At 34.6% G+C, this 71,560-nt stretch overlaps 7 protein-coding genes across 9 annotated transcripts; 3 read left to right on the top strand and 4 right to left on the bottom strand.

The window, feature by feature from the left end:
• Positions 1–16,302: 16,302 nt before the first annotated feature.
• LOC111887277 (chaperone protein dnaJ 16) lies at positions 16,303–19,617 on the top strand. 2 transcript variants are annotated; one of them, XM_023883440.3, is made up of 11 exons: positions 16,303–16,707; positions 17,259–17,382; positions 17,467–17,549; positions 17,641–17,752; positions 17,836–17,940; positions 18,015–18,155; positions 18,235–18,343; positions 18,414–18,562; positions 18,631–18,684; positions 18,816–19,063; positions 19,226–19,617. In XM_023883440.3, coding segments are annotated over exons 1-11 (1,263 nt in total). In that variant the 5' UTR covers positions 16,303–16,570; the 3' UTR covers positions 19,227–19,617. The 2 variants fall into 2 exon arrangements, with proteins under 2 accessions (XP_023739208.1, XP_052626110.1); XM_052770150.1 differs by lacking the exon at positions 16,303–16,707 and adding an exon at positions 17,042–17,060.
• A 1,121-nt stretch (positions 19,618–20,738) lies between these two features.
• On the bottom strand, positions 20,739–22,378 carry LOC111887269 (uncharacterized). The gene is made up of 3 exons (XM_023883430.2): positions 21,989–22,378; positions 21,401–21,568; positions 20,739–21,269 (listed from the first exon to the last, which is right to left on the bottom strand). Exons 1-3 carry the CDS (start codon positions 22,227–22,229, stop codon positions 21,049–21,051), a joined length of 630 nt encoding a protein of 209 aa, XP_023739198.1. The 5' UTR covers positions 22,230–22,378; the 3' UTR covers positions 20,739–21,048.
• An 862-nt stretch (positions 22,379–23,240) lies between these two features.
• On the bottom strand, positions 23,241–25,464 carry LOC111887251 (uncharacterized). Of its 2 annotated transcripts, none has more exons than XM_023883413.3 (9): positions 25,303–25,464; positions 25,099–25,155; positions 24,630–24,727; positions 24,426–24,495; positions 24,268–24,316; positions 24,080–24,168; positions 23,919–23,966; positions 23,728–23,787; positions 23,241–23,547 (listed from the first exon to the last, which is right to left on the bottom strand). In XM_023883413.3, exons 1-9 carry the CDS (start codon positions 25,360–25,362, stop codon positions 23,437–23,439), a joined length of 642 nt encoding a protein of 213 aa, XP_023739181.1. In that variant the 5' UTR covers positions 25,363–25,464; the 3' UTR covers positions 23,241–23,436. The 2 variants fall into 2 exon arrangements, with proteins under 2 accessions (XP_023739181.1, XP_023739187.1); XM_023883419.3 differs by having other exon boundaries at positions 25,266–25,408.
• A 2,246-nt stretch (positions 25,465–27,710) lies between these two features.
• LOC111887354 (uncharacterized) lies at positions 27,711–31,231 on the bottom strand. Its single transcript, XM_023883524.2, has 4 exons — positions 30,811–31,231; positions 30,410–30,651; positions 27,837–27,902; positions 27,711–27,767 (listed from the first exon to the last, which is right to left on the bottom strand). The coding sequence occupies exons 1-4, from the start codon at positions 31,229–31,231 to the stop codon at positions 27,711–27,713; spliced, it is 786 nt and encodes a 261-aa protein (XP_023739292.2).
• A 4,109-nt stretch (positions 31,232–35,340) lies between these two features.
• On the bottom strand, positions 35,341–36,436 carry LOC111887390 (DNA-directed RNA polymerases II and IV subunit 5A). The gene is made up of 4 exons (XM_023883560.2): positions 36,228–36,436; positions 35,963–36,142; positions 35,754–35,867; positions 35,341–35,466 (listed from the first exon to the last, which is right to left on the bottom strand). Exons 1-4 carry the CDS (start codon positions 36,426–36,428, stop codon positions 35,341–35,343), a joined length of 621 nt encoding a protein of 206 aa, XP_023739328.1. The 5' UTR covers positions 36,429–36,436.
• A 10,421-nt stretch (positions 36,437–46,857) lies between these two features.
• On the top strand, positions 46,858–49,124 carry LOC111887345 (uncharacterized). Its single transcript, XM_023883514.1, has 3 exons — positions 46,858–47,235; positions 48,531–48,674; positions 48,783–49,124. Exons 1-3 carry the CDS (start codon positions 46,858–46,860, stop codon positions 49,122–49,124), a joined length of 864 nt encoding a protein of 287 aa, XP_023739282.1.
• A 2,075-nt stretch (positions 49,125–51,199) lies between these two features.
• Positions 51,200–53,706, top strand: LOC111887240 (zinc finger transcription factor YY1). Its single transcript, XM_023883406.3, has 6 exons — positions 51,200–51,523; positions 52,201–52,259; positions 52,341–52,543; positions 52,617–52,706; positions 52,800–52,943; positions 53,034–53,706. Exons 1-6 carry the CDS (start codon positions 51,438–51,440, stop codon positions 53,586–53,588), a joined length of 1,137 nt encoding a protein of 378 aa, XP_023739174.1. The 5' UTR covers positions 51,200–51,437; the 3' UTR covers positions 53,589–53,706.
• The last annotated feature ends 17,854 nt before the right edge of the window (positions 53,707–71,560 follow it).

Genomic DNA, 71,560 nt, shown 5'->3' with positions numbered 1-71,560 from the left:
CAGGATCCGATTGCTGCGATGAGGTGGATCGCGGACATAGAGGGGTGCTTCTACACATGTTCATGCCCGGAGCACCTGAGGGTACGGTTCGCTTTGAACCAGCTCCGCCTGGGAGCGAAGGACTGGTGGAAGTTCGTGACGGCGAACTTCACTTTGGCAGAGACTACAGCGGTGACATGGGAGGGGTTTACTGCCATGTTCAGGGATGAGTACGTTCCCCCGGTGGAGAGGGAACGATTGGTGCAGGAGTTCTTAACCCTCAAGCAGGGTACTGATTCTGTTGCGGTGATTACACGGAAGTTTCATGAGAGGGCGATGTTCTGCCCCGAGCTGGTGTCCACTGATCAGGCTCGGATGAGCCGGTACTTGGGAGTGTTGAGGAGGGATATCCGGGAGTTCGTGTCGAACTCCACCTACCATACTTTTGCTGAGCTTCAGGCGAATGCCAGGAAGCGCGAGATCGAGTTGGAGACCCAGGCCAGGGAGGAGGCCGAGTCTCAGTGGGTGGACCGGCGACCGGCTCAGTTCCAGCCGGCAGCCAAGCGGACCAAGTTCGTCGATGCGAGGACGGGAGGTTCGAAGAGCCGCACTTGCGGAAAGTGCGGCAAGGGTCATGAGGGGGCGTGTCGATCTGGTGCTTGCTACAAGTGTGGCAAGGAGGGGCACATTGCTAGGGAGTGTCCCAAGGGATTTACGGTTTGCTTTCATTGCAACCAGACTGGCCATAGGAAGGCCGAGTGCCCTCAGCTTCTTCAGGGATCTGCACCTGCTGCCGGAGCTGCTGCGACTAGACCGGTGAAGGCCGAGGCCCCGAGGGCCCGGGGGAGAGCTTTTCAGCTGACTGCGGAGGAGGTCCGCGCTGCGCCCGATGTTGTGGCAGGTATGTTGTAATTCATGTAATTATTTTAATGTCGAGATGTTATGCTTATGTTATATTATGCGTAGGTACTTTTCTTGTGAACTCTGTGCCTGCCTTAGTGTTATTTGACTCGGGTGCGAGTAGGTCCTTTGTGTCCTTAGCCTTTAGTCAGCATATCAGCGTTAGTCGTGAGTCGTTGAGTCGACCTTTGAGAGTTTCTATAGCTGACGAGAAAGTGATTTGTGTCACGGAGGTTCTTCGGGGATGTGTACTAGAGATTTTCGGGGTTGAATTCCCGATAGACCTAATCCCTATTGCGATGGGTGATGTCTGTGTCATCGTAGGCATGGACTGGTTGAGCCGATTCGGCGCTGTCATCGACTGTGAGCGTCAGCTGGTGACCATACGAGACCATAGTGGGGGAGTCCTTTCGGTGTACGGCGAGGGTACCCGTTCGGGATCAGCTTTTTGTTCGGCCGCTAGGGCGAGGCAGTTTCTACAGCAGGGCTGTAAGGGTTTTGTGGCGTATGTGATGGATACGCGGGAGGTTCCCGAGAGACCGAAATCAGTTGAGGAGGTCCCTGTGGTGCGTGAGTTTCCAGATGTTTTTCCCGAGGAGCTGCCGGGAGTACCTCCTGCGAGGCAAGTAGAGTTTGGTATCGATCTGGTTCCGGGGGCCGCGCCTATTGCTAAGGTGTCTTATCGTCTTGCACCTCCAGAGATGCAAGAGTTGTCCTCGCAGCTCCAGGAGCTGTTGGGGAAGGGATTCATTCGGCCGAGCAGCTCGCCGTGGGGAGCACCTATTCTGTTCGTCAAGAAGAAGGATGGTTCACACCGGATGTGTATTGATTACCGGGAGTTGAACAAGTTGACGGTCAAGAACCGTTACCCGTTACCGAGGATCGATGATTTATTCGATCAGTTGCAGGGAGCGTCTTGGTTTTCCAAGATCGATCTGAGGTCGGGGTACCATCAGGTGAGAGTGCGGGAGGAGGATGTCCAGAAGACCGCGTTTAGGACGCGATATGGGCATTATGAGTTTGTGGTGATGCCTTTCAGACTCACCAATGCCCCGGCGGTGTTCATCGATCTCATGAACAGGGTATGCAGACCGATGTTGGATCTGTCAGTGATTGTATTCATCGACGACATTCTGGTGTATTCTAGATCTAGAGAGCAGCATGAGGAGCATTTGAGGGAGGTCCTTGAGGTATTGAGGTCGGAGAAGCTTTATGCAAAGTTCTCCAAATGTGATTTCTGGCTGCGAGAGGTCCAATTTCTAGGACATGTTGTCAATCAGAAAGGGATATTGGTCGATCCGGCCAAGGTTGAGGCGGTGATGAGTTGGGAGGTGCCGAAGTCACCTTCTGAGATCAGGAGCTTCCTTGGGTTGGCAGGGTATTACCGGAGATTCATCAAGGATTTCTCCAAGATCGCAGTGCCACTCACCAGATTGACCCGAAAGGGTGTTGCATTCTCATGGGGGCCCGAGCAGCAGACCTCCTTCGAGACACTTCGCCAGAGGTTGTGCGAAGCCCCGGTATTAGCTCTCCCAGAAGGGATGGAAGATTTTGTGGTATATTGCGACGCATCGATTTCGGGACTGGGTGCAGTGTTGATGCAGAGGGGTCATGTGATAGCGTATGCGTCGAGACAGCTGAAACCTCATGAGGCGAGATACCCCACGCATGATTTAGAGTTGGGAGCAGTAGTGTTCGCTCTCAAGATTTGGCGTCACTACCTGTATGGGGTTCGATGTACGATCTATACGGACCATAAGAGCTTGAAGTATTTGATGGATCAGCCCAACCTAAATATGCGTCAGAGGAGGTGGTTGGATGTGGTCAAGGATTACGATTGTGAGATCCTGTACCACCCAGGCAAGGCTAATGTGGTAGCCGACGCGTTGAGCCGCAGGGCGGAGAGCACTCCATTGCGAGATGTATGCTTGAGACTGACTGTGATGACTCCAGTATTGGACGCTATTCGTGGGGCACAGGCAGAGGCTGTGCGACCAGAAATGCAGAAGAAAGAGCGGGTTGTGGGGTTAATTTCAGATTTTGTTAAGGATAGTCGAGGGCTTATGACGTTTCAGGGTCGGATCTGGGTACCGTTCGTGGGCGGTACGCGTATTTCTTTGATGGAAGAGGCTCATAGGTCGAAATTCTCGATCCATCCCGGTGCCACAAAGATGTATTTGGATTTGAGGAAGGAGTATTGGTGGCCCTGTATGAAGAGGGACGTGGCATGGTTCGTTGAGAGGTGCTTGACCTGCCGTAGGGTTAAGGCCGAGCACCAGAGACCGCATGGCAAGTTACAGCCATTGGAGATCCCCGAGTGGAAGTGGGAACAGATCACTATGGATTTTATCACCAAACTGCCGAGGACTGCCAGGGGAGTTGATGCAATTTGGGTGATTGTGGATAGGTTGACGAAGAGTGCACACTTCCTTGCCATCAGCGAGAGTTCTTCAGCGGAGAAGTTGGCAGAGATATATGTGAGAGAAGTGGTATCTCGGCATGGGGTGCCGATCTCGATTGTGTCAGACCGTGATGTGCGCTTCACTTCCAGATTCTGGAAGAAATTCCACGAGGAGCTGGGTACTAAATTGCATTTTAGTACCGCATACCATCCCCAGACAGACGGTCAGAGCGAGCGGACGATTCAGACGCTGGAAGACATGCTTCGAGCGTGTGTATTAGACTTCGGGGGTAGCTGGGATGCATATTTACCCTTAGCAGAGTTTTCCTACAACAACAGCCATCATTCGAGCATTGGTATGCCACCTTTTGAGCTGTTGTATGGTAGGAGGTGTCGGACCCCCATTTGCTGGGGAGAGGTGGGACAGAGAGTAATGGGCAGCACGGAGATCGTGCTTCAGACGACAGAGCAGATTCAGCAAGTTAAGCAGAGGTTATTGACCGCCCAGAGCTGGCAGAAGAGTTATGCAGACAGGCGCCGATCCGAGCTTGAATTTCAGGTCGGCGACTTCGTCCTCCTGAAGGTCTCTCCTTGGAAAGGAGTGATTCGATTCAGGAAAAGGGGCAAGTTGGGGCCCCGGTATATTGGGCCATTTCGTGTGATTGCAAGGATAGGCCGGGTAGCCTATCGGTTGGAGTTGCCAGCGGAGTTGGGTCAGATCCACAACACTTTTCATGTATCGCAGTTGAGGAAGTGCATAGCCGATGAGTCGGCAGTGGTTCCATTGGAGGATATTCAGGTGGATGCGAGCCTGAATTACGCGGAGAGACCAGTGGCTATCAGAGATCGGAAGATCAAGGTTCTGAGGAACAAGGAGGTACCTCTGGTGTTGGTTCAATGGCAACACCGTAAGGGATCGGAAATGACTTGGGAACCGGAACGCGAGATGCGGGAGCAGCATCCGGAGCTATTTGCAGAGTGAGACTTCGAGGGCGAAGTCTACTCCAAGTGGGGGAGAGTTGTAACAGCCCGAAATCTCAGGTATTGTTTAATTATGTCTTTGGGGTGAGTTAAGAGGGGACTCGGCGAGTTGGAGCCTAGACTCGCCGAGTAGGATCGCAGACTTGGTCGCGGGTTCGCGACTGGACTCGACGAGTCCATATATGGACTCGGCGAGTCGACGCTGTTCAGCAGAAACCCTAACCGTTCGGTTTTGGATCGTATATAATGCTCTTATATGCCGTCATTGTCCGTCTTTAGTCGATTGAGAGGAACCCTAAACGGCTGTGGGCATCTAGAGCAAGATTGGAGGATATTAGGGCTTGAAGAGGTTGTTGGGCAAGGAGGAGAAGGGTTTTGGCTAAAGGAACAGCAAGGGATTCGAGTTCTGCGGTTTGGAGACTCAGAGAGGGCATATTCCAGGTAATATTTCGGATTCCAATTCTGTTATTTGATGTGTATGCGAAATTAGGGTTTATGAAACCCATTTAGTGATTAGATGGGTTATTATGTTATTACCCAAACGTTTATACCCCAATAATAAGATGTTTAGAAGTCCAGAAAGTCCCATGATTGTATATCTCGGGACCATACGTAATTTAGTAAGCAGTTGCTCGTCTGCATGGCATGGACTCGCCGAGTTGTTCTTCAGACTCGGCGAGTAGCTTGAAGATTTACTGGGACTCGCCGAGTTGTTCTTCAGACTCGGCGAGTGGAGTCGGGGTGGCCCCGCGATTCTTCCAGGGGTAACTCGTCGGGTCGAGGAGGATACTCGACGAGTAGATAATGAATCTCAGAAAGTTGGAGGACGTCTAGACTCGCCGAGTCCGGTCAAGTTGACCGTTGACCGTTGACCAGAGTTGACCTAAGCCTGACTTCTTAGGGATAGTCACAGTTAGAAGATATAAGTATTAATGAGATATGTGATGTTATAGGGAGGTTGTAGCTCGTCGGGTTGTGCACGAGTGATTTCAGGATTTGCTAGCTTTCAGCTTTTACGAGGTGAGTCTTCTCACTATACTGTACCCGGAAGGGTTTGACTGTGTGACCGGAAGGTCGGATATGCTATGTGATATGTATGATATATGTGGTAAGTTATTTGTTATATGTGTGCTATGTATGCTATGGGCCGGAAGGCGATTATATTATGGGTCGGAAGGCAATATGTTATGGGCCGGAAGGCGATATGTTGTGTGATGGACCGGAAGGTCGGCGTGGGTAGGACCGGAAGGTTTACCCAGCAGGGACGGAAGTCCCCTGAGACACATGGACCGGAAGGTCGGGCCTGGAAAGGCTTATGTGCATAAGTTGTATATTGGGGAACTCACTAAGCATTTATGCTTACAGTTGTTGTACATGTATTTCAGGTACTAGCGAGGACCGTGGGAAGGCGCCGGCGTGATCGATACACACTGAAGACTGCTTTTATGATCTTGGGATTTTGATTATTTGTATTTGACAGAATACTTAAACTATTTATGCCTTGTTTTGAATGGAAATAAATACATTTTTAAAATGAAAAAAAAAAATTTGTTTGAAAATTTGAGTTGTTACAATAACTCATTGGGTTTACGGTCGTAAACTCTTGAGTTTACGGCCGTAAACTCATACTTCTTTGACCATTTTGTGATTTGAAGTCTTCTAAGTCATTCCAAGTATTCCTACATTGAAGTATAAGCCTATGGAAGTGGTTGTGGCATCAAAACACCCCTAAATGGAGTTTACGGCCCATGGACCATTTCTCCATGAGTTTTCTGCCATAAACTCCTATGGAACTAGGTTTTATGATGTTTTCAAGTCCTAAACACTTCAAGGTAAAGGTCTAGGCTTGATTCAAGGCATAAGGAAAGAATTTGGGCCATTTATAATCACTTTGGGGTGTTTACGGTTTTGGGAGATCCCCAAACCGTAAACACATATAAATGAAGGATTTTGGTACTTTTTATGTGCTAAACACATCAAGGAAGAATTCTAAGATAATACCCAAGGCCTAGGAAAGGATAAAGCACACTTTGGCACCTTTATTTGGGGTTCACGGTCCAAGAACTCCTTGGACCGTAAACACCATGATCTTGGTGTTCTTGGGACTATTTTTTGATGTGTAGAAGTGTAACAAAGCTTGTAAGACTCTAGGATAGAAGCACTTACAAGTTAGAAGCTCGAAAAGGTCCAAAAGGCCAAGAACACAAGTGTGTGTTCTTGGTGTAAATTGAAGATTGACCCTTTTGGAATGATTTCACGGTTAGAAGTGTGTTAAAACACTAGATTAAGTCATACAACAACTTAAGAAAGCTAGAAACACTTACTAGATCGAAGATCTCGAAAAACTTTTGGATGATACTTGAGAGAGAAAGGGGACTTGGATCTTGAGATTTGGAAAAAGTGTAAATAATGACCAATTCTCATATATATATATATATATATATATATATATATATATATATATATATATATATATATATATATATATACACCCCCAAATACAAGGTTTTTGGCCGAAAATATTATTCTGGCTATAAACTCAAATTTCTTGGAGTTTTGGAATAATAGTGTTGCACAATAATTATTAGGTCATCCTCTCTCTTGATATCACCCGAAGTGTAAATCCTACAATACTCAAACTCGTTCCAAAAAGTTTGAAACTTAACAGCAACTGTTCTGACTTGAATCGAAGGGTTTGTAAAGAATAGAAATTTCGGGTTGTCACAGCAGTGACATGGAAAAGTTCCAAGTTGGAGACCGTAGCTTATTCAACATGCGAATCAGAGTACATTGCAGCGAGCGAAGCGTCAAAGGAGGCAATATGGTTGAAGAACTTCATTGGATACCTTGGAGTTGTGCCAGCCATAAAGGAGCCCATGTAAATTTTTATGATAATGAAGGAGCAGTTGCCTTGACCGAGGAACCGAGGGATCACGGCAAATCTCGACATATCAACAGAAAATATCACTTTATTCGACATCGGGTGGAAGAAAGACTCATCGTAGTAAAGAGGATATCATCAGAGGATAACCCAGCAGATCCGCTTACAAAGGGACTGAGCAGGGTTAAGCACTTGCAGCACGCTAGGAGCATCGGGCTGAAGGACTATATTAGTTTAGATTAGATAGATTAGAAACGTGTAATAGATAAATTGTAATTAACATTTGATGATTAAATAAAAGAGTATTATTTATTAGTAATGTTACCGTCTTATGTTAAATGTTTACCTATTGTTTCACTTTGCAAGTTTTGACTTCCTGAATAGTGAGATTATTCGAGCCGTCCACAGTGGTTCATATGTTGGAAGTAGGTATGAATGAAGACTGTCATGAATTGGTGTGTAGATTGTCTAAAGTGTATTAGACATAGAAAAAGTTTGCTACAACGTTCATGAGTGCTTATGAGTTTGATTTGAGCATTGGAATAAACCCTCGCTTGCTGGAATCACTTCATGGAATTTATCTCGAGTGATCGTAAGACGATAATATCATATGGTCTTAAAACCTAGATAGGTCTATTGTTTGCTAATTGGCTGTGCATTGATAATGCGTAAACACATCAGTAACTTGATGTTATAAAACGTATTGTTGTGTATGATTTGATTAGTTGATAGTAAATGCATATAAGTCGAAGTTTATCTATTCCTTTTATCCTAAGAGGGTAAAAGCGATATCAGGGCCCCTCTATTATTTGGTTTGACTTATGTGTTGGGCCCGGTCAGGACTGAATTGATGTGTTCAATTAAGTTCTATGTCAAATGAATCAGAGATCGAGAAACAAACTGCTGGACAATAAGTATAACTATGTTCCCTGTAATTGTCTGCACGATGTCTAGAATAGAGGACTATACGATCCCTTATCTAAAGGACAGGTTACTGATAAGATCAGAGTTTGACAGCATCTTTGAGAGCTATGATTGCTAATCGAATTATGCTTACATTTGTAGTTACTAGACTTATCCAAGTGGGAGACTGTTGGATTAGTGTTTAAGCATGTAACTATATTTGGTAAGTACTTGACCCGGTTGTGCATGGTCCTTTTGGGTTGCCTTCACCAAAGCAACATGATAGGATGATTTATTAAGAAAGAGGTTATTATGATTTATTAATATGTTATATGAATAATATATTAATGCAGAAATCATATAATTAAATTAATATTAGACAAGAATTAATTAAGAAATTAATTATGTGGCTAAAAGACATAAATTTAATAACAGAGACTTAAACTGTCAAATGTGTAATATTTGAGTATTGGGCTGAGGAGCCTCTTGGACTAGGCATGGACGAAATTAGGATGTATACATCCTTCATTTCAGCCATAAGGCCCTATTCTAGAAGCTTCCTTGGATAGCTTAAGACCTAAGTTGTCCATTAGGGTTTTGACTAAAACCCTAGCAGCTCCAGTATAAATAGGACCCTTAGGCTCTAGAAATCGGCTACCCTATTCCTAAGAGTGCAAGAGCCGAATTCAAGAGCCTCCAACCTCTCTCCAAGATCATTCTTTTTGCTGTTGGTGTTTGTAAGCCATTAGAGGAGTGACACTTGTGACTCTAAGCTTCAAAGACAAGAAGATTCAAGCAAACAACAAGAGGTAATCATCTAGATCTGATTTGTCTCATTAATTTCGAATTATTCTCATTAGATCTAGGGTTTGAAACTCTTGGATGAATGCATGTATAATTAGAGAAACCTAGATCCAAGTATTAGGGTTTGCATGAGCACATAGGATGTTCTTTTGACTCAAACCCATCACTTATGTCATATATCAGAGGTCATTTATGTAAAGTGAACACTCTATCAATTGGTGAAGTCATGATTGTTGACATATACATCCCTTTACCTCATTCTAATGAGATTATGGGGTTTGTTGTTGTTGTTATTGTTATCTATACTCTATATTGTCGATAATTCCACTCTTAAAAAATTATAAGAAATTTCTACATTTTTATTAAGAGAATAAATTGCAAAAATGGTCCTAATAATTGATATTGTTTTATTTAGTCATATATTTTGGGATAATTATCTTAATATTTAGAGATTAATTGATATTTTTAAAGATAAAAATATACTTAAAAATGATTTGAATTGGATAATTACAATAAATTTGTGGCTTGGAGCAAAAAGAAAGGATTTGGGCTTATCTGAAGTTGACAAGGACCGGAAACGAAGATCGACCAAAAGAAGAAAAAAAGTGCACCGTGCTCTCTGGGAACCAACTAAAAAACAGATAATGACGTCGAAAAGATTGAGACCGACTCAAACGTGGATTCCTCCTACTTTGCGACATGATTTCTCAACCCTACGTTTTTTAATATATAAATATACGATTTCTCAACCCTAATTCTATGAGCAACCCTTAGGAACCTTCCCAAGAGGTTAGAAGGTATTCTTAATGTCAAGAAACCCTTTTGGGTCGATTTTGAAATCGGAGAAGCAATTTGGAGCAAAGATTCGAAGAATAAAAGCTAAAAGCATTAGAATGACAAATCGGTTTGCTTAATGATCATGTTTAGTGAATTGTTCTTATGTTTTTTGTTTTTTTTTATCGATTATGAGATAAAACTCTAATACTTTCACTAGTTTATATGTAGCTCAATTATTTGATGTGATTAAAATTTTCGAATATTTGGTTTGTTTAATATATTATGTTTGTTTGATCAAATACCTTATGTGTTAAATTTTTTATTTTTTATTATCTATTGTTGAGTTATATATGATTTAGACAGCCAATCTATTTGTATTACTTTAAATCTAAATTAGTTTATGAACAATAAACTGTTGGGACTGATGTTTTGACAAAAACCTAGCGCTAGTTGATAAAATCTTAAACTTAACTGTGTAAGGGAGCGATTGTGAACCACTTACTCTAATAATTGATTTTTATGACCATTGAAGTTAATTCATAAATTAAATCTCTGGTAATATGAATTAAATTATAATTCATTATATAGTTAATGACATGATTATTATGTTAATTATTTTTATAATTATACAATTTAGTTAATCAAACCAACATAACTAATACATTATGTGAAAACATTTTTATATTTTTTGTTTCTAAATTCATTCTCTAGTTTTGTTAGTTTTAATTGATTTTAAAAACATTTTTTTTAATTTATTGCTTATAATTTAATTAGCACTTAAATTTATCTAAAATGAATTCTCATTCTCCGTGTGATCAACACCCGATCTTATCAAATTTATATCGGTGTACAAGTCTATTGAATGTAATGTGTACTAATTTAGGCGCAATAGATTATGATTTTATAAATTTAGTACTTGATAGTTTTCATATATAAAAATACACAACCAATAATAGTGGTTCGTGTCCTTTCGTCCTCAACACCACAAATAGACCTGACAATCCGTGTATTTGTGTCGTTTTCATGTGTCAGACACAAATTTAACAAACATGAATACACAAAGAGAAATAAGTCTTATATCCCTTTTCAAGATGTATTCATGTTGTGTCGTTTCACACACGAATTCGTGTCTCAAATTGTCAGTTCTAACCACGACAGACCATGGTCGTGGCACCAAGGGTGGTCTGCACGACCATGCTCTTTGCTCCATGCCATCCACGAGATCAACCATGGCAAGCATATTGATCAACCTTACAAATTCATCTTCACAAATAATTTTGATAGACCTTACACTCCACCAACTGTGAATTCAAGTCATATTTCCCAATATACCACGTGATATAGAGATGCCTACTCTCATCATCCAAGTCTTTAAAACCCCAAGAAACGCACTCTACAACGATCTTGGGTTCAACTACTTTTACCAATTCCTTTAATACCATGAATATTCAAAGTTAAAACATTTATTGATAACATTTTTAACACACACCCCAATAACAACCTTCTCCATTTAGCTTCATGAATTACTGAAGTCGAAACTAAAGATGGCAACGAGGGCAGGGAATATAGGGGACCTAAATCCCTATCCTCATCCCTGAATCCTCATCTTAATCCCTATCTCCATTAGAGAATATAAGTGAATCACCATCCCCACCCCCAACGGGGATTGGGGATCCCAGCAGGGAATCGGGAATTTCTTTTTATCCTTTAATATGAAAATTTTTACTTAATGAGAAACTTTAAATTTTAATTTTACCAACACAATTTTAAAGATTTTAAAAACATAAAAATATTCATATATTGCATAAAAACAATAAACAAATTTTCTATCAAATTTAAATACATACATGAAAAATCAAGTAGAAAAAAGTTACCAGAGCAATATTTGAGGTAAAATAGATAAACCAAGAAGAAAAATAAAATTATATACGATGTTAAATTAAATAAAAGAAGAAAGAAAAATAGAATTTCAACCAAGTAATGACTAATGAGTTTGATTACTTGAATAAACTTTTAGATATTGTAAATATTATATATATATATATATATATATATATATATATATATATATATATATATATTATATGGAAAATAAATAATTAGGGCAACACATGTTGGAACCATTGAAAGCATGACAACACATCACTTTGGTGTAACTACATAAATAACTTCCATAGTACATTGCTTATGAATAAAGAAATGGACACGTGCCACTTGATCATTGGTTCCGGCATATGTTGACCTAATTATTCATTTTCCACTGAACCTACTTCTATATATATATATATATATATATATATATATATATATATATATATATATATATATATATATATATATATATATATATATATATATATATATATATATATATATATGGGATAGAGAATATACATTACATCCCCATCTAAACTTAGATACTAAACCTCTAAAATATTTTGTTTTAACTTAGTAATTAAACTCGGTTTGGTTGTCATTTGGTAAATATATCGTCCCCAATAACATTTATTCCCTCCATTGTCGTTTATCATCCTTGTTTTCATTCTTCCATTATCGTTTATTAGTTCACCCTAGTGAACATTATTGTTTTCCACAGTCACGGTCGAAGATAATCAATGTTCTTGCTTCATTATCAAAACTATTGTGTACATCATGAATCTACAACTTCAAGTGTTAATCGTGAATCCCCTAATCGCAATCTTTATATAATAAAACAACTTATTTTCATGAGGTTTAGTACATACACTTAGATGGAGCTGTAATCGCAATCTTTATATAATAAAACAACTTATTTCCACAGTCACGAGGGTCCAAGGTCTAGATCTAGGATATCCCCATCCTCATCCCCACTTTTTTATTCGGGGATTCTTCATCCCCGTCAACATCACCGGTCAACTTGGAGATTCTCCGGTCAAAATGGGTGCGGTTTTGGGTTCCCCATCGGATATGAGGTATTTATGCCATCCCTAGTCGAAACCACAACTCTATCCCATACCCAAAGTAATTTGAATCTCATCCGCTATCATTTCCAAAATCGCATTATTCTTGGAAGAACTTTGAAAAAATTCAAATATCATGATACTACAATTCAAAATATTCAAATCCGAATTAGAAAAAGAACCCAATGATAAGAAAGCATGTCACCGTGCAATAATACACTCGTCCACCCCTTGGAGGTGGTGTTAAACCCAACAACGATTTACAATTCTTACTTTTCAACACCTCCATACTTGAAATAGGTACCTCCTTCTCCCTTTCATTTCATGAGAACTAATGTTTTGCAACCATTTTTTTTAGAACGGCAGCAATATATAAAACTAGCAAAAGCTAGAAAAAAAAAATACATTAAGTGATTGTTTTGCAACCACTCTTCTTTGCCCAATTCATCTCTCACTTCTAGATTATCAATAATTTGAACACCCACCTCGTTAATACCTACAATACTCAAATTGACCAGACCACCACGTCCATATGGATGATTGGGCTAACACGAATAATTGTCTGGAATAGTCCCTGGGTCAACTCGTAATAATAAGGAGAACTAACTGGGCTGTTGGCCGATGCCACGGCCCACTTAACCATAGCAACTGAGCTTACTATACTTAGCATTAAGAAACCCTTTGTTTTGGGCTAGAATCAACTTCACTGGTACGATTTAGAAAAGTAGGAACATTAACATTGTCTTCACTCAAACACCCCAATTATAAGTTTTATGAAACAAAAGGTTTTTTTTTTTTGGTGTGTGTATTTCATGGACAATAGTTAATGGTCTAGTTGACTAGGAAAATAGAGGAGTATCAAAATATCAAACATCAATTCCAAAAGGGTAATTAAGGAGGGGCGTCTCTATCTCTGACAAGGTATCAAACCAACCTCCTTTTTATGTTACTTAAATTTAAAGTAAATATTACCTCATTAAAGTAATTGTTGACGTGGATTTAATTATTTCATTCGGTGAAACATAGTATGAGTTAAATATTGAAATGAAAGTGGACAAAAATTTATTTTTTAAAGTAATTGTTGACGTGTATTTAATTATTTCATGGTTAGAATTATTCTCAATTTAATACTATATTAATATATGGGTCCGGTTGATTTAGCTAAACTATGTGAAGAAGATGATAGTGTCACAAGAAAAGGGACATTATTAGAGTCAACCCTTGGTTATTTATGGACGATGTGAATAGGCAGAAAAAATAGTGGGTGAGTGGGTTTTTTATTAATTTTTTATTATTAAATATTGTAAATGGGTAAAAGCAAAAGGAAAATAAATAAAAAAGAGTAAAATTGTTTTTTATCCGGATCAGAGACCACGGCTGAAGTTTTTCTAAACAAGAGGGGTGATTTCTATCAACACTATAAAGGTTGGACCAAAGGTAAGTTTATGATCAAATTATAGGGACCAAAACTGTAATTTACTCTTTTAAAAATTAAAACCAAATCTGAAAAGAAGTATATATAGCATATGCACCAAAAGTGTAACTTACTCTACTAATAATTAAGTGAGACATTGTTATTATGGCATATTTTTCATAATGGGACACTCGATTGAATAATGATATGATATCATGACCTACCCCATATTTCTATAATGCCAATAATTATGTTTTATTGTTTATTTTATTTATTTATAATTTGCTTTGTCATTTTAACCCCTAATGTATTTAGAGAATTCTATTTTATTTATTTATAATTTGCTTTGTCATATTAACCATAAATTTGGATCGCAGAAATTATAAACTTATTTCTATCTTAACTTTTAATTTAATAAGTACAAAAAAAAGTTCATAGGTATATGATAGGGTATTTGTAACTTTGATGAGTATATTCTTATTTTTCAAAAAGGTGAAGTGTATAAAATTGATATTTTTTTGTATTTTAAATAATTTTATTTATTTGCAAATAATAACAATATACTCCCAATTTATTTCATTTAAGGACTTTACAGTAGTAGAATTATTATTTTATAATAAATAACAATAATATATCATTGAGATGAAAAAATAATAAAAAGATTGTTTTCTTTCTTTATGGAAGGTATATTGCTTTAAAAAATGGACAAAAATAAATTAGTAAATTCGATCTTCTCAATATACAAGTTTATGTATGCATGAAATCCATATATATTTAATTTTCTAACGATTTTAACAAGTACAAAAATAGTTCATAAGTATATGATACGTTATTTGTAACTTGTTGTTGATGAGTGTATTTTTATTTTTCAAAAATGTAAAGTGTATAAAATTGATATTTTTATGTATTTTAAATAATTTTATTTTATTTGCAAATAATAACAATATACTTCCTACTTATTTCATTTTAGTAGACATGTTATTACTTTTGTTAGTAGTGAAATATATAGTACATTATTATTTTGTAAAAAATAATAATAATATATTATTGAGATGAAAGAATAATAAAAATATTGTTTTCTTTCTATATGAAAGATATATTGCTTTAAAAAAACGGACAAAATAAATTGGTATATTCCATCTTTTCAATATACAAGTTTATGTATGTATGAAAACCTTATAAGACATTGTTTCTTTTAATTTCAACTTTTAACGATTTTAACAAGTACAAAAAAGTTCATAAATATATGAGAGGTTATTTTTAACCTATGGTTGATGAGTATATTCTTATTTTTCAAAAAAGTAAAGCGTATAAAATTGATATTTTTATGTTTTTTAAATAATTTTATTTTATTTACTAATAATAATAATATACTTCCTACTTATTTCATTTTAGGAGACATTATTACTTTTTCAGTAGTGGAATATATAGTACATTGTTATTTTATAAAAAGTTTAATAACAATATATCATTGAGATTAAGAATAATAAAAATATTGTTTTATTTCTTTATAAAAAGTTTAAAGTCAAAAGATGGCTCAATCCATCCGGCACGCATTTTACCTAATTACATTTTCCTTTCTTACAACCTATCCTTCATCATTGCTCCCTTTATTTATCGATCCGAACCGCATATGAGGATGACCTCCCACCCATGTCTCTGATAACAGTCATGCCTAATTGTCTGTCACATCTTCCCCAACCTATTAGCTCTAACGAAAAAAACAAAACAATTTTTTCATAGGCGGGTCGTAGGATGCATCTCAAGCAATGACGATGCATGTTGCATCCTCCTTGTCATTGTATGTTGCATTCCCTCCGCCGTGTTTATCATTATCCATCATTGCTCTTGTCTTGTTGTTGCTCTTCCTTGATCAATCTCAAACGCTTTTTCCACGTAGCAACACCGCAACACATTGTTTATTATAGTAATTCTATAATTTCATCATGTTCGTTTAAAATATCTCTAATGCTCCATAATATACCCTCACTTGATGAGTCTTGAGATGGTACAACTTGGATCATTGTGATTACCTATTTTTGTATGTGAAAAATGTTTGGTGAGAATGTTATTGTTTTTATGTTAAAGTTGATTATTATTGTAGAATTTGTTTGTTCATTTATTCATATTAAGATGATATATTAGTAAAAGAACGAAATAGTCTATGTGGATGTATCAATGAGCTTTATTCCACACTAAAAAAATCTTTCAAAACCATAGCCAAGGATTCAAAATACACATGGAAGAATGTGTAATAATCAAAAACCATGAGGGGTTATCTGTAACATTTCATACGATGACAAAACTTTTATCGACAACACTCTTTCTCCCCCAGTGAGGGAGGCCAGCCACCAAACCAAACGGAGCTGAGATTGTCTACAACGCAAAAGGGTTTCTTTGTTGGTCCAACTGTTCATCGTTTCTTCTGCTTCTCCGTCACAACAAGAATCTCGCGTTCAAATTTACAAGAATTTGATCTCGTCTCCAATTTCAATTTTCAGATTTCACATAAAAAAAAAACCTTCCTATTTTTGGTAGACATTTTTAGGTTTTTTCAGCGCCTAGTTTTCAATAGTTCAAAATTATTGAAAATGCCGGCTCATAAGTCGAAATCGGAGAAGAACGATTCAGAAAAACAGTCGCTGAGAGACCCCTACGATGTTCTGGGTGTGTCTCGCAACTCCACAGATCAAGAAATCAAAAGTGCTTATCGTAAATTGGCTTTAAAGTATGTTATCTTACAATTCCTCTCAATTTTTTCAAATTTTTTCAGAATTAGTTGCTAAAATTTCATTTTCCTGTATGTGATTCGAAGTAGTTTTTCGTTAGCCATCTATGTCGCGTTTAGATATAAAGATGAATTATGTGTTTACGACTCTGGTAAAACCGATAAAAAAAATTATCTCGTAAAGTTCATCCGCATTTCTGGCGTTGTAGTAGTAATTCATTTGAATCATTACACATGGATTTGGTATTTGCGTGATGTGGTCGTGTAGATTTTTTTCAGTTGCCCTAACCAAAATGATTTACATAATTGCGACAGATGATTCGTTGTGTTGGAGTAACTTCAGGAAGAATTAGGTGATTATGTTGTCTAAAAAAGTTCTTAATATGTTTCTTTGTCCATTTTAACATATATATATATATGTCAATTTTAAACAAATCTGGATCTTATATCTTCATCTTTTGAGTGTCAACATTTGTTAGATCAAAACTTTTGAAGCTATTCATGAACTAATTCTTTTATTCTGATGGATTTATGTCGATACTGTATCTTAGGTATCATCCTGACAAGAATGCAAATGACCCTAAAACAACTGATATGTTCAATGAGATAACCTTTTCCTACAACATATTATCTGATCCCGATAAACGTCATCAATATGACACTGCTGGTTTTGAGGTCAATTTGTCTTTGATATTTTCAGCCATTTTTTTAATACCATGTTTAATATTCTTACTAACACAGTAATCATCATGGTTGCAGGCTGTTGATAGCAAAAACCAAGATTTGGAGCTAGATCTTTCAAGTTTAGGTGCTGTGAATACCATGTTTGCTGCAATTTTCAGGTGTTTTTAACATTTATTCCTTCTGTTTATTCTCATCTGTATGCTTGCAAGTTGCAACTCTCTTGAAACTATGTTTTATAAAACAATGCAGCAAACTTGGAGTCCCCATAAAAACTACTGTATCTGCTACTTTGTTAGAGGAGGCACTACATGGTACAGTTACTATTGAGCCAATTGAGTTAGGGCAACCAATTGTTAGAAAGGTAAAAGCTGCTTCTTTCTTTCTTTCTTTCTTTTTCAAGTTTTATTTATTGTGATTGTTCATTTTATTTATATTTGTGTACAGGTTGAGAAGCAATGTGCTCATTTCTATTCTGTTACGATAACAGAGAAACAAGCACAAGCTGGATTGGTTTGCAGAGTTCAATCAGCAGACAAGAGCAAGTTCAAGGTTTGTAACAATTATTTTCTATTTTTTTATGCCTTTATTTTTCCTAAAAAGTTTCATTTTTTTTTTTTTTGCAGCTTTTGTATTTTGATCAAGAAGAAAATGGGGGATTGAATCTTGCACTACAGGAAGATAGTGCAAAAACAGGGAAAGTGACATCAGCTGGAATGTATTTTCTTGGTTTCCCAGTCTACCGATTAGATCCACCATCTAATTCAGTAAGTTATATGCAATTATGATTAAAAAAAAATTGTGCTTAATTTTACATAATCTTAATTCTTGTTGAGTTGGCTTCAGATGGGATCTGTAAAGGATCCGGATGCTGTTTTCTTCAAAAAACTTGATGGGTTTCAGCCATGTGAAATACACGAAATAAAAGCTGGAATGCATACATTTGCTGTTTATGGTTAGACTTGTTATCTAGTTAATGTTTTGGCTATTAATCATCAAATATCTCAATATCATCATGTTTGTAGGTGATAATTTCTTTAAAAGTGTGAGCTACACAATAGAAGTTCTTTGCACGGAGGCTTTTGTGGAAGAAAAGGAGAGCTTGAGAACAGTTGAAGCTCAGATTTTGTCGAAAAGATTGGAGCTTTCAAAGTTTGAATCCGAGTATAAACAGGTTGGTTAATTTTATAAATTGATATATATGATTTTTCTTTTTTGTATTTAATGTTTGTATATTGACAGGTTCTTGCACAATTCACAGAGATGACTGGTAGATATGCTCAAGAAATGCAAGCAGTAAGTTCAAAAAATGCCATACATGGATGTTTTTTTTTTTTTTATTTTATTTTATATCGAGAAACACGTAATAAGAAAATAAAACATTGCGAAGGGTATATAAGTAATTTTACTATGTACTTGTTATGTAGATTGATGAGCTTCTTATGCAACGAAATGAGATACATGCATCGTACACAATGGGTTCACCAATGAAGCGCAGTAGTAGTAGTAGCAGTGGTCGTCGTAGAAGTAAGAGCCGAGGGGGTGGGGGTGGGGGTGGATCAAAGGAATCGAAAGAAGATGGCCAACAAAAAACAACATCAAGGGAAAGAATAAAGAAGAAGAAATGGTTCAATATTCATGTAAAGGTTGACAAAAAGAAGCCTTGTGGGAGTTGGTAAGCAGCATCATCTTCTACTGTTGCAATTTTGTCCCATTAGAGAGACTCACTCTCAATCCTTGTCATCCTCAACATCAAAAGTAACACTAAAAAGTCGGTTTGTTTTGTTATATGATGATGATCTATCTAATCTGACATTTAAAAAAATTATGTGATCAGAACCAAAGATGTGAAAGAGGAAGATGGGATGGGACCCACAGAACTGAAGGGGGAATCAGGCAGGAATCTCGCTGGTAAGTCAGAAAAAGCTTATATTTGACTACATATATGATATGATGATGATATGGGGGAAAACAATCAATGTGTTGTAAATTTTTTCACCATTTGAAAATTTTACAAGTGATTTATGCACAAGAATTTCCAGCACCAATGCTTTTGAACGTGTAATATTGTTATGGTTTTATGTAGATCATGCATGGAAAACTCATCTTATCTGTAAATTTGCTATCGTCATGTTATTTAGAGTTTTACTTTTTGCTTCTTGCAATTCAAAGAATATGTAGTTTGTAAATTTCATTAGTTATTTACTTATCAACTTCATTTTTGTTTCATTGCATGTTGTAAATTTCATTAGTTATTAATGAAACGATTAGTTTTATAATATTTTTTTTTTGGAATTTTGTAATGAGAGCAATCTGACAAAATATGATCGGAATCATCGGATCAAAATGTAATATTTGAAGCATCTTAATACATGAACAATAATAATAATAATAAACATATAAGAGAAATCACTTAGAATTTATTTATTTTTGTTAATTATAATTATATAAAAAATTAAATTAATTATAAAAACACGTTTGTTCATTTGTGCAATATAGTGTTTTATCGAACTAGTTTATAACTTATGAGAATTATAGTTATAAAATTAATTAAACTTTCATGGTGTTTTATAGAAGCAATATAGTGTTTTATAGAAAGAACTAGTTTATAACTTGTAGAAACTATGTTTATAAAAGTAATTAAGAGATATTTTCATAATTAAACTTTTATAATTTAAAAAGAAAATTATTAATTAAGAAATATTTTTTAGTTAAAATTATTATCGTTGATTTAAATAGATACATGACCTTATAACTTGTATTAATTTTATTTTAATTTTTATTCTAATGTTATTAATTTAATGTAATTAGAGTAAAATTTAAATTTTAAAATGAAAAATCAATAGGTTGAAAAGTGATATGCTATTAATTAGGAAACCTAATAGAATAACACATGATACAATGAGAATAAACATATTCTTTCGTTAGAATAGAAAGATACAACGCGTTCATTTTGGGCAAATACATAAAAGTCATTATATTTTGACTATCGACTATATAAACAATTCTTTCCACTAAAGCCACTAAACTTTGATAAATTTTCTTTTGTAAACCACTTTAAACTGCTATATAAATAGGAGGTCATTGCACGTCAAAATGGTCGATATCAAACTTTGGTGACTTTACTGATAAAGCTTAAATATAACGGTTAAACCCAAAAAATGACCAAAATATAATGGCTTTTATGTATTTTTTTCCCTTTCATTTAGGCCAAAATATGATGCATCAATGTTTCATCAATATACCAACTAATGAGCCAATGTTTTTCATCTTTTTACCAATCTATGCAACAAACATGAATCACACAGCTTTTCAATCAGTTAACCAGAGGACATGGCAAGTTTTGGTCCTAAAACGAAACCCATTGCATACCTTGTATAATAAAAAAAAGGTAAAACATAGTTGCATAAATGCACACCTTTAACCCTAATCTATTAATAAAAGGGCATGAACAATGGGAATATAGATTGTGTAAATGCTCCAACACCCGAAACTCTGTGACTATAAATTAGGGACTCAAAAGACAGTAAAAAGTTCACAGAACCAAACATCATATTTGGAACTTCAACTACGCATTTACATCTTAAAAATAATGTAAGCTTCTATCTGAAATATGGTAAACAGGGATGAGAGAGAACTTACCTAAAACATGAAGAATTACTAGTCTGACCATTTCTTGTGAATCATTTCATCTCTATCAATAAACCTTTCAAGCAATTCTTTCTCTTTCAAGACTAAACAATTTGTGTCCTTACCAAACCAGTCGTATCTTTTCTTAGCAATATAGTCATATGCAGCATCTCGTATTGGAATCGGAACAACCATGAGAGAGCTCAATGCTGAATATGGCAATGGCAAGTAAGAAAGCACCTTCAGCGCAGCTGCAAAAACAAGATATCAAAGACTCAAATATCAGTGTGTATATTCTTTTTAGCTCTTTAATGGGGGAAGAGGTTGAGCATATGAATTAACAATTTAACATGTAATTATGAGTAAAGAGAAGAATTGTAACCAGTTGACCCTTGGTGGTATGCTTCTGGTCCTTCAATGAACAAAAATCGACGAAGAACATCCTCACGATCCACACCACATATTCTCATGTATGGTTCAGCAGCTTTGGATTGCAGACAACAGAACTTGATTTTCCTATCTTTGTCTGCGTTGATCACTAATTTCACACCTGTGTAAACAAGATAAACGATCATATAAGGTTTCTTGAGAAAAGATGAAAATTTATTGCGAATAGATGTAACCCTTCGTGTGAGACTATAAGAGATCCTGTTCAATATTGATTGTGAATATGATTGTATGAATCCTTCGCTGTTCTTCAAGTTTTTTAGGGTAGAGGAACAAAAATTCTATCCACCTTTTCAAAAGCATAAATAGAGGAACAAAAATAGCTATGATCAGAAAACTGGAACTATAACATCTCTCTAAACGTCAATCGGCCCTAAATTTGAGCATTGTTTGATCAAAGGCACAATCAGTGAGTTCAATCACAAAGTTTTCCAGATTCGAACAATGTGAAGCAATTGCAATCGCTAAACTACAAATTAAGCACAAACAAAAGCTTGATTCATGGAAGGAATCGAGAAGAAACCTCGATGACAGAGATGACAAACGCCATCATATATCACGACGCGCGGCTGGAGAAGCGTAGGTATTGTATCAGACTTCACAGAGGTAACCGGAGCGGATACAGGTACATCGTCCAAAACCAGATCATCCGCCGCTAAATCACCGGCAACACCACCAGAATGCAACGATGATGAGAAGAAACGCGAAGCATTTAACCTACTAGCTCCTGCTACACCTCTCCTTAACGTTGTCATCATCATCATTAATTTTTCTTCACATACATTTACAAATCGTTCATATTTCAGGCAATTTCTTAAAATTCGTGAGCATGAACTCTCCAGTGTGTTCGAATTAGTTCCTTGGTCTCCAAGCAGGAGTAGCGATCAAGTGTTTTGGTGTTCTTGGCCTAACGAAAAGATTTAAACCGTCCGATTTCAGTGATTGAGGATCAAACCGTCGATTTTATTTGTTATTAAACGGTACATGTTCCCGATACGAACAGACGTCCATATCCGTTACTTCTTGTTAAAAGGAATTTTATACTTAAAAAAAAACGTTATTAAATTTATATTGTCAAAAAAATATTATTGAAACTAATCATAAAAATAAAATAAAATAAATGTTAGTGTCCATTTAAAACTCATCATATTTTTATCCTTACGAGTTACGAGACTATCTTTTCTTTTTGTAATATAAATACCGCAAATTGCAAAATTAGTTTATGAAATAGTCATCACTCATCACCATATGAAACTTATAAAGAATAGAAAAAATTGCATTTTGTTACAAAATAATCATTTCATAAAATATGTTGTTCCTCAAAATATCATATTATCTAGGAAAAGTTTTTTGTATTATCTTTTTAAAGGTTAGTTGTGGTGGGACAATTTATACAATAATTTTGTAATTCACAATAAATTATAGTACAAAATGAATGATCCTTTTGTTATAAAAGTTAAAAAAAAAAAATAATTAAAAATGATCATTTATCTAAATATGATATCAATTGTTGTTGAGATTGGAAGTTCAAATCCTGTCTAAAACATATATGAAATTAGAGTTTATATCAGATTACCTTTTCAAAAAATGAAGGTATATAATGGAATTTTCTGATAACGTAATAGTCTTATTAAATATCACAAATTACTATTAAGATTATTTTATCTCGTCAACAATTTACAAACATTTTTGGTTCAACTTACTCAAAATGATCATTTGTTAAAAATACGTTATTTTTGCCAACAATTTCTAAAATTTTCTAACCAAATTAGACATAGTGAAATGATGTTACAACTACTTATAAAATTATACTGTTTTAATTCATAGCCATTAGCCAACTTTATATTTTTTCTGTACTAACAATATACACACAAATTATAAATTACCAACAAAAAAAACCAGAAAAACCATCGCAAAATCAGTCTTCAAAGTCAACATCTCTAATGCGAGTGGTCAACTCAACATCTTTTTTCATGAAGAAGATTCTTGTTTTGATTTAGGAACAAATCGCCATAGGTCAACAGCAATGTCAACTTCTTTTTTCTTGTGAAATTTGTATAGTTTTGGCAGATCATATCGAAGCTGGCAAATTTACAAGATATGTTAAGAAACTTATAATAGCAACATACTTTCATCAATTTTTTTATAATATTTTACCTTCATCTTTTTTTTATTACAATTCTATAAATGGAAATATTTTTCAAAGTAAAATGCCTTGATAAGAAAAATATATATATAAAAATACAATGTTATTTGATGTACCTCACATATAACCTCAGCACTGCTAGCATTGTAATCGCGCAATGCCGCTCTTTTGATATGCTACAATCACAAAAACAAGAAAAATATTCATTTTTTTGTGGGATTTTAATATAAAGATTTTTAGGAATTTGGTTTATTGTAAAACACTTTTTTTTTAAATGTAATTTTCATGAGTGAAAAAGAAGACATACTTCTCTTGTTGTTGTCTTGTGCAATGAATATACAGCTTCAGAAGCAACCTGATACATTCATATTTCATACACATTATTATGAAACTAAAACAAATGGATTAATATAAATTTTATAAGATTTTATTTTGATATTCGTTAGGAAATATTTTATTTTTTTTTACCTTCAATGCGACAGATAGAAACTCCATGTCAACTCCTTTTTTCCGTGTTCCAAATGGAGGGTTCATTACAACAGTATCAACAATTTGACCTGCAAAAATAATAGAAATTATCAAATAGCAGTAATTATTAAGTTTTTTTAGCATACAATAAAATCGAATTTAGAAAAAGGTTAAATAAGATAGGTGACCTCGCCAATTTAAATTCTTGATTTCACATTGAATTAAACCCATTTCCACCTGGTAAATAAATCACCACAAAAGAACCTTAAATCAGATAAATAGTTATTAACAAATCTTGAATGCTAAAGGATAAAGGATAAAGGGTGTCTGCTGATGTCATAATTACCTCCAGATCATCAGCGTTGATTGATGCAATTTCAAGGGACTCATCATCAACATCTATGCCAATGACATGTCTATTAAACACCAAGGTATAGTCAAAATGCATATAAATAAAACACATTCAACTCAAAGATTAAACAAAATCTGACAGAAAAATAAGCCAAGAAGAAGAAATTAAAAAAAAAAACACACACACACACAAACTCACTCTGCATCAAGGAGAGTGGCAGCAAGACCTAATGTGCCACACCCACATCCAAAGTCTGCTACTACTTTGTTGCTTACATCGCCATATGAATTCTCTGCCTACATCAGTAAAATTGGAAAACTCAAAGAAATGATAATAATTAGGGCTTTTATCAACAAGCTTCCATGCCATTGTTACATATTATAGCCAAACTAACAAAAACAGCTCATTGATACTCCTGCTCTGAACAAACAGAACACATTTGAATTCATGACATGAATCAAACTATTATAATGAACGCATTGGTAATCAAGGTGGATGTAGTTAGTTGATCAGTTTTTCCCCCCAAAACTGAGGCAATTCATATGAATATTGAAGTCGAGTATGAGGAACATGAGCTTAGTTTCAACTTTTAAACCTAGAATACCATCTCAACACAAACGTAAAAGAACAATCGGAAAATAGAAGAGAAGGGAGACGGAGGAAATACCGTGTATAGCATACGAGAAGCAATGTGAGCTCCAGTTGGATATTGTTCCAGCTCAATCTGCAAGTCATAGATAAACCAAACGCTTGTTCATGTGTAAATCTGAAATTAGCCCTTTTTTTTCCAAATCAAAAAGAAAAAAAAAAGTTCATGAAGAACAATCAGCTTACAGATACGTGCAAAGTATATGATTGTGTATGAATCTACCTTGGGATTTTCGAACTGTTGAAGATTACCGAGTAGACTTTCTAGTTGCTTGAGCTTCATCACTTTCAGGTGTATGGATGGATGATTCTGGGCGTCAACACTCAACAGTTCCTTGTGGGAAAGAACGTATCAGCAAGAACCCTAATCAAATTAAATTTCGTAAATTACAAAAAGACAAAATTACATAAATGGTCCCTATATTTTATAAAAAGTCACAAATTTACTCGTAATTTTTTTTGTGATGAAATGGTCTTATGGTTTCAATTTCTTGTATGTTGGTTCCAACCCATATAAAATGGTATTTTTAAGTTTTTTTAAATTTTTTTTCTTTTATTTATTCTAATATCAAAAAGGGATAATGAAAATAGGCCCCACCACCCCTTTCGCACCCGGTCCTTTTATTTTGTTTTCTCTTCTTAACCACACGTCTTCAACCTAAAAGAACTACATCCTTTTGCTTAAAGAACTATTTGTTGGAAAAACTTCCAATTAACAAGAATGTTGCACCCCAACTTACAACTTCAATCTCCTTCCTTGATTAGAAAAATCTCAATCAGAACAACATTGCACAAAGACCTATACACGCCCCTAGATTAGGAATTAAAACCCAGAAGGTTTGAACGACACTATCCTCATCCCTTCGTCACTGTTTTGCATATGATTCGATTTTGATGTGGATATGAACATCCATACTTGATGTTGTTCGACTCTAATTTTGCATATTGTTTTAATTTGGTTGACACTGACTTCTGAGTTCCTTTAAATGTGGGTTCTATTTGTTTAACACAAAATTATATGTTTGAATATGTTGTTGGTGTGGGAAAAATGAGTTATTGAGTTCTTGATGTGGTTTGATTTGTAGATCATATTTGAGGTGGTTTGATGTTGACTAAACTTTTATGTTGTTGTGACCCGCAAAACCCTAACAGCCTATAAAATGGAATTAAATGTTCATAACATAGTTCTTAGTATAAAAAAATCGATTATCAAATATGGGTTAAGTGAGAAATCATTTTCAAACCACTTTTCAAATGGTATGAAGTCGTCTTCAAAGGCAAAAATTGACACGACACGAAACCCGACACGAAATAAACGGGTTTGGGTAAGATATTTCAATCCGTTTAAATAAACGGATTGACACGACACGACACGAAAATTAAACGGGTAAGGTTAGGGTTGAGAATTTCAACTCGAATATGACTCAAAAATGACCCGTTTATTTATATGCAAGTATTTTGAATTATTTAAATAAATTAGAGAGATACAAAATCAAAACCATAAGTAAAAGAAAGCCTTCGAATTGAATTGTTTTGTAATCTTGAAATGACTTAGCCATCTAGATCAAGACTTCATTTCAATTTTTCATTCTCTCCCAAACTACCTAGTCTCTTTCACCACTCTCGCATCCTCATGACCTTTGTCATCCGCCTCCCCAACTCCCACTCTTTTATTTTTGTCATCTGAACTTGCTATGACTTCATCTATTCTGCCTCCAAACTATTAGCTTTTCCTTTCTGTCTACCTAACTCCTACTCTTTCAACATTCTCAATCTTTTAACCTCATATGACACGACATATTTCGAGCTATAGCCCTACCCGAAACCCGACACGAAAATAAGCGGGTTGACACGACACGACACGACACGTTAATTAAATGGATCAGGTTAGGGTCAAACACTTTCAACCCATTTAGTGTTTCGACACGACACGGACCCAACACGACACGACACGATTGCCACCTCTATGTTTTAGTAAATCAAGTTTTTTTAAGATAATATGTTTAGATTTTAGTTTTAAATATATGTAGGTTTGGGTTCGTTAATTTTGAAAACGTAGATTTGAAATATGTGCATGTTTGAGTTCCTAAAGTGTTAGTTTAGTGTGTTGTTCGTACCAGAGAAGGGTTTGGGGGTTTTAAACGGTGGTGGTAGTTACTAGAGAGTGGTTGTTGTGATGACGATTGGCTATCTATCCTCAATCTTTATAGTATATTATTAATCCCCCCTCCCTCATTTTTTTTACTGATACTTTGTGTTGAATTTTTTTCCTTTACAAATACAACCATCCACATAAAATTTTTACCTTGTCAAACAGTTTATCATATACTCCCGATTTAATCTTTCTACTACAAAAATGTCTTATCTAAGCAACCAAAAGATACTAATTAGAAACAACTCAATTCCTTCATCACTCTACCCATAAATGGACCGACCTATTTTTTCACATCCTGCATTTTATTATGGCGGTATGGGATCGTACGATCACTATCCAATGAAAACTAGAATCTCGGTCACCCTAATTGAATTCAACATCTTCGAATGTGGTCCAGAAACCTAACCCCAAAAAGCTCAAAATGTTCTGATTAGAATACGAGAGAAGTTTCAAACATGTTGAATTTTGGAATGTTGTCAAAGATTGTCCAAAATGTCGTTTATTTCAAACGGTTGAAGCACATATAGGTGATTCTAAAATTAAAAAAAAAAAAAAAAAAAAAAAAAAAAAAAAAAAAAAAAATCTGACTTTGACCACGCTACGTAATCGAATGCTCGTGTCAGATTCGACCTCAATAATGGTGACACAATCGATATTTCACCATCTACCTACCGAATGAAAAGATACGAAACCAAACAAAGAGACATAGGTAAATCATCAACTCCAGATGCAAACAGTTTTAATGAGCTACACGAAGTCAAATTGGAGATGGAAAACCTAAAAAAAACTTTGAACAAATATTTAGAGTTCGCACAAAAAAATGAACTTAAGGAAAAAAATCTCATAACATGAAACTTTGTATGCAAGACGTGAGTAACTTCGGGTAAAAACATGAAGAGGCTTTGAAGGTAAAAAAATATAACCTTGTTTTTTTGTCTTTCTTATTATGTGTCTTAGTTTTTAATTTCATGTTATTTTAAATTAATAAAAGTATTAGTATTTATTTAAATTAAATTGTTCAAATAAAATAACAATAAAATATAGCATGACAAACATAGGAGTAAAATATTTATGGAAAAAATAAAATGGCAATAACAATTATACATAAATGGTCATACGTGAACACTTCTAAAAAGTTCGTTATCTATATATGTACAAGAAAAAAATAGTTACCAAATGTGAACAAACTAAAAAGGTGAGAGTAAATTACACGAAAGGTCCATGCGGTTTGGGGTAATTTTCGCGTTTAGTTCCTAACTTATTTTTTTTAACTCGAATGGTCCATACTGTTTATTTTTGTTGTGTATTTGGTCCATGTTTTACCTAAAAAGACTATTGCACCATTATTAATTTATTTTTTAATTAATTTTCTTATTTATGTATTTACTTTTTATATATTTGAAAAAATAATAAACCCCGCATATTTGTGTATCCTCACTTTAAACCTGAAACCACATTTGAAAATTTTAGTCTGGATCCCATCAGACACCATCTCATCTCATCCTCCTCAACTTCTATTTTCTTTCCATGTTTAGTGACATCGACGTCTTCATCTTCCTTTCTTTTTCCGGTCCTTCAACTTCGGCGAACCAACACCACAACACAGTGTCTCTTCATCAAAATTTTCATCACCACAACCCAATGTATCACAATCTTTGCAAGAAAAGAAAATTAATATCAGAAAGAAAAATCGAAGAACCAGATTAATTTGAAAACCATAACTTGAAATGCAAATCATAACATTAAACTTTATAACAACATTCTAAGCTTTAACTCATCAAACGATGTGTTTTTTATATATATTATTGGTCTCCATTTCTAATATTTTTAGTCTTTAGTAAATTTAAATTTTTATATTTAATATCTTAAACAATAAAATTCTATAAAACCACAATGTGTTTTTTTACCATGTCAAATTTACCAAAATAGTGTGGTTTTAAAAATATTTACCATCTAAGTAAAATTTTAATACCAAACAAAAATTAGAAGGTAAATAAAAAGAAAAGAAATTAACTTATGAAGGTAATTAATTTTTCGGTTTGTTCACATATAAGTAACTTTTTTTGTACACATCTAGGTAACGAACTTTTTTTGAAAATATTCACATATAACCATTATGACCGGATGTAACCTTTTACCGTTGTCATAATGGTCATATGTGAACACTTTCAAAAAGTTCATTACTTATATGTGTATAAAAAAAATAGTTACCCAGTTGTGAACAAACTAAAAAGTTAATTACCTTAATAAGTCTATTTCTCTTTGTTTTTCCTATCATTATTTTCTCTTCCAAACCGATCTACATTGAAGCTTCATATTCTTCCATTTCATATATCATTCTTTTCATCATGATTTGTGTTATTGAAATTGTATAATTCTCTTATTTCATTAATTTCATTGTAAATTTTTATTCGGACATCATACAATTTGCATTTTGACTATTTGTTTTATGATTTTGAAATCATGTGTTTCATGTAAATTTGCTTCAATGAAGTTTACAAAATTATTACCGTTTTATGGTTTCAATGTAACTTGGTTTTATGGTTGTATTGTTTCATTTGTTTCAATGAGATCATCCGTTATACCCACCACAGACCACATATGTGGTGGGTGTCATATTAGCACCACATTCCCCTACCACTAACATATGATACATATCACTAACACACAACTCCACATCATTATTTTTATTTTTTTAATTCAAAAATACAATAAAATTACATTTTTATAATTAAAAAACATTCATTTTTTTAAACTAGTTTTTCATTAATTATAAAAATAAAATTACAACTTTAAACTACATTACTTAGTTAATCTAGAAAAAAAAACATTACATTAATTGAAAAAACAAACAAACATACAAATAAAAAACCTAATCGTCGTTCATGCTACGTTGGTATAAATGTTCTGCGACATCTTCTCGAAGATTGAAAAACGTTTCACTGTTATGAATTTCAACAACTCGCTCTAAAAACGTATTCGTTCCGGGTACGAACTCCTCAATTAGAACGACAACGTCGTTCGGATCATACGTGCAAATCGCTCGACCTTCATCTTCAATAATCATATAATGCATTATAATACATATTAGGACCATTCGTTTAATTCTTTTTTTATCCCAAAGTCGTGTAACATATTTCATTACATGTCATATCTGCTTAAAGATTCCAAATGCCCTCTCGATATCCTTTCTCGTTGATTCCTGTTTTTTTGTAAACAACTTTGTCTTTTCACTTCGAGGAACCGAGTATGCCTTCATCAATGTAGAATAATCCGGGTATATCCCATCACCATTGTAGTAACCATATTTGTACGCGTGCCCGTTCACCGTGAACGTCATATCAGGTGCTTTGTTGGTCCAAATATCGTTGAAAAGTGGAGACTGACCAAGAACATTAAGGTCGTTGTTAGACCTCGCTACTCCAAAAAAGGCATGTCATATCTACAAATCTTGAGATGCAACAACTTCTAGGATGATAGTTGGTTCACCTATATCTCCTCGAGTGAACTGACCACGTCATGTATTTGGACATTTTTCCCAAACCACATGCGTATAATCTAGACTGCCAAACATACCCGGAAATCCATGCCTTTCTTCGTGAGCCAAATATAATCTCTCAATATCACGTTGAGTAGGTTTGCGTAAATATTGTTCGTGAAAAACCTCATACACACATGCAGAAAACCAATCTACACATCCAACTGCGGTCCTCTCGGATACTTTCAAGTATTCATCAGATGTATCAAATGATATACCGTATCTCAAATACCTAAGAGCAGCCGCACATTTTTGTATACTACTGAAACCCATTCTTCCTCTAGCGTCGGATTTTTGTTTGAAAAAATCATAACGAGATTCTAAAGCATTACTAAGACCATCTCCATTTTTCTCCCATAAATTGAGTAAAAAATGGAGTAAAAAGTGTTTCATCTTCAACCCTACTCCATTTTCTACCTTATTTTTTACCCCTAAAAGTATATTCTTGGAATATTCCATTTTTATAACTTATATATATTGTCAAATACGGGTCTACTAATTAAACTCTATATTTATGATTAATTAATTCAAATTAGTATATAACATTATATTATAAATATTAAATATTGTATTTAAATTATTATTAGTAGATAAAATAAACTAGAAATGTATAAAATAAAAATGAGAGAGACTAAAATTGACACCCAAACTTCACCTCCATTTTTAGAGATATGAATAGTATTCCCCCATATATAGGGGAATATTGTTCATGTCTCCAAAAATGGAGGTGAAAATGGGGTATGGTTGGAGAAGAATGGGGGAAGAAATGGAGGAAGAAATGGAGTTTGGGATGGGTTAGAGATGCCCTAATACGTAAAAATATAGCCTTATTCAGACGGAAACGACGTTCGAACAAATCGTCATTATAAAGACAATTATCGGCAAAATAATCACGTACCAATAAGTCGTGTGCGGCTTGGCGATCACGATTGACGACCGCCCTTATACGAGCAACATTCGAACTTTCTTCGTCGTGAATGTGTTGCGCAACGTTGAAGAATGTCTCGACGAATTCTACCTCGTCATCCGAGTCAAAAGTTTTTAAGAATTCCATATGTTTTGTGGAATCCATGTGTTTGTGTTTTGTGGTTTTAGAGAATGAAAGTTTTGTAAGAGAATGAATGTGTGTTTTGGTGAAAATAGAAGGTTTATTTATTTGTGTATTGAATTGAGTTTGAAAAAAAACAAATGCAACGGTCAAAAAATAAGCATCCAATTGTCGATTCCGTTTACATTCGTCATCGGGAACACGAAGAACAACGACCACGCCCGACCGCGGAATGTCGGGGTGGTGTGCATGAAGTTTTCTCGTGGCCACCTGGACCACAAATCGTTTCGTAATTAATTTTATGGTTTCACTATACCACAAGGCCTCAAGTTTCGCAATTAATTTTATGGTTTCACTATAATCATTTTATGGTTTCACAGTAAATTTTTTTTTTAACGGCTGCTGTAATTGGTATGGTTATATCAAAGAATTAAAAATTGCATTTAATCATGTTTCCGTATTTTTTTTTTTTTTCAGTTGATCAGTTCATATTCGGTGTTAACTAACTCGGTGTCAATATTTCATGGTTTGCAATAGGTGGATTGTATTGATTTGGTTGTGGTAAATACACGTGATTTGTATTGAATAACAATTATTTGGATTTATTTTTATTAATTGAACTTATTTTAAAACTAAATAGTAAATTTAAGTTATTTATTATTTTATTTTAATTTTTTTAATTATTTAATTTGACTCAATGTGGGGTTTACCTAATATGCCAGAGCTAGAAATTTTTTCCTTCAATGCCTTTTCTAGATGTTGTAAATATCCAAATTTAAAACCATTATCGACTTTAAATCCTTCCATGTTCACCATATTGTCCAGTTGCGATAGTTTATGCTTTTTTCCATCACACCTACTGTTGTAAAAATAAAAATTAGATTAACCAATGCATACATAAAAAAATACTCAACAATATATATAACAAATATAATTGGAAAAAAACAAATTAAAACTTCATTATTGAAAATAACAAACATAACACATATTCATTCATAGTAAATGATAAACGTAACAAAATAAGAAAGGATCAATGTGTAGTATTCCAAGAATCAAACATAGTTTGCGCTAAGTTGTTTCTAAATGTAGTCTACTCGGTTGATACACCAATAGAAGTGATATTATCATCGTCTCCACCTCCGACATCTCCGGTTCCCTCGTCTAGTTCAAAGCGTTTTCAAATGGATCAATTGTCATTTCCTGCCTTATATAATTATGAAGAAGACAACATGCCCTTATGATCTTATTTTTTAGATCAATAGGATAATATGAGTTTTTCCTTAAAATTCTCCATCTTGCCTTCAAAATACCAAAACATCTTTCTATAACATTTCTCGCAGCTGAATGTCTCATGTTGAATAATGACAAAACTTCAAAAATGGTCTCTATGGTTTCCGAAAATATCAAGTTTAGTCCCTAAGTTTAAAAAACCCCACAAATGGTCTTTGTGGTTTTAAAACTTTTAACAAATGGTCCTTTTCGCTAACTCCATTAACTTTTGACCGTTAAGTGAAGAACATTTCTGTCTTTTCACTACTACAAGGACCATTTTTTAAGTTTTGCCCTTATTTAAAAAAAATTATTATTTAATTTACAAGTCGTATACTTGAATAGACAAATTTGACACTTTTTCCAAAAAAACCATAAATGAAGTACAATAACATAGATATAAATATATCATGTTAATTTTCTATCAAGCAAAGATGAAAAAACAAACGAAAAATGTATAAATCAATAGTAAGACACCATTGATTGTAGAAAAATAGAAGGATTCGGGAAGCTTACTTGTAAATGGAGACGATACAACAAAGAACAAGAATAATGATGAACCACAGAAAATACGGGAGCACAATAGCACTGATCGATAGATGTAATCTCTTGAAAAATGTCGAATGAAGAAATATATAATAGATGAGGATGTAATCGTAGAGAAGATATGAAAATCAAAGATATGATTTGTTTTTTTTTATTTCACGCATAGATAATAGGAGGATAGTTGTTTAATTTAAAACAAAAGATAAGGAATTGAATTTAGAATCTTCTTGGTCGATGGAAAAATTGGAAATCTTTCAAATAAGGAATGAAATTGTTATTAAGGAAATCTAATTCCATTCATTTGATCAGCCAAACACGTTTTGCTCTTGATTTTTGTTTCCAATTCCTTTTAATTCCTTAGGAATCATATTAAACAAACACGCCCTCAGTACATTCAGGACTTAATAGAAAAGAAAAAAAAAAAAGTGCCTTAGTCCCATAATCAAAATACGAAAACTAATTAACGGTACTTAAAAAAAATCTTCCAAAAATTGAGGAATTCAAAAGGGAAAATGACTTATTAAGGTAACTAACTATTTCAGTTGTCCATATATAGGTAATGTTCTTTTTTTTATACAAATTAAGGTAACTAACTTGTTTTGTTTGTTCACATTTAGGTAATATGACCGGCTAACACCTGTTTTTGCTTATGTGACATCCATCTGGCATATGACTTGAATACATTGCACCTACGTGGCATGGTGCATATATGGGAAAATGACTTATTAAGGTAACTAACTATTTCAGTTGTCCATATATAGGTAATGTTCTTTTTTTTTGTACACATTAAGGTAACTAACTTGTTCTGTTTGTTCACATTTAGGTAATATGACCGGCTATCAACTGTTTTTGCTTATGTGACATCCACCTGGCATATGACTTGAATATGTTGCACCTACGTGGCATCCACCTGGCATATGACTTGTTTTGTTTCTTCTTCCTCATCTTATTCTTCAAAAGGACAAGATGAATTTCAAGCTGATCATCCATATGATTGTGGCTAACCATCTCGTGTGTAGATTTCAAGAACTCCTGACAACCCAGGAAGAAAATTTAGAGTTTGTCAAAACTCGATGGTAAATCAATATTGTTGAATATGTTGCAGGAGTTCTTGAAATCTTCACACGAGATGGTAAACCGCAATCACATGGATGATCAGCTTGAAATTCATCTTATCATTTTGAAGAATAAGATGAGGAAGAAGAAGCCATCGTCGATCGATCTAGGGTTTAGAATTAGGGGTGGAATCGTATGACACAGTTATAGTGTAATCGAATGAAGACAATATATGTACCATGCCACGTAAATACAACGTATTCAAGTCATATGCCAGATGGATGCCACATAAGCAAAAACAGTTGATAGCCGGTCATATTACCTAAATGTGAACAAACAGAACAAGTTAGTTACCTTAATGTGTACAAAAAAAGAACATTATCTATATATGGACAACTGAAATAGTTAGTTACCTTAATAAGTCATTTTCTCATATATGCACCATGCCACGTAGGTGAAAGGTATTCAAGTCATATGTCAGGTGGATGCCACATAAGCAAAAATAGGTGATAGCCAGTCATATTACCTAAATGTGAACAAACAAAACAAGTTAGTTACCTTAATGTGTACAAAAAAAAAAGAACATTACTTATATATAGACACTTGAAATAGTTAGTTACCTTAATAAATCATTTTCCCAATTCAAAATTCAAACAACATAACGGTAGGTGACATAACGTCCAGCCGTCTCACTTGGCCTAATAATTTTCATAACTTGACCACGTTTTAACCCGTAATACCGTGCTATTGGATCCGACACTTGAATTCGTGGCAGCTGCATTCCCATCAAAACCAAAACCACTCGTCACTTTTCATAACATCTAGTATTTTTCTCACTATTTTAGACATAAGCTAAGTAATAATTTAGTTATTGATTAAAAATTATATATTTGGACTATCCTTTTTTTTTTTTTGGTCTTACGGAGCAGATTGTCATTTTATGATAGAAACTAAAAATATGGTTATATTACTATATACTAAGCTTCTAAATATGAAAGTTTAGCGAATGAATAGCTCTTTGGATATTTGTTGTATATATGTTGAGAAAATGTAAGGAACCACCTGTGTTTCTTTGACAGTGTATCTTGCTAACAAAGTCTTCTTTTCTTCATTTGTAAGCACCTGGTGCTCAGGAACTAAAATATGATCTTTAACATTCACCAACAACTCTGCTTCCTAAACTTGCAAAATTAAAAACCATATATATCTCAAGATTCAAGATATCACTACGCAAAATTACTATCTAATCATGAAAGCACTAAGTTAATCACCTGGAAAACTTCCAATTGAAACTTTGTAGCGATCTCACTCATGCAGTTTCTGGCAATTGGTGTAAGATTTTCAACCACGACTAATATTGCTCGGATTACGTTTTCTGATTTCATGCGTTCAATGTAGGTCTTCAAGGTCTTAACACCAACCTTTGGTTCATCGGGGAAGAAGACATAGATCTGATTTGAAAGAATCTGATAGTTAATGTATGTAAACAAGAAGATGTGAATAGAAACGATGATTAGAAGGTATCTGGAATTAAACCTGATCGGAGGAATCATTGGCATTGGCTTTACTGATTATGAGATCTTCTCTTTTCATGTTTTCACCGAATTTCCTGACGAATTCGTTTAATCCAATATTGATCTCGAATTCTCCAACCAGATAACCTCTGTCTCTCAGCATTTGCATAACAGTTCTGCGGATCCGACACAAACGCTTCATTTCTTCTTCCGATAGCGTCATCTTCGTAACTTTTCTCTGTCTAATTAGGGTTTACCCACACACACAAAAAAAAAGGATCATCCATGTCGATTCAATCTATCTAGGTTTACAGGAGATATCAACGATGAAACAACGAACAGACTTAAAAATTCGAAATATCATACACATCACACACGTAATTTTTACGTGTATGGATCGATTAAAAGAAAAATTAACCATCAATATCTCCGGGACATAGCTAGGGTTTACAATTACAACAGAGATCAACGAAAAAACTCTCAAACACGATCACGTAGATAAAAAGATGAAACATATACGTGGTGATGAATTTGATATTTTATGTAAGAATGGGAATCAGATCTAACGTATATAAATCAACATCGCCTTTTCGTATACGTGATCATGCAATGATCAAAATATAATGACATGGTTGAAACCAAAAGAAGCAACAGAAGAGACAAGTGTACCCGGCGGTGGTGGAGGTGGAGATGATCGTGAAAGGCGCGGGAAGAAATGACGAATTGCCGATCAGCTGCCCGTCTGCCCGTATCAGTGCAATGATTGCGTGATCTAGAGGATGTAAATGGACTAGCGAGCAATTTTAGGCCACTGTTAACTCTGCAAACAGGACTACTTAAAAGCCCAATTTAGCCCACTGTTATATTCGGATTGACATATTTAGTTAAATATATAAATTTAAAAACAACCTTTACCTGACCCATTAGATTAATAAGTTGATCTTATATTATATTAATCAATTTATTTCTTTGTATAATAAATTTGTTAACAGACCAAAGTCTACCCATTTAAATTACAACGTTCTGTATAAAAAATTTAAAGTTTAGGCTTATTTACTAAATTAACCATTCTTTTATTTTATTTTTTTAATTATAAAATGATCACTCAAATCGCTAAAAAAAAGCTGTGAATTCACGAGTTACTTCTTCATAAAAATGCTCACTAATTTTAGCTGCGAATTAATGAGTATGTCAAATTTGCATATGAGAAAGAATGAAGTTTTCACTAATTTTAGTTGCGAATTAGCGTGTATGCTTCATTTTTGTTGTTGATATTTGATGTAACCTCTTTTGTGGGCTAAATGTACAAAATGTTTTTACCGTAAATGATGTCTCATTTTAATGTCTTTAAATGTGTAAAGTATTGGGTGTTACACCCATATCAACTGGGAAAGGGGATGAAACGTTCTTTTTAAGGATTGGGATAAATCTTCTTCCAATAAGTGTTTTAAATCTGTATAAGAAGGGTATCACATGAGAACATTGCACTTAAAGCATGCCCATATAAGAACACAATTTAAAGATGGATGAACCCTTATATGTACCCATGTCGGTTGGTCTAAATCAGACAATATCTTGGCAAATGCATTTGAGGTGTTTAAAATGGTATTATGAATACGTTTATGTGAACTAGATACTCGGATTGGTATGTGATTATATGCTAAAAACGATGACTACGAGTGATGAGTGATAATATGCCTTAAGGTGTTGAGTTTAACATTTATTGTTTATATGCTTTATGCTTAAATGTAATATAACTTTATCTAATTTGGATTCCGGATTAGGAATCTTGAGGTGACGTGTAGTGACATAATAAAAGGAAACATTAGGAGATTTGTATAGCTCTTGGAAACTTTGAGAATTTTGGTGTTAATAACCGTTTGTAAGGATGTTTGATCTAAAATAATAATGTTTGAGTGGTCATTTTTTTTTAAATTGGAATGTCTATGTTATGATGTAGTATTTTATTGAGTTTATTACAACACTTAGATTCGTAGTTTTGAATTAAAGATAATATAATATCTTAGATATTCTAAAGGCAGAATCTTTCTAATAAAAGAAGAATTGTAACACATGTAATTTAGGGTGAATTTGTAACGCCCCGATTTGCAGGTATTGCTTAAATAAGATTTATTGGGTTAAGCCCTACTCAACGAGTTGGTTGACCTACTCGTCGAGTAGCAACGGGATGGGATCGCGTGTTAAGTGACCTACTCGACGAGTCCATATTGGGACTTGGAGAGTAGGAGCTGACAGAGGAAACCCTAAATCTCGAGGTTTGCACCCCTATTTAAAGGGACCTCAGCCTCCCTTGGGCCTCTTTACAGATCGAGAGAGTCCTGAGAGTCCTTATGCGTGTGTGGGGGCCTTTGTGTGGTTTTTGAAGCTTAGAAAGAGAATCTTGGAGGAAGAAAGCTATGAGTGCAAATGAATTGAAGCAAGGAAGGCGTGTGAAGCGGGATTTACCTCAGCTAGTATCCTTTGGAGGTATCAAAGGGCCATCCTTACTTCCCTTTTTCCTTTTTGTTGAGTTTCTAGGGCTTTTTATGGATTTTCAAGTTGGTATGATGAGCTATGGGCTAGATCTGAAGTTGTAACTTTAGATCTGGACCCTCCTTGGATTCTAGAAGCATAAAGTTACAATTTTGGTCGTGATTGAGGTCCCTCTTGGGCATGAAGCCCCATTAAGAGCTTAGATTTGGCATTTAGAGCCTTTAAAGCCATGCATGCACGTAAAGTTTGCAACTTTACGTGATAAGCATGCCCTAGGAGCTTGGATATGTGATTTGGAGCCGCTGCATGACTCAAAACAAGTTTGTATGGAAAGAGGACTAAATGGACTCGACGATTCACATGAAGATGACCGTGAACTCGACGAGTTGGATGATCAAATCGGCGAGTCCGATGAAGATTACCATAAGACTCGACGAGTTGAAGAACAACTCGGCGAGTCGGATGAATTTTCTCTAGAAAATGTATGCGTGTGTATCCGTCGAGTTGCAAGGAAGGAACTCGACGGGTGGCCTTAAAGTTTGAATGAGCATCGAAGGGACTCGACAAGTCACCCCGATGACTCGGCGAGTTGGATTGTGTTTCAAGGAACTCGGCGAGTAGCCAAGGGTACTCGGCGAATTGGGGTCAACATGGACTGTTGACCTTGACTGAGGATTTTGACTTTGACCAGGGGTTGACTGGTGGGTTATGGAGTACCTTATAAGACTAAGGACTTATGATTATATTGTACTATGATCATAGGTGGTGGAGCCTGTGTTGGGTGATCCGACAGTTGGAGTGTATCTTCCGAGTCAACATTTGCAAGGTGAGTTATCCTCACTATATCAATAGGTTCTACGGCACCAAGGCTGGCCCTTTAGTTATTGATGTTATGATATGCTACATGTGATTATGATCTGTTAGATCAGAATCAGGGTAGACAGTATGTTATGCTCTATGATCCGCAAGGATTAGTATGTTAGTGACCTGCTAGGTTGGTACTCTAGTTATGAGAGAATTCTATGATTGATGATCAATGTGATAAATATGTTTGATGTTTGTATATGCTAATATATGATAGTTATGCGCACATGGTTATTTGCTTGTTGGTTGGGTTGAGGCGGTCCTGCTTTGTGCTGAAGGCCAACATACCCTATGAGCGGTCCGGGGAGACTGCAGGCCCACGAGGTGGACCATTCATGCCGAAGGCTCGGGATAGATTCAGAGAGACTGTAGGCCTAGTAGGGCGGTCCAGTCAGGCCGATGGCCAGTATGCATGTTGATTGATTGATAGATTGTTATTAATATGGCTTTGTCAGTGTGGTATTGGTATTTTGGGGGTAGCTCACTAAGCCCTCGGGCTTACAGTTTCAGTTTATTGTTTCAGCTACTTCAGGAGATCATGGCAAGGCGAAGGCGTGACTGTACCGCTCCTCATCCTTACGTTATGATTTTGGGACACTCTGATGGATATTGATTTGAAAACATTTTGTAAACAATACTGCTTGATTTTTATTATGATCGAAAAAGTTTAAATTTGGTGTAAAATTTATGGATGTTACAGAATTAATTTTCTGGAATGTTTGAAATATTTTAAAGCATCTTTAATGGTAAATATATCATATCACTTAATATTTTTGTCACCTTATTATTTTAATATTTTTGACCTCTAATTAAATGAGCTCTCCATTTGTTAAGATTTTTCAATAGTTTTTTTTATATAAATTTAATTTATTGATGCTCATCTATCTAAAATGTTCATAAAACATCTCATTTAATTAGTCGTCTTAAAACATGTTATATGAAATATTTTAAATTAAGGTTTATAAAAAATTAGTATATACATATTGATAGAAGACAAAATTATAAAAATGGTCCCTGTGATTTGGCAAAAGTCACAAGCCCAGTCCATGTTAATTTTTTTGATGCAAATGGTCCTTGTGGTTTGCAAAACTTGCAAATATGACCCTTTTTACTAACACCGTTAGTATACAGTTGTTACACCCCCGTACCAGACGGCGTAAACGTCTGGCGGCTTGAGTGACTTCATTTTTATAGTATCATCACAGTGTATATAATTGAAACAAAACATCATCATCATCACACATGCAATATTACAACTATCATTGTTTACATCAAGTATTGTATCAATATTACATGCCAAAATATCCAAAGTATGGTGATAACAAAATACAACAAAATATTCAGGTATTCATTCTAACCAACCTGCTCAACGATTTCCTGAGAATACAAGTTAATTTGAAAATGTCAACATGTATAATGCTGGTGAGTTCATAAGTATGTTTGAGTAAAATGTGTTGTATTACTTTGTAAATGTCAGAAAATTCGATATTTTTTGAAAAACAGTTTGAAATGTTATAGTCCGATCTTGTATTAATGCATGTGTGTTAATGTTTGTAAGTATATGAAGTGAATGATCCCAGACAACCTGATGTTGTCTGTTTATAAAATGTTGTGATCTCAACACCCTATAGTTGAGTACCAGTGCGTGTATATTATCGGGTTATCAAAAAAAAATTGTATTCCGTAAATTTTTATAATGGAGTTAATTCCTCTAAGTGAGTCGTTATAACCATACTTGATAATGACTAATCCGTCTGTCATGACGTTTTTCGGACGCCGACTTGTTTAAGGTAAGGTTTGTCACCCTAGATTGACCTAGTCTAACTGTAGCGAACAGCTCAAGTGTGAGGTGTCACCCCCGTATAGATATATACACAAACTTCCGCTCTCCCTCCAAGAGACTCTGGTTATAACTACATGCTACGGTTGTACACTCGATAGGTGCCAAACGAAACGTCTCACAATATCCTTAACTGAATTTACGCGAATATGAAATTGCATAGTGTATATTGTTTTTGTGTATGTATTTAGTTTTCAAAGTCCAACGAGTATGTATGTGAATGTGGGAAGTCAACAAGCATGTAGATGGACCACGAAGGCCCAATAAACATGTAAGGTATATTCCATACCCAATAAACATATAAGAGGATAACTAAGGGCCCACTAAACATGTAAATTATATTTCAGACCCAATAAGCGTGTTAATGGACAACTAAGGCCCAATAAACATGTAAGGTATATTCCAGACCCAATAAACATGTAAGAGGACAACTAAGGCCCACTAAATATGTAAATTATATTCCAGGCCCAATAAGCATGTAAATGGACAACTAAGGTCCAATAAACATGTAAAGTATATTTTAGGCCCAATAAACATGTGAGAGGACAACTAAGTCCCACTAAACATGTAAATTATATTCTAGGCCCAATAAGCATGTAAATGACGTAATTGATCCGTTTGTTGTTACGTTGGTTGCTAAGCTTAGTTGTTTACCAAAATGACATAAAAGGCCCATTTTTTGTAAAAAGACATTTTTGGTCCTTAAAACCGAAAATTTACAATTAAGGCACATTTTTAGTAAAAATAACACTTTAGGTCCTTTAAAACCAAAAGTTTACATTTAAGGGCTTGATTCACGTGAAATAACATTTTTAACCCCACTTTTGTCAAAAAGAGCATTTCGGCCCAAAAGCATAGAAATTATTCCTTATTGGCCCAAGTTTGGTAAAATTGTCATTTTCAACCCTTATAACCAAAAAAATAAGATTTTTGGCTCAACTTTGTTTAAAATGACACTTAAGCCCACGAAAATCCAAAAATTTACAAATTTAGCCCAAATAACGTGAAAGCCTAAAATGAGGCCCATTTGTGAAAGTTTACACTTTTAGCCCTTATAAAATCATAAATACTATAAGGATACATATTTATTTAAATAAATCCTTTCAAAGTCGCGAGTTATGCATACTAACTTCACTTTTTGATTATTTTGTCATTTTGGCCCTCTTATGTAATTTTCTTAGTTTTAAACAACTTTGTAATGTTTTAAACCTTTTCATCACGTGTTATGTCCACAAATATCATCATATTTTAGTATATTTTCGAGTTCATGAAGTTTATATCACATATACTTTTTTGGGTTAAAAAGTATATATATATATATATATATATATATATATATATATATATATATATATATATAAGTTCGAAAGCACATATATATACAGTAAAACACATATGTTTTTGGTTTAAAATTACATTTTTAGCGAAGATACTTTCGGTCAAGAAAACACATTTTTATCAAACACACTTTCGGTTGAGAAAGTACATTTCTATGAAACATACTTTTTTATATAAAATTATATTTGTATATAAATTGGGAAACCACTTATATACAACAAAAACATACATTTTAAAAAAGTAAATATCTTATGGTTTTAAAGTACATTTGAAAACATACTTTTTTGGAATAAGTACCTTTGATGCAAACATTTCAAACATGTGAACTCACTAACATTATGTTGATGAACTTTCAAAACACATGTATTCTCAGGGAATTATGAAGTTGAAAGTTTATACACATGGAATAAAGTCGTGGAGCCACGATCACTTATGGTTTAGTGACGTCGTTTATTAAGCAACCTACTGTTTGAGGTATCAAAGTATTGTAACTTTAAACAAGTATCAATGTAATTTATTTTTAGTAATAATATTTCTATAGTTATGTTATTGTTGTATTTTTTCTATGCATGCAAATGACTGTAATCCATGATGTCGTCTCACTACATGTCGTTTCCGCCATTGACTGGAGGTATGGCACCATCTCGAAGTGCAACGTGTAATTAAACTGTAAATAAGTAATACCACTAGTTGATTACCTACATATTGAGACATGAAATTCACAAAACCGAGAGTTGGGTCAATTAAAGAATGAAAAAAAGATAATTATAGATCAAAAAAATATGCTTAAACAGTTATGATTGCGACATCCCCAAATTTTACGGCTTGAAAAAGACATTTTCTTTATGCTTATTTAAAGCATAATATTCTTTATAAATAAGGAATTTATCCCATAACAATTATAATGTGAGATAAAAGCATTTCCAAAGAAAGGTTTTTCAATTATTATTAAAAACATGGGTGTCATAACTGATATAGAAAAGATAAACATAAACATAGTCATTACATGCCTTACTGCAACTTATTGCACTAATATCCTAAACTCCTCGAATCTCTTAATAAATACAAATATCACTATCCATGTACATTCATGCTGCTACCTGTAATACAAAGAAATTAAGTGAGTTAGGCCGGGAAGTCTGGTGAGTACATAGGGTTTTCAAATCACAATATTATAATTATATTGTTTTACATATACATCAAAACAATTAACCTGATTACCCATTCTCGTTATTTTTACTCTCTGATCCTAACATGATGATCTCAAGGGATCTTCCTTAAATGATCACTATAAACAATGAGTAGATAGTAATGCTTTGGGGATTCCGTAAGCAATATATGTCAATGAGGATGGAGTACATGTATGAACATTCTTTCGTTTTCCCTGAAAAACATGATCATTAACACCTACAAGTGGTGAGCCAGCTAATGTTCCACCATATTGTCTAGAATAGTCAGTGGTTGTCATCTATGCTCCCATAGATGACTGGTCCCAATAGTACAATAGTACAATGCATGACCTCTCACCATTATTTTATTCTCCCACAACCCATCACTACCCAATACAATTTAAATATATTAAAATAAATATACAAGTAAAATCATATCATATTATTGCATCTAGCACATATATCAAGAACATAGATAATAAACACATATAACATTTAATTATCTAAATAATTTATATATGTGTGTAAAATGAAAGTAACTATGTACCCCTCTATTAAGATGGATGACTTGCGATTAGGGCAGCGCTTCACCTAACACCTTAATTGTTCCTTTCAAAAGACCTAGATATAAATATCACCAAGCCTTAAGCTTACATCTCGCGACTATAATAACGATCATCTAGATTCCTCAATAATCCCAATGAATATTGATCTAGAGTTGATAAGGAATAACTATGTACGATTATATCGGAGGTAGGGTCTATTTGGTATACAAAGTATATTGTTTGGAAATCATACTTTACACACCTTACTATATCTAGTTTAGACATTACCCCCGTAAGTAGATCAATCAATATTATCACATGGAATCACTGATAAATATGATTTTATATGTCCATAAAGATTATAAACATAAATATAAGTTACACTTAAAGCATAATAAGTACAACATAAGTTATAGAGTTTTCTAGAAGAAAAGTCCAGAAAATTCGCAGGCAGAACTCCGACCTACCAACTTCTTTTTTCCGGGCTCTCTAATGCTCGGGCTTCGATAAAGACTTTTAAATACTAGAGAAATTTGGACTTAAGAGTAGGAAATTTTTAGAGAAAGATTGGAAGGTGTGAGGAGTGAAATGTCGTTGAGCTGCTATTTATAGGCAAAATTGATCAAACCATATCGCGCCTAGACCAGGGACGTGCCACGCTCTGGCTTAGCCGGCAAGTACTCCATTTTATATATTGATTTCAGTTTTAATTATTTTCTTTTTTAATATATATATATATATATATATATATATATATATATATATATATATATATATATATATATATACACACACACCGCCTTATATTTCCGTCATGGTTACATTTGCGTCTACCTATACATACAAACTATATATATATATATATATATATATATATATATATATATATATATATATATTCAACTTTTTCACACATATATGCACACATGGATGTAATTTTTTCAGTTTACACCCTTTTCTATTTTAACAGATAATAATATTCCCCACCTTTCCATTTCGTATTAGGCAAAATTAATAATTATATTTATATTTATGGTTCTTTAACTTACCCTACATTTACAATAAATATCTTATCTTTATTTTAGTGCGGTGTAGATGAATACCACTACAATCCAATCAAAATAATATAACTATATTTACATTTATGGTTTTTTAACTTATCGTATATTTAAAATAAATATCATATCTTTATTTTAGTGTTGTTTAAGTGAATATCACTACCATCAAATCAAAATAATATAACTATATTTATATTTATGATCCTTTAACTTATAATGTATTTACATTAGATACCTTATCTTTATTTTAGTGCGGTGTAAATGATTTGATCAATTCAAAATAATATAACTATATTTATATTTATGGTCCTTTAACTTGCCATACATTTACAATAAATACGCTATCTTTATTTTAGTGCGGTGTAAATGAATACCAGTACGATCAGATCAAAATAATATAACTATATTTACATTTATGGTCCTTTAACTTGTCATACATTTACAATAAATACCCTATCTTTATTTTAGAGCGGTGTAACCACTTTGATCAAATCAAAATAATATAACTATATTTAAATTTATGGTTCTTTAACTTGCCATACATTTACAATAAATACCCTATCTTTATTTTAGTGCGGTGTAAATGAATACCACTACGATCAAATCAAAATAATATAACTATATTTACATTTATGGTCCTTTAACTTACCCTATAATTTATATAGTATTCTTTTTCATGCCTAAAGTTTCACTATAAATGAATGTGTCCCAAACTTCATTTTCATTGTACGATAGTTTGAAAAACGATAGGCTAAGTAAAAGAAAATGAGTTGGCCAGAATATTTGCCATCGTTTGATGAGTTAAATTACGAGGTATGTCCGTGTATTATTACTCATATAGTTATGTTTTTATATATCACATATTTATATTTGTATGTATTGATTAGGCTAATGATATTCATACAAACAATGCATCTCAAGATGACGATAATGAAAATACTTACTTCATCAGTGACATTAGAATTTGAAACTAGCATGGTATAAAGTTTTAGATTTATTAATATTGTTATTAATCAATAAGTTTACTTGTATCTAATATTTTTTTTAGGTATTTAATTCTCGTCAGCAACTAATAGACTGAGTGTAAAATACGGGACGTGGACTTGGTTACGTTATTGTAATAAAAAGATCCACTGCTAACTCAAATATTTTTTTTCAATGTGATCGCAGCGGTACATACAAAAGTAAGAAAACATCCACAAAAAATACCGGTACCAGAAAAATTAATTGTCCATTCGCACTAAAAGGCAAATATTCATCAAAAGATAATTGTTGGTCATTAAAAGCCATATGTGAAATGCATAATCACGAGCCCGCCTTATATTTAGAAGGCCACCCATATCCAATGCGTCTTTCTATAGATGAAACCCAATTAGTGGAAGATTTGATAAGAAAAAATGTGAAACCAAAAGATATATTATCTACATTAAAGAAGGAAAATGTAGAAAATTTATCTATTCTTCCAACTATATATAATGCACGCCAAAAATTCAGGATGAAGGAGAATAGTGGCAAAACTCAAATGCAAGTTGTTATGTCTTTCTTGGCTGAGAATGACTATATGTACTATAGTCGTGCCGATAAGTCAACTAACGAGCTTCAAGATTTGTTTTTTGCTCACCAAAGATCATTGGAGATGTGGCGCACATTCCCACATGTCATGTTGATGGATGCGACATACAAAACAAACAGGTACGAGATTCCCCTCCTTGAAATAGTTGGTGTAACTCCAACTAATCAAACCTTTTTGCGTAGCATTTGTCTACATGCATAAGGAAACAGAATCCAACTACACTTGGGCACTAGAGTGTTTAAAATCAACAATAGATAGTTGCATGTTTCCACGTGTAACTGTCACGGATAGAGACTTGGCTTGCATGAACGCATGCAATAATGTATTTCCAGAAGCTAAAGGATTACTTTGCAGATGACATATCAATACAAGCATTAAGAGAAAATACAAAACGTTTTTAGTGCATCGTCGTTGTTGGACCTCCTTTTATAAAGGATGGAAAAATTTAATTGAATCTGAAACTGAGGAAGCATACAATTCCAATCTCTTACAAGTCGAAAACATTTTGGTGGACTATAAAGGTAAATTTAACATATCTTTTAGATTTGTTAGTTTATATATATATATATATATATATATATATATATATATATATATATATATATATATATATATTCAAAATTAATGTAAGTGTATTATGTTTCAGAAGTTATTACTTACTTGAAGTAAACGTGGTTGACACAATATAAAGAAAAGTTTGTATCTGTTTGGACCGACGTATTTCTCCATTTTGGGAATTACACAACCAATAGAGTGGAGAGTCAGCATGCCAAAGTAAAATTATACTTGGACTCATCACAATCAGATTTAGCGACGATATTACCAAGAATTCATGATGCTGTTGAGTCTCAAGACTATGCAATCAAAGCAAGTTTAGGACATAGCATGATTGTTGAACGACATCGTTTCGTCCATCCAATTTTCAGATATTTGGTTGGTAATGTTTCAATTTATGAACTTGAAATAATTTTCAAGTAATTTGAACAAATCAAATTCCTTGGAATTAGTGGATGTCAACTGCGTACTAGTCATGGGCTACCATGTGCGCACGAACAAGCGGTATAGTTAAAAATGAAAATCCAATACCACTTGATTCCATTCATAACTTTTGGAAAAATTTTAATTTAGATCCATGCATCCAACTAGAAGATGATGGTGTTGATGTTGAAGGTCAAACGTCTAACACACAGTTGAAAAAACAATCAAGATCTAGTAAGTTCAGTTGGGTGCGGAAGTTAAAAGATATTTTTTCACCATCAACAACTTCGCTTCGACAACCTACTTCTCACAAAAACAAAGTACCAAGTGGACGTCCGCGGTTGAGTACACAAACAAGACCTACTGTTCCGCCTACTCAAGATCCAACGACTCAATATCCTCGTAGACATAGTTTTGCGACACCTATGCCAGATTATAATGGGTCTAATCAATTTGATTTAAACCAGGAACCAGAGAGGCACAATACATTTTTGTTTCAACAACCTTCAACATTTTATTCAAATTCACTTATGAGTGAAATTCCAAATGAATTTCATCCATATGTTACAAACATTGAAGATGTGGAGGGAGATGGAAATTGTGGATTTCGGGCAATAGCTGTCTCCCTCGGGTATAGTCAAAATTATTGGCGTCAAATCCGCTCAGACTTATACAACGAGTTATTAGAAAATTGGGGACGATATTCAATGATTTTTTAGGATGACATAAACAACGTACAACACTCGTTGAGTTTCACTGGATTTGGTTCTGCACAAAGTGAATATTGGTTGATTATGCCGGATACTGGATTTCTCATCGCTAATAAGTATGGTGTAATTGTCTATTTTTTAGACAAACAAGGTTCGTTGACCTGTTTTCCACTTTGGCATGGTCCGCAAGATATTTCACATCATAGATCTATTGTTATCGCCTTCATTTATAATGGTCATTACGTAAAAGTTGATTTACAAGAATTACATCCAATGCCTACAATTATGTCACTTCCGCGTCACCACAGATCAGAACGTGCCGCTGGATGGGAAATATTGTATAATGCTTGACTTAATGAATATATTCCACCGAATGCACCACGTCATAATTGTAATATTTATGTAGTTAATGTCCATGATAATTAATAAAATTAAAATATGACATTGTTTGACGAAACGACAGTAAATGAAAATGATAATTTTATTTGTTATAATTGTGAAATCATATCATATCATATCATATTTTTTATTGTTCGTTTAATTGTTTGTGATCGTTATTTTTTATTGTTCGAAACGTAAACAAACTCGAATTTAAACCGAAAATTTTATAAAAAAAACAATGTAATTTAAAAAAATAAACAAAAGAAAAGGTTAACCACCTTGAATTATACCGAAAAATATATAAAAATAAACACGTAAAACTAGTTTTTTTTAGGTTAACGAATGAAAATTATTAATAAAAACCAGATTATGTATAATACGACATTAGCAAAAAGGGTCACTCATGCAAGTTTTGGAAACCACAGATACCATATTCGTAAAAAAATTATCAGGGACTGGCTTTGTGATTTTTGGCAAACCATAATGACAATTTTTGTAATTTTGATATATATATATATAATTTGAAAAAAAAATATGCAATCTATACAAACTCTATTAAAATAAAGAACAAATAAAATTGTAATATAATAATAATAATAATAAATAATTAAAAGAAAATAACAAAGGAAAAGGAAGAATAATTTAGTGATTTTATTTGAAACAAGGACTAAAAATGTAATATTCATAAATTATAGGGATACAATTTATTAATTTTTAAATTAGGAAACAAAATTGAAAATAAAACCAAAACACAAGGACCATTTAATATTTTTTTAGTTAACTTACCATTAATAGTTTTCAACAAGTAGTTTTGACTTCTATTCCGGGTGTATTTAAAATCCCTCAATACAAAATCATAATAATTAGAATTGGAATAAATGGATAATTCTATAAAAACCTCCATTATAGTTTGATTTTTTTTTTTTCGGTTGATACATCAAAATATATATATATATATATATATATATATATATATATATATATATATATATATATATATATATATATATATATATATATATATTTTCAATTTAACTACTAAGAGTTTGTTTTATTATTCATGAGAACCACTAAGAGTCTATTTTATTATTCATCTCAATCTGGCCCGGCCCTGATATTTCGGAGACCTTGTGCAAAAACTAAAGTGAGGCGCCATAAAAAATTTCTTGTAAATATTATTAACTACATTTGTTACCATTAATTCAAAACATAAAGTTGCTAAAAAACATCTCATAAATTCACTACCACAAAATAATGTCTTCACTAATTGGTAATCAAATAAAACTGTAAAACTGTTATAAACAATTTAAAAAAAAAAAGAATAATGCATATTACTATTTTCTAGATATCGACCTTTTAACATTTTTAAAAGAAAATCCATCTATGAAACTTTCATCTATGAGATTTTTTCTTACTTTTTGGTGAGTTTATAAAATATAAAAATGCTGTCTAAAATTTATAAAGAAAACAGATTTGCATTTTTTTGGATATAGATATTTTCCTTAAATTGTTGATGAGTTTTAAATTTATGATTAGATTTTGATTTTTGTTGATTTTATTAATAATTAAAATGCATCTAAAATTGGAACCAAATTTTACCGGGCTAATTTTATTTATTAATAAAACATAAAAATAGATTTTACAAAAATACCAATACTATAACTATAAATTATCCCAAAAATCGAAGACCCTCTAAAATCGGAGGCCCGGCGTACCGCCGGCACCACCCTAGGGCCGCCACTGATCTCAACCAAAAAATTATTGTTCCGAGTGGTGTTTGCTATTTAATACCAAAAAAAAAAAACTTACAACGGTTACTATGGGAAAAAATAAACTTTCAATGATTAAATCAAAATTAAAACAAATTTTCAATAGTTATTTTAATGGTTAAATAAAAAAAATCAACGCATAGTGATTTTAGTGCTTAAATCGAAAAGAAAAATCAAACTATAGTAATTTTAGTAGTGAACTTTATGAATTTTCTCTTGTAAAAACATTTTAGTTTTATTAAATTAAACAAACATAAAAATAAAAATAAAAATTCCATTAGACGTGTCAGAAACGGTTTCCCCTTTTTCGCAATGTTTTCTTGCTGCTCGCCGGAGTCCAGAATTCCCTGCCACTGTCAGTGTTTTCACGACTTCGTTCAATCGCCGACTCATTTCTAATTTCCCATCCAAATTCGAGAACAACCTATGTGCTCGAAACCCTAATTTCTATGTAATCAAACCATTGGGTTCAGCTCAATTAGCAGAACAAGACCCCATCAAGACGACTGCATTAATGGATCATCACTCATATCACAACCCCTTCGAACGGCGGAATTTCATCAAGTCTAAAACTCCCACTGTTAAGTGGTTCAAAGAATGGTAAGTAATAAAAAAGCCTCTCCTTCTGTCCTTTAATTATCTTATGTAGTGTATGATTATGTGAATGTGATTGATTCGCAAGACCTAATTGATCAGTGTTGGTGGAAATCGAAAGGGGTAAAACTGAGACAGCTTCATTCATGTCGATACGAGAGATATACTTGATCCTTTATATGGGTTTGAAGTAATTACAGCATTTACAGCATTGCCCCATTTTTATTTTCTTGGTAAAGATGAATTTGTGCTTACAACTACCAAGATCGGTAGAACCAAGTTATGATTCAGCTTCGAGCTTGCCATTATGAATAATGCGGATATTTTGTGATTAATTTTTGTGGTTGATGGCCATCAAATTTTCTAGGGTATTAGGGTTTATCCATTGCACTCCACCTGTTTGTTTAAATGCCGTAGTCATCTCCCAACAACAACGAGCGCTTACCCTTTACATCTCCTGATGCCTTATTTTTTTTTTTTTCACTAAAACAACTCCCCCTTTTCATCATCTAAAGACCTACTTCTACTTTCAGTATTTCACTAATTCACTTACCTGATTATTTATCGTAATCAGTTTGACACTAAACAGTGAAAATTTTCTTAACACTCAACACCATCAAAAAATGATTATGACAACTTCAAGATTCATAACACTGGTACTAATCTGATCATTATTTATCTAGGGTACCACAAGATGTCGTGTCAACAGGTGGCAAATGCTTTGTTATGAAATGGGTCACAGGTTAGTAATTACATCTTTATGTTAAATCTTTCATTCTAACATCATTAAATCTATTTAATATTAGAATTCTCATATTTGTAGAGTCTCAATTAAACGCCATGAATGAAGAAAAGTCAAAAGAGATGGAGGCTGTAGAACCTGAACCTGAACCAACAACTGAAGTTCTTTTTCTTTGCAGTTATGAAGGCTGTGGAAAAACTTTCATTGATGCTGGAGCTTTAAGGAAGCATTCCCACATTCATGGAGAGAGACAATATATTTGCCATTATGAGAATTGTGGAAAGGTAAATCTTTTACTATTATCTTTTTTATTAATGCGCCATGGATTTATTAATTTTATTTATGTTAATGTTGCAGAAATTTTTGGATAGCTCAAAGTTAAAGAGACATTATCTAATTCATACAGGGGAAAGAAATTTTGTTTGTCCTCATGAAGGTTGTGGTAAGGTAATGACACTATCAAACATTTTTTTTTTTTGCTAAAATGAACAATTAAACATTATTAATTAACTCCTATAATATTTATGTGTATAAATACAGGCATTCTCGTTGGATTTTAACCTAAGGTCACATATGAAAACTCATTCACAAGAGAATTATCATATTTGTCCATACTCTGAATGTGGGAAAAGATATGCTCATGAATACAAGCTAAAGAATCACATTATGTCTCACCATGAAAAGGTTAGTGCTTCAAGTTTAAATAGTGATCAAGTTTTCTTGAAAGATGATTCAAATTTCAAACCCTAATCTTGATCTTTTAAAAAATTTCAGCAAAACAACAATCACATGATGATTGAAGCTCCATTGAAGTATGTTCATATACAACAACCCATAGAAAAACCACCTCCAAAACCCACAAAATCTTACACATCTGCATCATCCGATCGTCCGTATGCATGTCCATATGAAGGATGTGAGAAAGCATACATCCATGAATACAAACTAAATCTTCATTTAAGAAGAGAACACCCGGGTCATTTCCAAGAAGAAAATCCGAAAAACACGGATCATGATCATGAAATGGATGCGGGTAGTGACCAAGATGGGCATAATACGGGTAAACGGGTTAACCCGAAGTCCCATAAACAAAACCGACCCAAACCAAATGTAAGGCACCCACCGGCTAAAGTGGTGCACCACAAGGCTCCAATGGTGGGAAATGTAATGAAGAAGCAACCATGGCCGATTGTTAAGGGTGTTTATGAGGAAGAAGATAGTGAAGAAACTGAAGAAGATCGTGATAATGGTGAGGATCGATGGGGTTATGGTGATCGTAATGGTGAAGACGATGATGATGATGATGAAGAGACCGAGTATGAGGATTAGGCATGTTTAGTTTCAAGATTTTGTCTTTGATGTATTTTCTTGCTAATTGTGTTTTGAGAATCTTTGATTTTAATGCTACTAGTAGTTTTAGTTGATATAAATTGACCTTTTAGGGCTATTTGCAGTTACGAGGATGGTGAAGTCATTTACGTCTTTTTACAGATAAGTAGTCTTTTTACAGATGAGTGATCACGAACGGGTGCTTGTTCCATCTTTTGGATGTAACAAATATTGCAATTTTGGCTCATTTGTATCGGTTTCAGTCTTAGTCAAATGCATGCTAACTGCAGTACTAAATGATCATTTTTAGTTGCGCCATTTCTTGCATAACGAAAGGGCATTAGTAAACAATTGATTTTTCTAGAGCTATTCTCGAAATCTCGATGATGATAATATTTACGTCTTTTACACAGTAAGTCTGTATTCCACCTTTTTGGGTAAAACAAAATTTTGCATCTTATATTCCAATAATATGAGTCATGGTCTTAGTTTAATGCATGTGGAATGTAAAATTGTCCACTTTTTTGTGCCTCTTTAGATTTGAACAAAAAAACCTATGGAATGACCGGTTTGGGTTAGGGTAATTTTAAATCTGGCCGGTTTATTTTTTCTATTTGTTTGAAGAGGGACCCATTGATGAAAACACATATACGAAAGGTTCAGTTTTATGGACCCAAATGCATTGTGTTGTGTAGCCGATTTGTCAAGACTCAAGACTAGGAACAGATCATCTCAGAAATTCATGTGGTATTATTGCACATGGCCAAACCCAACACTCAACCAATCCTTTGAAATTTCTCCATTGTTTGCTATCCATTGCCACTATGGCAATGATACTATTTTTCTCTTTTGCATTTTTTCTCTTCTACTTGTCTCATTTTCTGTAACATATATGTAAAAATATGCTTGTCCGTTTTATTTACTTCAATATTTTTTGTGTGTAATCATGGTATTTAACGATGTATGTTAGTTCACTTGGTTCATGTAAAACGTATTTGTTAGGGTTTAAGCACTTTAACAATTTGATAAACGATTTCTTCAACAGAGTATGCAAAACGACAAACAAGACACAATCCTTTATGTGGTTCATACGATCAAGATGATTGACTTTGTCCAGAATGAACACGAGAAAGATTTGATTGCTTCTGCTGGATGACTATCTAATACAATACATTAGGTTCCACAAATTTAAAGAATATAAACGCTAGTTGTTTGACCTAAAACTACCAATAAGGTCAAACCAAAAAGTTCTGATAAAATTGGCCCATGATACGTTTTGATGTCAATTGTTTTTATAGGAGCTAGCCCACGAAAGCTTGGTTTGCCTGGCTACTATAAAGTCAAACTGTCAAATGAGAATTAATCTCCACAATTTAATATTATTTTTGCTTGAAACAAATTTTAACTGATAAATTATAAACTTAATAACAATAATAAAAGAAATCAAGTACATTGTTGACAACGTAGTTTAGAAAAGGTCTTAAAGTCATTTAAACAAATGATAAGAGGGTTGAATTGGATTTCAAAAAGTTTATGAAAAGAAAGTTGAATCCCGTTATTAGTTGGATTCTTTTCACTTCACGTGTTCACGTGAACTTCGTTGGACATACGGTTGTGATTTTGTTCTCTGTTTCCCATATTATAGACAATGAGTTCCGATAACAAAAATACCAACTCGACTTAAACCAATAAAATTTGAGATTTAATTATGAGAAACGAGTAATCCAACCAAGTATCTAAGGCATCTTGAATAAAGAATAACTATCATTAATATATATAAGAACCATTTATTACGGAAAGAGCCATTCCAGACTGGAATTATCCGGCCCGATCCATTCCGTATCGTGTTGTGGACAAAATGCACACAACACATTCCGGAATGCATGTCATAATATCTTCAATTTTGGCAAAGAAGAAATGACATTTGATTTCGATGAATTGATATCTTTATGTGTAAGTTCTTCACACATTTACTTGTACTTATTGAATTTTGTAATTATAACTGTAAATCTAAAGCCCAAAACACATCGATATAGTCCGGAACGAAAAACGCTTACAAAATGTTGTATTAACTGATAACATGAGCCATAGATAGGTAGCTATTTGATATTACTAAAGACCAAAAATATTAGAAAAGTAGTTCGGTCTACAATAGCATGTGCCTTAGATAATTCCGGAATGGATTTCGTATTCTAGAACATGAAGAACATGTCTGGAATACGACGAATAAACCATTTAGGTTGAAAGCCATATTGTTGATACCTAAAGCAGTGAACCAGATACCTACTACAGGCCAAGCAGCTAGGAAGAAATGTAAAGAACGAGAGTTGTTGAAACTAGCATATTGGAAGATCAATCGGCCAAAATAACCATGAGCGGCTACGATATTATAAGTTTCTTCTTCTTGACCGAATCTATAACCTTCATTAGCAGATTCACTTTTGACGCGTCCCTTACAATCTCTTGCAAACATGCCATTATTGTGGATATTCTTACTAAAATCACGAATCGAACGCCATGTGAGGCTTTGTTCCGACATATGTGTTTTGGTAGTTGATTAGATATTCTCGTCGGGGTAGAAGGAGATCATATTTTCGGATTTCTATACTGAAAATCAATTGATCTCAAATGAGAAACCCTAAAGAAATAGCACCCCTTCTTTTCATTCTCTAAACCTCGAACAATTACTTCGAACGCACCGCGCCCTTGAGTCACGTGTCGTGCTCGATGAGAAACCCTAAATCGTTTTAGGGTTTGCAGGTGGTTTGTTCCAGAGGTGTCTTGGCTGGTCTACTATGTATTGAGTGCGATCACATCAGAGGAATCCTACGTCGGTTTCTCATCCATTCGATCAACTAGCAAGGAGAAAGCTAATGTGGGACTAGCCCACTTGTTATAGGCTTTGCCTTTTAGATTAGAGATCCTAAGTTCTAATCCAGGCGTTGGAGATTTCTACTAACTTGGTGATAATAATTTCTAACTATTAACCAACCGTTCAAAAAAAAAAAAGCTAGTGAGAAGAAAAAAAATAAAGGCTACAAGTGTATGTGTTTCTTTTTATCATTCTTTTTAGTTGTTTATTTAGCTGCATTGATTGGTCTGAACTTGGTTGAGTTATTGTTAAGTTTTGATTTATATGCTTCCGTTGTGTTTACACATTTGTGGCCAAAGAACCTCATAACCCAATACGCCTAACATCACCGCTACCCATGCTTCCATCTCACCACTACTCTAACACCAGGACCACCACCACTAGCATCAACCGCCACCAATGTGGCTTTCTATCGTCTCCATCTCTTTTTTTTGATATATATATATATATATATATATATATATATATATATATATATATATATATATATATATATATATATATATATATATATATATATATATATGGTGAAATGCCACATTTCAAATCTGATGTGTTTGCTTAATTTCAAAATAGATGTGGTATGTTTTCATGGTGGCCAGCTGTGGTTCAACCAATGCATTAGATCTCTTCCACCACCGTTTTCTCTTTCTCTCATCCTTGTTCTACTTCTTCATGATCTAGTATTTTTCAGTGACGGTGTTTAGGTAAAGAAGTTTTGGAAACAACATGCATATAAGGTGTTTGATGAAATGCTTCAACAAGTTATTAAATGGTGCATGTGTGTATTAAACTCGCCCGTCATCATCGACAGCGACTCGACTCCCATCTCCTCCATCCCCTCGTCGTTGTCTCATATCAATGTCAGAAACGATTATAACTCATTGTGAATGTTTATATTAAGTTGATTAAACTGTGAATGTGTGTATAAATGAATAAAGTTAATAAAAAACCGAAAATAAGTAAAGTATATATATAAAAAGAAAATAAAAATGTACATATATTTATAAAAAAACCGAAAATAAATAAAGTATACAAAAAACGAAAAATAAAGTTAAAAAACCACGTGGTGTAATTTTTTTCAAACCTTAGGGACTAAATTTGAACTTTTTAGGACTGATTTTGCAAAAAAGTTAACCAACTTAACCATGAAACTTGTTAAGTAGGCTAAAGTGATAATTTTGTGAGAAAGTTGTGGCCACAGCAATAATAAAAAAAATATCTGGGTACCGTTAAAAATTTAGGGCTTTTATAATATTAGTCCTTGTAAAATTAATGATTTTGCACTTTCTAACCGAAACATACAAAAAAATAACACAAAATATTTGTTAACCCATTTAACAGGTACTCAGAGTTTAATTAATCGTAAAATGGATAGTACCTAGTGTTTCTAAACTTTTTAGTTTGATATATATATATATATATATATATATATATATATATATATATATATATATATATATATATATATATATATATATATATATATATATATATATATATAGATAGAGAGAGAGAGAGAGAGAGAGAGAGAGAGAGAGAGAGAGAGAGAGAGAGAGAGAGAGAGAGAGAGAGAGAGAGAGAGAGAGAGAGCTTAAGTTGGTGTTTTTCAAAGTGTGCTATGAAGATGTGCCTTCCTATCATGATTCACGACATGCATTTACTTGGCCATGGTAAGCCCTTTAGAACGGTGCTAACTAATCTTTAATTATATCCCTAGATGAAATCGTTGCCCTATCAATCTTGTATTATTGCTTATGTCCCGGTAGAATAAAATGATGTCATGAAACTTGAAAAAGATTTAGCTATTTTGAAGGTGTAGAAACATTGCAAATTTTGGTAAATATATTTTTATGCAGCAATTAAAGCTTGTTAGGAAGTTTCATTGGCCACAACAAATTGAGAAAGAGCGGCGTGGCTATCCTTAAAAGATATATTTAGGGGGAATGTTAGTTTGGTACGGGTAGATGTGAGATGAAGTAGTTTTGTTTTTGTGTATTTACCTCTTCCGGGGAACTTTATTGGTCACAATAAATGGGGGAGGGGTGACCTTCTAAAGAGATATGAGTAGGGAGGGGAGGCGAAGGGAAGGGGTTGGATGTGAGTGGGGTGGGGTGGGTCTCTCGTCGAAAAAATGAAAACGGTCGAAGGTGTATTCATTATGATGACGTGTCATGACATAAAAGGAAGAATATGGGAATTGGTGGCTGTGTGGTTGTGAGGATCCCCTCTGATAATAATAAACATTCAATTAAAATTAAACTAGGTTATAACCCGTGGAAACCACGGTCGGTATTTTTTAAACTTTTATATAGATAGAAAATAATAAATGATAAAAAAACAAAGATATTACTGATTGTAAGTAATTATGAATTAATTTGTTAAACAAAATAAACATAATAATGTTATTAGAATATGATTTGTATTTTCAAAATTTGAATATGAATTGAATTTAATTTGTTACCATAAAAAAAATAATAAAAATCATAGAAAAATGTCACGTGTTAAAAAACATTCTAAAAAGTTGACACGTGTTATTTTTAGGTTTCATTTATTACAAGAGGTAGATTAACAGAAAAATATAAAAAAGAAAAAGTCATTTAGATTGAGATAGGAACCAAAATTGGTAGAGTCTTACAATAACAAAAACTAACCGTAATATAGTCAAAGCTGGACCAAAAACTAAAATAGCCTTACACATGAATCATTTTTGCAATTTACTCTTAAATAAAAGATTGTGTATCAGGGCATAAGTGACATTTTGGGAATGAAGAGAAAATTACACACTTGGCACACCAGGATTGGTAGAGTCTTACAATAACAAAGATTGAGATAGGAACCAAAATTGGTAGAGTCTTACAATAACAAAAATGTAAAAAAAAAAAGTCATTTAGATTGAGATAGGAACCAAAATTGGTAGAGTCTTACAATAACAAAAACTAACCGTAATATAGTCAAAGCTGGACCAAAAGCTAAAATAGCCTTACACATGAATCATTTTTGCGATTTACTCTCAAATAAAAGATTGGGTATCAGGGCATAAGTGACATTTTGGGAATGAAGAGAAAATTGCACACTTGGCACACCAGGATTGGTAAAGTCTTACAATAACAAAGATTGAGATAGGAACCAAAATTGGTAGAGTCTTACAATAACAAAAATGTAAAAAAAAAGTCATTTAAATTGAGATAGGAACCAAAATTGGTAGAGTCTTACAATAACAAAAACTAACCGTAATATAGTCAAAGCTGGACCAAAAACTAAAATAACCTTACACATGAATCATTTTTGCGATTTATTCTCAAATAAAAGATTGTGTATCAGGGCATAAGTGACATTTTGAGAATGAAGAGAAAATTGCACACTTGGCACACCAGGACATAGAAACGTGGGACTCACTGCATAAATAAACTTGCCAAAATATCAAGAAAAAACATAATTGGTAATTAAAATTTGGGGCCACTATAGCGATGGAATGTAAAGATTTTTTATGCACATCTTTCATCATACTTAAAAAAAATATATATATATAAATATTAATAAAAGATTTATACTTTGTAAAGAGTTACGTGTAGAATACGGTGATATACTAAACGTGCATATTTGATATAGTCAAACGGTCAAATAATCAATATAGTCTTAGCTCTGGCATAGCCGTAAATATCTCTTTTCTAGTTTCTACTTGTCTATATAAACACTACTTTATAACCATGGTTTTCATAGTAAAAACTCAAAATTATTAACCAATTAATTCATATAAATTATTTTAAATAAATTATTAATTAAAAGATATTTTTAAGTTATATAAAATTATAATCGTTGATTTAAATAAATATATAAAATCATATCATTTTATAATATATATTAATTTTATTTTATTTTTTATTCTAATGTTATTAACTTAATGTAATTAGAATGTGAAATTTAAAAGTTGAAATTTAAAATGAAAAATCAATTATTAATTTAACGTAATTAGAATAGTAAATTTAAAATTTAAAATTTGAAATAAAGAATTAATAGGTTGACATGTGGCATGATATGTGACATATAATATTAATGATGATTTCTAATAGTGTGACACTTGTCAATAGGAGATTAAACTTATTTATTTATTAGAATAGAGATTACATAGTGAATTACAAACAATAGTTCAATTCTAAAGCTTATATGGCATCAGAGCTTTGCTTACACTAAAAACCCCACATATCTTTCTTTCTTCGTTTTCTTTAATGGCTTCTGGAAGACCTAATCTTCTTAATTTAGCCACTACCACCACCACTAACCTAAATTTCCAGATCCCTACAATCATGATCAAACTTGATCGAGCCAACTATTCACTCTCGCGTACTACCATTGTTTTGGCACTTGAGACCTTTGAGTTGGAAGACTTTGTCTTGAATCCTCAGCCACCACCGAAAATAATCACTATACCTACGATTGAAGCAGTTCCGGACACCGTTGCCTCACCTGTTGTTGCTGCCGTTCCTGCCACAACTACACCAAATCCTGAATACGCCACATGGAAAAGGCGTGATCAGTTTGTTCTTTTGTGGCTAAAATCCACCTTATCAAAAACGACTCTTGCTCTAGTTGCACGCTCAACTTCGTCTTTCACAGTGTGGAAAATCATAGAGAAAACTTTTCAAGCCCAAACTAGGGTTTCTCGTATGCAACTCGGGTCTCAACTCTAGTCCCTTAATAAAGGTTCTATGTCAATAATCGGATATATTGAGCGTAAACGTTTGATTGTTGATTCCTTAGTTGAGAATCTTTATCCAGTTACTGATGAACACCTGATTAACTACATTCTTGGTGGACTTGACTCATCTTACGGTCCATTTACTATAACGTGTATGATGAATTCGGAAGCTCTTACTGTTGATGATGTTACATGATTATTACTCCAGGAAGAAGCAAGACTCGAACATGAGCATCTTCTTGTTGCCTCTGTACCGCAATCCTCTACCGATGCCGCTCTCATAGTAAACCGCTAAACTTCTCACCAACACAACACAACACAACACAAGGCGCCAACTCCTCTTAGTCATCCCGCAACTCAGACTCACGCCGTCGTCGTCCGATCTGTCAATTGTGTAACAAAACAGGGCGCGAAGCTATTGACTGCTGGCAAAGGACAAACCAGACCGACTTTCCCTCAAGGAGTCCTAATCCAAGAAACAATCAAAGACAAGTTCATGTAGCTCAACACATCCCATCTGCTATAGCCATGGACCCAACATGGTACTTTGATACTGGAGCCATAGACCATGTCACTCCTGACGTCTCAAAACTCAATATTGCAGACAATTACCAAGGAGATGACAAACTTCAAGTAGGTAATTGTAACCATCTGTTTATTTCTCATGTTGGCTCAACTTCTATGCCTAATCTAATATTACAAAATGTGTTAGTTGATCCCGAACTCACTAAAAATCTACTTAGTGTGTCTATATTAACAGATGATAATGATGTATACATGGAATTCTGGCGTAATCATTATATTGTTAAGATATTGCACGACAAAACAATCATCAAAGGGGATAGAAGTTAAGGCTTGTAACGGCTGCCTCACCCTAACACTTCTTACACAGCTTTCCCTGGTATTCGCACCTCCCTCCATGGATGGCATAGGCGGCTTGCTCATCCACATGAACCTCTTCTTCGGAGTTTAGTATCTTCATTTAATCCTCCTGTCGCATCAAATAAATTTCCAAGTGTTTGTGATTCGTGTTAACTTGGAAAGAGTCATAGATTCATCTCCCCACATCTCATGTTAATTCTACAAAAACTTTTAAATTAATATATTATGATGTTTGGGGCCCTTCCCCAGTTTTTTCTTTAAATGGTCATAGATATTTTGTTCTGTTCATGGATGATTGCACTAAATTCATATGGGTTTATTTTTTTATCTCATAAATCACAAGTATTCTCTACCTTCTTGTAATTTAGAACTATGATTAAAACACAATTTTCTTATGATATTAAATCTCTACAAACTGATTGGGGTGGTGTATACATAAATTTTTCGACCTTTCTTAAAAACCATGGCATTCATTATAGAATTTCTTGTCCTCATACAAAAGAACATAATGGTGTTATTGATCGCCGAAATAGAGTAATTGTTGAAAAAAAAGGCTCACATTATTAGCCTAATCATCCCTACCTTAACTTTTCTGGGAACATGCTTTCAAAACAGCCACCTATTTACATAATTGTACCATCAGACCTCTTCTAGATTACGAATCTCCATACCAAAAATTATATCAAGAAATCCCAAATTATGATTTTCTTAAACCATTTGGATGTCTCTATTTTCCATATTTATGACTATACAACTCTAATAAAATTGATTTTCGCTTAAAGCCTTGCATTTTTCTGGGGTATTGTGCTTCACACAAGGGTTACATATGTTAGCATCAATCAACTTCTCGTGTATATATTTCACACCATGTGGTCTTTAATGAGGAAAATTTTCCATACAACACCACTTCCTCTATAAAAAAATTCACCAAATTCGGAACCACTCGCCACTTCACCTACTGTTATTGCCACCTTAGATTTGACACCATCTACTCCTAATATACCCTCAACACCATCCACATCTCCACAAAACACGCCCTCTACACAAAGTAACTAATCTCCTACACTTGTTCATTGTACCAGCCCCATTACACCTTATCCACAAATTAATACCTCTCAATCTCCTTACTACCAACACTCCACTGTGTCTTTCCGTGCTAGACAACAACCAACCATACCATCATATTACCGACCGGACGATAATAGTCAGCACACTATGATCACTCATGCACATACGAATTCCCTCAAACCAAAAACCTTCATTACTACTGCTTCCCCTCATCTTGAAATCAAACCATGAACATATTCCCAAGCAATAAAGCACACATGTTGGCAAGATGCGATGGAGACTGAATATGATGCTCTCATGTAAAATAACACTTGGTCACTAGTAACATGTCTTACTAATGCTAATGTTGTTGGTTGTAAGTGGATTTACAGGATTAAAAGGCTTTCTGATGGCACTATTGAAAGGTACAAGGCATGCTTTTTGGCTCAAGGATTTAGTCAAGAAGCCGGAGTGGACTATTTTGACATGTTCAGTCCTGTTATTAAACCAAAAACACTATGCCCAGTTCTCTCCATTGCTCTCTCACAAGGTTGGTGTATTCGACAACTTGACATAAATATGCGTTTTAAACGGTGAGTTATCCGAGACAGTCTACATGAAACAAACCAAAGGCTTTAAAGACAAGTCAAAACCTCAACATGTATGTCGGTTAAAAAAAGCCTTGTACGGTCTTAAACAAGCTTCACGAGCTTGGTTTAGTAAACTCAGACAATATCTGATTACTCATGGTTTTCGAGAATGTCAGTCAGACACATCCCTTTTTATTCACATTTCTTCATCATCTACTATTTACGTTCTTGTCTATGTAGATGATTTGATAGTTATAGGAACAAATGACATCCACCTGCATCAGTTTATCACCAACCTAAATCACATGTTCTCACTCAAAGATCTTGGCGATTTGCATTATTTCCTTGGCTTTAAAATCACTCGACACAAATAAGGAATTACAGTCTCTCAAAAGGCCTACATAATGGATGTTATACATAGAAACAACATGTATGAAGCATCTCCTATGTCCACCCCAACAGATCCGTACAACCGTCTTCAAAAGAATGGTGATCCTTTTGCTGACGCAACTCTATATCGCCAAGTTTTGGGCTCTCTTCAGTATGATACCATTACACGCCTATACATTGCTTATTTTGTTAACATTGTGTGCCAGTTTATGCATTTTCCAACAAATTGCCATTGGCAAGATTTTAAATGAATCCTACATTATCTAAATGGCACTCTCAATCATTGTCTACATTTCAAACCAACCAATGCTAAAGGCCTACATACCTTATCCGACTCTGGTTGGAATTCAGATCTAGATGACAACCGTTCTCAGTATTGATTTTCCATTTTTCATGGTCCAAATCTCATTAGTTGGACATCAAGGAAACAAAAATTTGTTGCCATATCCAACACCGAAGTTGGGTATTGATCTCTAGCTTACACCACAACTGAGTTGTTTCGGTTAAAGCAGTTGATATTTGACCTTCATGCTCAAATCAACACCCCACCATTACTGTTGTATAACAATGTCGGAGTTATTTCCATGACTAAAAATCCTATTATTAGTAACCGTTCCAAACACATTGCCTTGGACTTTCATTTTATTCGAGAATAGGTGGAGGCTGATCAATTAAAAATATGTCATGTCTTGTCTATGGATCAATCTGCAGACATATTCACCAAACCACTGGGAAAAGAACAAGTTATGTATCTTTGTTCCAAGTTACAAGTTCTTCCCACCTTGAACTTGTCAGGGATAATAACAGAGTTGTAAACATGTGTATTTGATATAGTCAAATGGTCAAATAGTCAATATAGTCTTAGCTCTAGTATAGCCGTAAATATCTATTTTCTACTTTCTACTTGGGTATATAAACATTACATAGTGAATGAAAAACAACAGTTCAATTCTATAGATATTTTGTATGTTGTTTTCAAACTTCAACAACTGTATTCGTATAAACTATTTGTCTTTCTTGGAAATTAATTGAAATTTTAAATTCCATTTAGCTAACATACAAATAGTTTCTTCAGGAGGTGTTGACACATTTTATATTGTAGTTAATGAAATTTGTGGTATCTTTTTCATAATTAGTTAGACAAAAAAGAAGACGAGTTAAAGTAGTTGTTAGTGTATATTTTGATATCCTTGTATTATTTGAGGTTTCTTTTTGTAATTATCCATGTGTTTTTTCTAATTAGACAACAGTTAGCATTAGAAACCACACATGATTGATAACATAATATCAGAGCATTAAATGTAACCTCCCGACTCCTAGGTATAAATTTTAAAGTTTTATGTTTATGTGTTTAGACCTACTCGGCGATTTGGATGCCCCAACTCGTCGTGTAGAGAAGGTTAAAGCCGCGTGGATTCTAGAACCTACTCGACAAGTTGGAGGACCCAACTCGACGAGCTGGAGCTGGAAAGTGAAACCCTAATTTCCAGGCTTTTGCACCATATTTAAAGGCTCATTATCCACCCTCTGCCTCTCTTATCTTCCCCCTTAACCTCAGAAAACCCTAATCGTGTATTACTCCTCATTGTGTGTGTAAAAGCTTGGAAGGTGGTTTTAGTGGAAGAAACTTGAAGACTCAAGAGCTTGGATCAAGGAGAAGCTTGTAGATCTAGTACATACTCCGTCTTGGCTTTAATTTGAAGGTAAAATGTTGTTACCTTGACCATTCTAGTGTTAGATCTTCTTATTCATGGGTTTAAGGCCATTTTTAGCGTATTTGTGGGTCATTTCGGGTATTGGGCATGATCTAAAGTTGTAACTTCAGATCTGGACTCCTCTAAGTCCTCATAGTCATAAAGTTATCAGATTTATCAAGCTTTGGCCCTTCTATTTGGCTTAAACCTCTTCCTTAGTTGGGTTTTGGCATTTAAGGCCTTGCATGCACGTAAAGTTTGCAACTTTACGTGGTAACCATGCCCTAGAGGCTAGATCTATAGTTTGGAGCCTTGGTTTCGCTTAAAAGTGTCCGAATAAGAAAAGTGTAACATCCCGACTCCCAGGTATAATATTTATTTATTTATTTATTTATGAGTTGATTGAGCAACTCGACGAGTTGGATTCCCCAACTTGTCGAGTAGAGACGGATTGGACACGTGGGTTTTATGACTAACTCGACGAGTTGGCGCTGCGAGAGGAAACCCTAAATCTTCAGGGGTTGGTCTTATTTAAAGGACCTTAAGCCCTCATTTCCGCCTCACTAGCCACCTTACTCCCTTGTGTGAAACCCTAATCGTCCATATTGATCTAAGAGAGAAAGAGAGCTAATCTTTGGGTATTTTAGTACACTTTTGGAAGAGAATAGGAGAGTATCAAAGCAAGGGTCGAGAAAGGACTGTTGGATCTAGTGTTATTTCATCTACAACTTCTATTGAAGGTAACAAGTCTCCACCTTGCTCATTAATTTGATTACATCTATTTTATGGAGTTTTAGGGCTTATTCCATCTTTCCTTGAGGCTTTGAGAGTGTTGAGCTTACCAAGAGATTTAGACTTCAAATCTAGACCGTGTGAGGTCCTTAGAGTCCAAAGGTCCCAGCTTTATCCAACTAATAGAATACCTTTTATGATTAAGACCCTAAATGGAAGTTGTTTTGGCATTTCAAGCCCTAAGTGTCATACATGGACGTAAAGCTTGCAACTTTATGTGGTATCACAGCCTTGGAGGCTAGATCTAGAGTTTGGGGTTGTAGCTCTGCCTTAAAACATCTGAATGAGAAAAGGGTCTGAAGGGACTCGACGAGTCAATGAGCTGACTCGACGAGTCAACTAGGGTTTTCCCCGACGAGTGTCACACCCCCGAACCGTCAGAACAGAGGACGGAAACGGCCGCGGGCGATTGACGTCATGCGTAGTATCACAACAATCGTATCATAGCAATCAAAGTAAACACAACCATTACATTACAATATGAATATTTACATATGTTTGAAAACATAGTTTGTATACATCAAAAGTAGCAAAAGATAAAGACGAGACTCCAAAATGCTCTGTCTCCTCCAAAAGTTGGCAAAGTACCTGTCTATCGTTGTCCTGAGAATACAAGCGGTTTTGAAGACGTATGAACATAAAGCTGGTGAGTTCATAAGCATATAGTTTTGGTGGAGAAATGTTTCTTTGATCCTTTTGAAAAATGTTCATCAAGAAAATCCTATATTTTCTTATGAAAAGTGTGTTTGAAAAACCCATTCATTCCATGATTTCTTGGTTCATACTAGTTATGTATAAACCAATGCCGGATAGACAGTTAACTGTGTGGATCTGCCCTAAACCCACAACTAAACAAGGAACATGGAATAAGGCAGAAACCACGCATTCCACAGTTTATCAGGTATTCTTCATAAATGACTCGGATGCATAAACTAAGGAATCATGGAAATCAATAATGAAAGTTCGTTAGTTACATGTAAGAACAATCCGTTTATGAAAAGCCAAGTTATCCCGGGAAAATCCTATATTTTCCCTAAAAGTTGATGGTTGGTTATCCGTTCTGAACCGAGGTGTACAAGTATCTACCATACTTATATCGTTTAACGTAGTTTCCCTGAAAGACCCTGGTTACTTGAGGTATATTTGCCTTATTACATAAATAAAACTAATAAATATGTGGTGAACTAAATCCTGAAGGTATTATTAATACCCTCTAGTAATCAAATCGGTTATTACTTTGAGGTTAGTTCACTCCATTCATTATTACAAAAGTAAATCTCTATTATCTAAGTTGCAAGTTTATAACCATACATTAACTTGATATGGCACGTAACGGGGCCAATATGTTTTATGACTTTGTCACCCCAGGCATGGCTGCCTAACTGTAGCTAGCAGTTCATGTGCGGGATAGTCAGTCCCGTATAGATCTATACAGAACAGTCACGCTCTCCCTACAAGAGATTTTGGTCATAAGTGCTAGTCCTACACTCGGATTTCCGGTGGAGTGTTACCAAGGACATGTCTCCAACATTTAGGCTAACAAATTTACAAGTAATAATACTGAAAATCCTTTGGTGATTAACATGAGTCCTTTATAAAACAATACATTTTGCTACCGGATCCATAAGTTCATTGCTCTAGTTTTGGAAAACTGTTTCTACGAGTTGATATGTTAATAGTTTGGTAAAACTATTTTCCGTGTTAAAAGCATTCTGAAAATATTATTATCTTAAGCAAAATAATATATTTTGAGCACAAGTTTCCTTGTACTTTTGCTTGTATTCCCCCTTGAAAACATGAAAACTCGGTAAAACGTAGGAGTATGAACTCACAGCTGGTTGGTTGCAAAGGATTGAACTTGAAGATCCTTGAGTCGACGCACGTGGCTAGGGATGAGCAAAAGGACCGAACCGGACCGGAACCAGGAACCGGGATCCGGCTTCAGCCAAAATCAAGAACCGAACCGGCTCGACGATTCTACCGGTTCCTGGTTCCTACCGGTTCTTGTCGTGTCTTCAAATGTTGGAACCGGTTCTCGAAAAATAGCATCATACGGTTCCGATTTTTGCCGGTTCTACCGGTTCCGGTTATATCGGTTATGGTTCCTACCGGTTTCCGGTTCCAAAAATCCACAAAAATAACGTCCCGGTCCCGGCCCGACCGGTTCCATCGGGTTCCGGTTCCGGTGCTGGTTCCAGTTCCAGTACCGATTCCGGCCGGTTCCCCGGTCCATATGTTCATCCCTACACATGACACTTAACGGAATCCTAATACCAATAAATACATAAATGTATATAAATTAGCGATTTCGTTAGATAAAGTGTCAGCTAACCACCTGATTTCGGTTAAGGAATGTTACCGGGACTCGGTTGAATTGAGGAAACAGGCTTTTCCCCTCGAAAGATCTGTTTACGGCCGTATATGGGGTTTATGGCCGTGAACAAGGTTTGCGGCCGAGAACTAGGTTTACGGCCGAGAACTGGGTTTACGGCCGAGAACTAGGTTTACGGCTTTTGAAGATCTAAAGGATTACGACCGTAAACTCAAGAACAAAGGTACTTGTTTTCGACGAAAAAGTGTTCCAGAGGTTCCCAAACAGCCCCAAATGACGATTTCCGGTGTTTTTCGGGGTGAAAGGAGGGCTTTTTGGTGTTTACGGTCAAGAGAGTTAGAGAGAGAAAATGGGTGTTTTCGGTCAAGAAGGTTCAAATGAGGGTGGGGGTCCGGTATTTATAGACCAGGGGGTATGGTCGGTGGTGGGGTCCACCTGGCACCGACCGTAAACAGGTTTACGGCCGTACACGAGTTTACGGCCGTAAACTCGTCCTAGCCATGAACTCGGTGTTTTTGAGTGAGATTTTGTGTTTTTGCGTGATTTCCGGTTTATTCTGACTTGTATAAAGTACAATTTATTTATTTAGAAACATAAAGTCTTTCCCAAACCAAGAAATTTGACGGAGTTTAATAAAACCCAAATTTTATAAACAGAAATCGGGTAAAGATAACGGAAAAAGTTCCGGGTTGTCACAACGAGTCTGGACATGAGTAATTTGGCGAGTTGATGAGACAACTCGATGAGTTAAGTTGGGTTTTCGTGACATTTCTGAAGGATCAAGGGGACTCGACGAGTCACATAGTTGCACTCGACGAGTCAGGTCAACATGGACTGTTGACTCGAGGGTTGACTTCTATTGACTATAGGGTTTGGTCAAGACATGGATTATGGAGACCATGGAGGGGTAGAATAGTCTTTTACCCATTCCGAGAGATTAGAGAGAAAATAACTTGGTTTATTTGGAGTTGTGATTTAAGTGTTAAATAGAGATAATTATCATATGTGTTAGGCGGAGGCTAGATCGGTGATTCGTGTACGAGGTCTATTTGCTTATCTACTAGGCTAGTCTTCTCACTATACTTACCATGAGTAGTAATTTTGTGTGACTGGAGGGTCTTGTGTGCTTATATTGAGTATTGTGATATCCTGCATTTGTCATTGTGATTTATGCTGTGTATTATACTGAGCTTTACTGAGTTAGGACCGGAGGGTCCACCCAAGTTATGGGATCGGAGGGTTCCACTAGGACACATCGACCAAAGAGTCTTATTTGAGAGATAGTTATGAGAGGCTAATGAGATATGTGTGGTATTTTGGGGAACTCACTAAGCTTCGTGGTTACCATGTTATATGTTATGTGTTTCAGGTACTTCTTAGGATCACGGGAAGGCGCCGACTTGATTGTACACATGAGACGGAGTTATGTTTTTAGGATATTGGATTGTGTTTAAACAATTTATGAACATGTGTTTTTGATAAATTGTCATTTTTGGAGAATTGTGAATTGTGTTTATGAGAATGATGTGATTTTTAAAATGAAAAATTTGTTTGAAAATTTACGGTGTTACAAGTTGGTATCAGAGCCTTGGTTTGAGGGATTCTGATGTACCTTAGGGTGTGTCTGGACTCATACTGAGGATTTGAGAAAGATTTTCAAAAGAAATGATTTTTCTAATGAGAAAGAGTTTAAAGAGAAAAACGAGTTGGAGCAGTGTGTACAATCAGCTAGAGCCGAACGGTGATTTCCCAAAATACCCTTACTTATTTGTGTTATGAGATAATTATGAGATGTTAGGGATGAATGCTAGAGGATAGGCTTGGTATTTCATATTTATGGCTAGAGTTGCCTGATTTGTGAGGCCTTAGCCTAGGAAATGTTGCTATCTGTTATTTGCCTTGAGTATATGTTGAGTAGGAGTATCTAGCAGGAATCACTTAGAAAGAGTTCTAAGTCGAGGGGTAATCTAGGAGAGATACCTAGATGAGTTTATGAGGGATCTACTGAGAGAGTAGTCTGTTATTCATGAGAGATAGAGTGCGTGTGAATTAGGATCCTAGGAGGAGGACTTGGGGTGACTACGGGTTGGTGTGGAAGGTAGTATTGGGCCTGTACTATTGAAAACACCGGATCTGTATGCAGCCCAAGTAAGAATCCTTAGGGTACTAAGGAGCATGTAGGGGTGATAAATCGAGTGTGAGTATGCTTGAGCGAGTTGTGTTTCAGAGAAATCATGGTGGGTACACACCACAACCCCGAGGGTGGTAGTGCTAGTGACGAGGAGATCCGCAAGATCATTCATGAGGAGGTGGTCACAACTATCCGAGAGGAGATACCAGAGATGTTTGGGTCTATTAAGACCATATTGGTTAAGAAATTCGATGAGCGATATGCTGCTGTTATTGAGGCTGCTGCTGCAGCCATCACAACCGTAGCGGATGCTAGACCACAGGGAGGTGACTCGTTGTTGTTCCGGGAGTTCAGCAATAGGAAGCCTCCAGAGTTTGATGGGACTCACGATCCGATTGCTGCTATGAGATGGATCTCCGACATTGAGGGGTGTTTTTATACGTGTTCATTCCCCGAGCACTTGAGAGTTCGGTTTGCGCTGAACCAGTTTTGCTTGGGAGCGAAGGACTGGTGGAAGCTTTTGACAACCAGCTTTACTCCTAC

The sequence above is a fragment of the Lactuca sativa genome, chromosome 4 (genome assembly GCF_002870075.4).
Source record: "Lactuca sativa cultivar Salinas chromosome 4, Lsat_Salinas_v11, whole genome shotgun sequence".
Classification (NCBI taxonomy): Eukaryota; Viridiplantae; Streptophyta; class Magnoliopsida; order Asterales; family Asteraceae; genus Lactuca; species Lactuca sativa.
The sequence above is the reverse complement of the archived record's forward strand: the minus strand, read 5'-3'. Positions and strand labels throughout refer to the sequence as shown.

What these genes read in the sequence shown, in the direction of transcription:
- LOC111887390 (XM_023883560.2), bottom strand. Translation starts at nt 36,428, where the DNA reads ATGACGCTATCGGAAGAAGAAATGAAGCGTTTGTGTCGGATCCGCAGA. An exon ending in TTCAATTGGAAGTTTTCCAG is followed by an intron (nt 35,868 to 35,962) that starts GTGATTAACTTA and finishes TTGCAAGTTTAG; the next exon opens with GAAGCAGAGTTGTTGGTGAA. An exon ending in ACACTGTCAAAGAAACACAG is followed by an intron (nt 35,467 to 35,753) that starts GTGGTTCCTTAC and finishes ATGGGAATGCAG; the next exon opens with CTGCCACGAATTCAAGTGTC.
- LOC111887269 (XM_023883430.2), bottom strand. Translation starts at nt 22,229, where the DNA reads ATGATGATGATGACAACGTTAAGGAGAGGTGTAGCAGGAGCTAGTAGG. An exon ending in TTGTCATCTCTGTCATCGAG is followed by an intron (nt 21,569 to 21,988) that starts GTTTCTTCTCGA and finishes TTGTTTACACAG; the next exon opens with GTGTGAAATTAGTGATCAAC. An exon ending in ATACCACCAAGGGTCAACTG is followed by an intron (nt 21,270 to 21,400) that starts GTTACAATTCTT and finishes TTGTTTTTGCAG; the next exon opens with CTGCGCTGAAGGTGCTTTCT.
- LOC111887251 (XM_023883413.3), bottom strand. Translation starts at nt 25,362, where the DNA reads ATGAAGCTCAAGCAACTAGAAAGTCTACTCGGTAATCTTCAACAGTTC. An exon ending in CAAGAATTTAAATTGGCGAG is followed by an intron (nt 24,169 to 24,267) that starts GTCACCTATCTT and finishes TTATTTTTGCAG; the next exon opens with GTCAAATTGTTGATACTGTT. An exon ending in ACAAGACAACAACAAGAGAA is followed by an intron (nt 23,788 to 23,918) that starts GTATGTCTTCTT and finishes TTGTGATTGTAG; the next exon opens with CATATCAAAAGAGCGGCATT.
- LOC111887345 (XM_023883514.1), top strand. Translation starts at nt 46,858, where the DNA reads ATGCGTCTTTCTATAGATGAAACCCAATTAGTGGAAGATTTGATAAGA. An exon ending in CCCTCCTTGAAATAGTTGGT is followed by an intron (nt 47,236 to 48,530) that starts GTAACTCCAACT and finishes GATTTAAACCAG; the next exon opens with GAACCAGAGAGGCACAATAC. An exon ending in ATGGAAATTGTGGATTTCGG is followed by an intron (nt 48,675 to 48,782) that starts GCAATAGCTGTC and finishes ATGATTTTTTAG; the next exon opens with GATGACATAAACAACGTACA.
- LOC111887240 (XM_023883406.3), top strand. Translation starts at nt 51,438, where the DNA reads ATGGATCATCACTCATATCACAACCCCTTCGAACGGCGGAATTTCATC. An exon ending in ATTATGAGAATTGTGGAAAG is followed by an intron (nt 52,544 to 52,616) that starts GTAAATCTTTTA and finishes TTAATGTTGCAG; the next exon opens with AAATTTTTGGATAGCTCAAA. An exon ending in CTCATGAAGGTTGTGGTAAG is followed by an intron (nt 52,707 to 52,799) that starts GTAATGACACTA and finishes GTATAAATACAG; the next exon opens with GCATTCTCGTTGGATTTTAA.
- LOC111887354 (XM_023883524.2), bottom strand. Translation starts at nt 31,231, where the DNA reads ATGGAATATTCCAAGAATATACTTTTAGGGGTAAAAAATAAGGTAGAA. An exon ending in AGAAAGGCATGGATTTCCGG is followed by an intron (nt 30,652 to 30,810) that starts GTATGTTTGGCA and finishes TTTTTGGAGTAG; the next exon opens with CGAGGTCTAACAACGACCTT. An exon ending in CGAGAAAGGATATCGAGAGG is followed by an intron (nt 27,903 to 30,409) that starts GCATTTGGAATC and finishes TTCATTCGGTAG; the next exon opens with GTAGATGGTGAAATATCGAT.
- LOC111887277 (XM_023883440.3), top strand. Translation starts at nt 16,571, where the DNA reads ATGCCGGCTCATAAGTCGAAATCGGAGAAGAACGATTCAGAAAAACAG. An exon ending in GGCAACCAATTGTTAGAAAG is followed by an intron (nt 17,753 to 17,835) that starts GTAAAAGCTGCT and finishes ATTTGTGTACAG; the next exon opens with GTTGAGAAGCAATGTGCTCA. An exon ending in GCATACATTTGCTGTTTATG is followed by an intron (nt 18,344 to 18,413) that starts GTTAGACTTGTT and finishes TCATGTTTGTAG; the next exon opens with GTGATAATTTCTTTAAAAGT.